This window comes from Diadema setosum, chromosome 3 (assembly GCF_964275005.1).
Source record: "Diadema setosum chromosome 3, eeDiaSeto1, whole genome shotgun sequence".
Lineage (NCBI taxonomy): Eukaryota > Metazoa > Echinodermata > Echinoidea > Diadematoida > Diadematidae > Diadema > Diadema setosum.
In genome coordinates, this window is record NC_092687.1 from 9686041 (window position 1) to 9758129 (window position 72089).

Here is a 72089-nt window from a genome sequence, read left to right on the forward strand (position 1 = left end):
TATTTTGTTCTAAGTAAACAATCCATGTTGATGGTGGTTGCGTGTATGCTCGTATCTGTTCTGGAGCAAAGTCCGCAGTCGTTGAAGGATATAAATTTTAAATCAACTCCTTTAAATGACTTCTGTAACATCTAATGTGTCTTGCAACATTTCTTACAAACATTACGCAAGGGACGTGAACACGTCTGCAATTTTTACAGAGGTGATAGTGAGATATGAATAAAAAAAAAAGCACGTACGAGAAAGGAACTAGCACAGATAGGACTCTATGTGACCGTGTATCACAAAAACGAAAAGTCGCACCCCTTTATTTTACGTGAGGACTCAAGAAAGGTAAAATGGGTCAAGCAAGTCAATGTTAATTTTTCCATATTTTCTGAAAGAGTTGTTCTTCTCCTTCACTATTCTTGAGTTCGTGATCATGAATTGAATGAGAAATTTGGTTTCAACAGTTTTTTTTTTTTTTACAACCCCCCCCCCCTTTTTTTGGTAGAGAAGTGCGATTTTCTGAGAGGCCACTTTTCATTTCTTGAAAATCTGAACACTCTTCACTTTCAACTCTAATCACTTTTGGAAGGATGATGCTACTGGTTTGAAAGTTGATAGCACTAATCATGGACAGAATGTGTTAATGGAACATGCTCAATATCAGCGTAATCAGATAATTCATTGTTGTTGCTTCAGTGGGTTACGCATAGAGCTGTATTTACATATCGCTAGAGGGCGTACTCATTTAAATCGCTGTGATCGCATGGATAGCTCGCCGCCATTACTAAGAGTGTCATGCAAGTGAGAGTGGCAAGTGCATTATGCACGCGCAATGCATTTGCCAAAATTGTGCATGCAGACGATATTGCCAGTGCGTAATGGCTTTTCTTCTGTATTTTGTATTACAGATTTTCTAACAGCCATTTATGATGTATGTCGAATAATTTGAGAATCAATATCCCATGACAAGATTAAATGCATAGAATATAAGCTCTGTAGTACATGTATAAATTCATTGGTGCATGTCATATGTTCAGGACATTGTGTGAGTGTGTGTGTGTGTGAGAGAGAGAGAGAGAGAGTGTGTGTGTGTGTGTGTGTGTGTGTGTTTGTGTGTGCAGGCATATTCACTATGTCCCATTCAAATTATTGTATTCCTAATTAAGGTTGAGGTGGGGGCATTCAGTAAGTGTGTGTGTGCGTGTGTGTGTGTGTGTGTGTGTGTGTGTGTGTGTATTTGTGTTTGTTATGGATGTGTATGTGTGTGTGTGTAGGCCTACTAAAATTTGTTATGGATGTGTATGTGTGTGTATTTATGTTTGTTAGGTATATCTATTATGTTTGTGTCGTCCGTGCGCTCGTGTGTGTGTGTGTACAAGTAATGATCCTTTGATCTCAGAATACACCAAATTCACTCTGAAGCTACCTTTTTTCAAGTAGCCTAGCTACTTCTGTAAAAGTATGGCCTTTTCCTCTGATTTCAGCGATTTTGCTACCCTTTTCACTATACGCGCGTACATCGCCCGTCCGTGAAAAACAAACCCTTTTACACGCATTGTTTATACAGGACTTGTAAATGTAATGGCAGTGTCCCCATGCAGGGCTGTAGGTATGGAGGACCTGCCCCCCCCCCCCCCCAAAAAAAAAAAATAAAAAAATAAAAATGATAATAATAATAATAATTGTATGCCACCATGACCCCCTGAAAAAAAAAAATATGCTGAATAACAAATAATCACAGTAGCAGTTCAGGGTGCCCCCTACAAACTTGCGAGGCCCCCAGTGCCCTCTACTGGAAAAATCCTAGCTGTGTATGGACACTGATTCCCGCCCCCGGGGTTACAAATTATCTCCATGTCGCGTTCACCACTCGATCAATCAGAGCTAATTAGCTGCGTAGCTGCACTTGAATGTCCGCGATGAACAATCACCGCTCAGCGTATGAAAATTGATACACTACTGAGGAGATAATTATTTAGCTTTAATTTACATTAGAAATAGCGTTACACGTGGTTTTGTGAATGAGATTATCAAATTATCACTCAAATCGTTGATTTTCATCGCGGTTGTCAACGCAATTATGTAACGGTACATTGCTAATACACATGCGATTCGCACTGTGCTGAAGTTTTGCCACTCTTAGTAATGGCGGATCGTGCTCCATGCGATCACAGAGCCTTAACGTGGGCGCGTATGACGAGTCCGCACTCTAGTACGTATAATACAGCTCTATTGGGGTTACGTCATGTTTTTGTCTGAATAGACCCTGAATAGACCCTGTACTTTAGAGTCTCCTTTAGAGCCTCTTCCAACTTTTCTAGAGTGTGGGCTTCCCCCCCCCCCCCCGATATCTCACGATCTACTAGTATATAGACCGTTTCGGGTTAGTTGAGGGCAGCAGACAATTTGTGGCACTGGGCGCAGCCCACCGAACTAAAACATAGTGGAATGCGTGTTCACCCAGGAAATACGCAGCCACCTAAACTTGCTGCCACCGCCATTTTGTTACGGCAATTTTTCCTTATATGGAGAGCACGCTATGTGGATCCAACCACTCTCTCATTTTGTTCGATTCGATTGTTCATGCACGCGTCATATCGCGCACCCCACCCCCACTTCCTCATCAATCGCGCGCACACACACGGGTAACACGGGTGGTACAGTATATGGTATGATAATAATAATAATAATAATAGTGAGACTCTTGTAGAGCGTACATTTCTACCTAAAAAAGATACTCAAGGCGCTATAGAACAGAGTACATATTGTGTCACGTTACAACAGTATCACAGAAAATAATAAGACAATAAACCAACAAACAATATATACGTACACATACATTACATACAGGCATACAATATTGTCAATTCAAATTAAAAATATACGTCTTGAGATTCTTTTTGAAACTATCAATGGAAGATGCTTCTCTAAGAGATTTTGGTAGGCCATTCCATAGTTTTGGGCCCATATATGAAAAAGCCCGATCCCCCCAATTATGCTTGATTCGAGGTACCTGTAATTTTAGCGAGTTTGATGAACGTAGATTACGTGGTGGTTGGTGAAGATGAAGAGTATTTTGAAGGTAGACAGGGGCAAATTTGCGCAATGTACGGTAAACAAGAAGAAGAATCTTGAAGTTAATACGTTTTTCAACAGGAAGCCAATGTAGGGACCGAAGTATTGGGGTAGTATGCACAGTTTTCTTCTTGAAAGTAAGTAATCTAGCGGCACAATTCTGAAGACGTTGCAGTTTACTGAGTTCTTTTTGTGGAAGACTGCAAAACAGAGAATTGCAGAAATCTAGACGAGACGAAATAAGAGCATGCATCAGTTTTTCTGCTGCTGATCTAGTTAAATATCACCGAATTGAGCCCAGGTTACGCAAATGAAATCTTACAGATTGGGATACATATGAAATGTGGTCTTTGAATGTCAGATTTGCATCATAAACAACACCAAGATTACGAACTTTGTTCGAAGGCTTGATATTACTATTGCCGATTCTAACAAAACATGTATCAGAATTCACCTTAGACAACATCTGTTTGGATCCTATCAGAATAAATTCTGACTTACTGTCATTAAATTTGAGACCATTTCTTTCCATCCATGCCTTAACATCATCAATACATAATTCCAATCGTTTTACAGCTTCAGTGAGTTCAGTCCTGGTTGGTGAAAAGGATACAAATATTTGTATATCATCTGCATAACAGTGATACTGAATGTCGTGTCTTTCAAAAATGTGTCTAATCCTTGAAAGATATAGTGAGAATAGAAGTGGTCCACCTACAGACCCTTGCGGGACTCCGCAAGTAAGTGCAGCCGGATCAGAGTTACTGTCATTGATCTTAACATATTGTGAACGGCTGGCAAGGTAAGATTGAAACCACTCTAATGCAAGTCCTGTGACACCAACAGATCTGAGAGTCTGGGTGAGAATGGAATGGTCAACAGTATCAAAAGCTGCCGACATATCAAGTAAAACAACAGCAGTGATATTCCCAGCATCCATTTGTCTCAAACATTGATCAGTAATGTCTCTACACTATGATCAGGGCGATACGCTGATTGGTGGCTATCAAGAAAATCATTCTCCTGCAAGTAGTCTCGTAGGCGTGAAAAGGAAACACGTTCCATAACTTTGCTAACAAAAGGCAGGTTTGAAATTGGTCGATAATTGTTTAACATGTTCTTATCTAAATGAGGTCTTTTAAGGGTTGGAAATATCACCGCTGTTTTCAATTCATTTGGCACAACACCTGCTGCAAAACTGCCATTTATTATGCTCGTAATGGCAGGGGCAGTCACTGATACAAATTTTTTTATCAGATCCGTACAAAAAGGGTCTAATTCACATGACTTATTTGGAGACTTCATAATCATATTCTTAACCTCAGTTACAGACGTTGGATTTAGTGAGTCTAATTTTGAAGTAGTTGCAACTTCAGCTTCACTTTTAACCACACTGACACATGGTAAGGATAAACGTATATTCGCTATCTTATCAACGAAAAACCGATTAAACTCGTTAGCCAACTCTTTGTCAGAATCATGCTCAGGTAGAGGGGATTTTTGTTTTCTGCCAAGAAGCTTGTTTACAACCTGAAAGAGTTTCTTCGTGTCTTTACCACAGTCATTAACTTGTTTAGAGTGATATTCAGTTTTCGCTTTCCTGAGTAGTGAACGGACATACTGACGTTGTTTACAATACAACTGCCTATCAATCTCTAACAACGATTTCCTCCATTTTCTTTCTAATTGCCTTCGACGCAGTTTCGCACTTGCAATTTCTTCATTGTACCATTGAGTGTTTGGGCGAAGGGTAATACAGCGCTTCTGGATAGGGGCGTACTTGTCCAGAACCATCGACAAAGTAGAGTTATAATTGCTAATAGCTTTTTCAACATTTTCAGCACTTGAGCAAATAAAAGGCAGAGATTCCATCATCGGATCTTCACGCAGCATACCAACGTTGATTGATCGCACTTTCCGGGTTGATATCATTTTCTTGTAGGAGATTTTGACAGGAGTGTTGATTTCACACATTATGGCAGCGTGGTCAGAGATGCCCTCACAGACCCTGATATTTTGGACAGTTGTCACATCATCTTGCCTTGTCATGAGCAAATCAAGTATATGCCCTCGGGAATGGGTGGCTTCTTGTATATGCTGCTGAAGATTATGACTAGCCATCAGATCTGTGAACTTCTTGGTATTAGGCGAAGGTAGATCCATCTGAATGTTGAAATCACCTGATACTGTGAGGTCACTTCTCCTTGATCAAGGAGGTATATGTTCATACCTCCTTGGTATGATGGAGACGCTCAAACAGCGCATATGCAGGGGAAGAATTGAGTATCGGCGAAGGAACTTCGGTAGAAAGAACAAGTTTCGAAGTTATCGGGGTGAATTCGATGCACCGTCTCATGCAAAATGCCATCTTGTGTTGCAGTGAATTGCACTTCTTTTAGTGGCGAGCATTATGTCTAACCTAAAGTGCTTATTAATGAACAAACTTGATTTATTTACGGTGCATATGTCATTCTAGATTTGATAAAGCAATCTAGTATTCAACAGCAAAAAAAAAAAAAAAAAAAAAAAAAACAGCCGTAAACATGTTAAAAGAACTAATGTGAGTCCTCCGCATAGCCGCCATACAGCGTACACACACACCGCGCCCGTGCAAACATGATTTCGTTGACCTCTTGACCCTTTTTATCGACTTTGTCAAACTGGCAAAAGATCGAGAAGTTTAACTCGAAGTTTTGCAAGTGTGACAGCAAACTTCCCACGAAACTTTCCGCCAAACTTCTTGATTTGCCTTGCGGGCTGTGTCATTGTCATGTACAAACGTGCATTGTTACGTCATAATCACTAGCCACTGGACGGCGTACTCTTGCTTGCGCGCGTACCAGTGGCCCAGTGTGACCGCGCCTAAGCGTGCACTCCATATAAGGAAAAATTGCCGTAAGAAGATGGCGACGCAACTCGGTAAATTTGGCTGCACGGTCTCGTGTATGTTGGGAATAGGGACACGCATTCCACTATGTTTTAGTTCGGTGGCGCAGCCATGAGCTCATTTTGAGGTGTCTTAGCCGACTCCCCCCCCCCCCCCTCCTCTCCCCCACCCCCAGGCAACATGTTTATCGCGCACTTGTAACAAAGGTTCGCGCACTAAGCAAGCATTCGCGCACTCAGTACGAGACGCCCATTGGCTAAAACAACCATGCATCAGTTTTTCATTCCGCGCGCGGAAGGGGGTGGGGGAGTGGGAAGGGAGGGGGGGGGGGGGTCGGCTGAGACACCGTTGTAATGGCGCTGCCCATGCCAAAAATACACATAGCGCGTCACAGAATCGGTCTATAGTTTAGGAGAATCCATTTGAAATGACTTATACATCATTTTAAAGCTCAGAGTTTGCTCTGTCAGAATCTGCCCTTATCTAAAAATCCATGTCTGGAGACTTTTTGTTTGTTTTGTGGTGCAGGGTCACATAGGATCCAAAAGTGGAAATTCTGCGTTTGAGTCCTTGGACAAGACGTTTAAGCCACATTATATGCGGATTTACAGGCAAAAGTTCTCGGTTTTTGAGTCGCGATGCTTAATATAGTTATTATATCGATTTCTTTTGCAACCGTTCACCCATCCTATCCCCCCCCCACACACACACACATAAATAAAGCAGGCGAAACAATTTACACTGTAGATGAAAACTGCATTATACCTGTAATTTGATGATGGCTATAGAAGACCACCCCTGGCAGAAAGCTGGCACGCTCGCTTGTCACAATGAACTGGACAGAACATGCATTAAGTTCTTGGACATAATATTGCAAGGTGGGATTGGAAACCTTTGCACACACACAGATAATCGCAAATCTATGCTGCACGGCATTGTTATAATCCAACCACTTCCACTTCTACCACTGTCACTGTCAGACGTTGCTATACAAGCACATCCACAACGCAGCAGCTACACGTATAGTGTTACAACGATTAATAGCTTCATTATCGCAGAAACAGTACAAAGTCAAGTACTGTAGATGCAGTAATGTAATATGTATGTACGTATAATTCCAACTTGGTACTGCCGTACAAGCACATCCACAACGCAGCAGCGCAGCAGCTACACGTAGTGTTACAACGATTAATAGCTTCATTATCGCAGAAACAGTACAAAGTCAAGTACACGTACTGTAGATGCAGTAATGTAATATGTATGTACGTATAATTCCAACTTGGTCACTGCCATTGTTATTATAGCACAATATTGCAACTGTGCAACTGAAGAGTTTGTTTGCAAAAACCGATAAGTCCATAATTGTCAAATGGAGATATTTGCGATTAAAGGTAAAGAAAAATAAAGAGAATAATAAGAAAATTTTTGCTTCTTTTGACCATAACTTCAAAAATATACCTTTATGTAGTGACCAATATATCATTTAAAAGGTATTATTTTGTACTTTATGACAGAGACCGTACTTCAAAATCTTCAAAAATGGACTTATCGGTTTTTGCAAACAAACTCTTCACCTGTAGTCATAAATATCAGTGCATGTTGTTCTTGAAACCAATCCATTTTCTACTCTCTCTCTCTCTCTCTCTCTCTCTCTGATCATTTGAATAGGTAACGATAAAGACGGACACGGCTTACCTCGTGACAACGGAAGAGGGCGCTAGACATGGTTTCTACTGCTCGGATCGTGCAGTCAAAGTTGCCGCATGTACCACTGGATTGATAGTGCTACTTGTTTTTCTCTTGGCATCACTCGTCCTCATCTTTCCTCCCAGCTGGTGCCAGACCATGGTTAGTGTAACCAATTAGATTTCAATGTTAACATTGTTGAGTTTTGGTGGTATTTCCTTTACTTTCCTTTATTTCCATCTCCAGCAAGTTATTGTTACATTATCATTAAGATAACACTTTACGAGCTAATATTTGAAATACGTTGTGCTTAAACAATTTTGTTCATTTTTATAGCTGTGCTTATTATCATTATTATTATTATTATTATTATTATTATTACTATTATTATTATTCTGGAAGTGGAAAATGAATGGCATGGAATGAAATGAAATGAAATATTACAGTTTTATCGAAAATCAACGAAAGGGTTTGGAAGAAAATAAGTATCATAGACAAACATGTTATTAATAACACGAAATATTTTTAAAGGTAAAATAAAATGTCACATATTGCAATTATTTGCTGCAATTATTCAGTGGCTTCAATGTTAAAAAAAAATCAGGGCGATAGAAATGTATATTAAATCATTGTGTGCATTTAAACTCTCTAATCAGCTTTCTCTTGACAAACCCTACATTCAGTATCGCCAATTTTTTTTTTTTATTAGTTCTGGAATGGCCGTTTCATTTCTTTTTTTTTTTGCAGAATTATTGACGTTGAAGTTTGATTTCTATTTTTGATTTTATGCAGATTCAACGAATTCAGTGGTGATACGCATTACTGAATATTCTTTTACTGATATTGTAGACATGTAATGAAATGAGATTTGTCAATTACTATTATAATATATATATATATATATATATATATATATATATATATATATATATAATATTCTGCCAAAAATATGAAATATAAAAATTACAAATTATCTTGATATCTTGATGTTTTCCTTATTTTTTTTTTTTTTTTTTTTTTGGGGGGGGGGGGGGAGCTAAATTGGTCTATGACAAGAGAACAAGTTTGTCAATATTAATGATGTATGCATCGGCCAGTATTCAATATAGTGAGATCGATTATACCAAAGGTTCGTTGACCAGAAAAACAAAAAACAAAAAACAAAACAAACTTGAAATGAGGTTTATTATTCCAAAAGTTCGTTATTTCCGAGGCACACAAGCACCCTATACCTGGAGATTTGTTACTACAGAAAAAAAAAAACATAATAATAAAAAATGAAAGGTTTGCTGGTCAAAACGTGAAGAACAAGAAAAAGAACAACATCAACACTAACAACGAAAGCGTACTTATAAACGGTCGGAAATACCAACCATACATCATTTACGGATCAACGAATCCTCGTAATAGTCTTTGTTGTTTTGCACTGTTTGATTCGGGTTTTATTTTTTATAATTTTGTTTTGCATGATCAAGCCTTGGAAATAACAAAATGTAAAAAAAAAAAAAAAACAGACTGTGTGACTGTGTTAGGGTGACTTTGCTGGAGATTACTTTTTAGATGATGATTTCAACCTCCTGCCAGTCTGTCAGTTTAATAAAGCCTTTATATTGTTATACCGCATTCTCATCCAGGAATGAATAATGATTCATATTAAAGAAAGTTGCATTTCATGTATATGTCAATACTTTGGGATAATATTTTCTCATTTCTGCCCATGCCATTTTCTTTTGTCAAGAGGCCAACTCAATCAATTTTTATTCACATCCACAGAGTGACATAACTTTTTTTTTATTTGTTTGCATAGAAATATTGAAATAACTAGAAGGTTTCAAGGTCATATTAATCAATTTTATTATCTATAATTCATTTCACTTGCAGGAAAAGGATATCGGAATGTGGAAGGGTGGCAATGGCTACAACAGCAAGGGCCGCCCAGGTAAAATGGCAGGGATACCACAAGTCATTTTACGCGAAGGCGTAAGGCTTCCAAAAGGATTCGAGGAATAATTTTTACAATTTTTCGTAATACCTGAACTCGGATAACGAAGCATCCAATATTGCAATGCAGTCAATGATGAACGGATAATTAACTATGCAATTAAGTAACTAGCTAACTAAATGAATGAATAAATCAAAGAAAATACAATAAAGAAAACTACAGACAGGATGGAATAAACAAATAATGATTAATTTAACACTACACCGCATTTAATTATGATGCGTGGCGTTTATGATTTCATTTTTGTTTACATGACCATGCTCAAAGGTCATCATCAGAAGCTGGAATATAGGTCAGGTATATAGGCATACAGCAACTCTGCGTGTTCATGTTCCACGATGATTCAGGGTATACCATTGTAACCGGTGTCTCTGAATTCCACTGCACGTAATTATCTTACGTAAGAAGGAACTAGATGGAACTGAAACTCACAAGAAATGAAAAAAGAGGAAATGAAAAAAGATTGCAAATTTGAGGTCGAAACATCTGCCTTAAGGGGGTTTCACACCAAGCTTTACGTAGAGTTGCGTAGAGTTGCGTAGCGACTACGCCGAAATCGGCTGCGTACTCATGAAAAATAGTTGTGATGATCCGCGCAGGATCGGCGTAGTCCAAGCGTAGGGTTACGTATGGTTGCGTAGGAAGCGCGTATCAGCGTAGCTTATTCAGCGTGTAGCGGGCGTAGAGTTGCGTACATAAACGTAGGTCGGGCGTACAGGCCGCGTAGAGTTGCTTACAGTTGCGTGAAGTTGCGTACCGCGTTCGTATGCACAAATTGATGAAGCTGCAGAGCTATTTCAGCATTGCTTTCTGTTTCTTATTCCACTAATTAACTGCTGTTCAAACATAATTATGGTGGGGAGGTTAAAATCTTTGCTGATATCTTCAGTTCTCCATCATTCAGCTGTACTAGAAACAATATTCGCATAAAAACGAATGTTTAGCAAAAATTAGAAAAGAGAAGAAAATGAGACTTTGCAAGAATCAGAAAATAAAGAAGTGTATAGGTCAAATCTCGGATCCAGCGGAGACCAAGGGGCAGTATTAACAACTGATGAAAAAACTGCATGCTGCCGATGTTTGTTCATTTATCAATTTCACGGGAATGGAGCCCATGCGTTCAATGAACTCTTGACACGAAATGCACCGAGAATTACATAATAAGATATCAATTTCATGAGTTCTTTAGAACCTAGTTCAAACTTGCTCTAACCTTCATTTGATAAAGATGACCAGCAGCTTATATTATTGTGAAGTAACTTCAAGTTCGTGGAAACGCGTGCAATGCCCACCTGCCAGACATGGAACAACTGTAGCGTGGCAACAGAAGCAGAGCAGAAAATGAGCAAATGAACTACCTCATGGTGCCATAGATGGGAAGATGAGATACCCATCATTAGATCAGTGTGACTAAATGGCACCTGAAATTGCAGTAGGTTCCTCTACCTTATGGGCATCCAACCCATCAATAACAATAGGAGACAACATGTCTTTATACCGATTTCCCTTATGCTCCTCCAGAATTCTTCACTAGCCTGCCACATTTATCTCGTTGCGTTTGCACTCATGTCTTTGTGCGCTATCCTGGTTGATCACTAAAACATAGTAAACTGTAGCCTACCTTTCACCCCAATCTAATTCTTCTCTTTTATGACTGATACAGCAGCTTCTTAGCCTTCTTGTTATAGTCTTCACGAGCCTTATCACAGAGCATTGGGTGCTATTGAACCAACTCCATTACAACGTGTACCCTTTCTTGGTCAGTTAAAACTAACAAGGCTGAGAGCACATTTTTGTTTCCTCTACCTCGGTGATTTAGGGAACTTATTCCCACTGGAGCTTCATTGCCAGATTAGTTCACACAGTTCTGGCAAATCGCCTGCATCTTGATCAGTACAGGCATGTAAAATAAGCAGGAGAAGAATTTTTGCACCAGCCACAGCAATTTGCTCTTCTTTTTTTTTTTATGTAATTCGGCCTTTTCGACCTTTTGCAGTTATTAGGCCCACAAAAGATATAATGAAGACTAGAAGAGCACATGATGATATTCACCAGCGATTCAGAGTCCAGTGGGGTGAATGATATCATACAGTTTTCGAACATGGATCACATTGGACTGCCAAATCTTCACCAATAATAATAGTCTACGCAATTGTAAGCAACACTACGTAAATGTACGCCAGGTCTACGCAAGTCTCCGCAAATGTCTACGTAACAGTACGTAACAGTACGCAACACTACGCCATGTCATACGCGGGCCAAAAAAGTTCCTTCGTGTGAACACGGTTTGATGGCGTACTGTTGCGTATGAATGGCGCACAGTTGCGTAGTGTTGCGCATACTTGCGTAAAACCTGCGTATCAGTGCTCTACGCGGAGGGTACGCGAAAAAATTAAACATGTTTAATTTTTTGCGTACATCTCGCGTACGTATTTTGCGTCCCTCGGCGTACTCTTTCGTAGAGTTGCGTACTTACAGCATACAGATGCGTAGTGTTGCGTAGTCACTACGCAACGCTACGCAACTATACGTAACTGTACGTAAAGCTCGGTGTGAAACCCCCTTTAGTCTCCTTACAGGTGTTGCCATTTTATCTGTTAGAAGTAAATGTTGGGTGATGTCAAGGATTTTTATAATATTCAGCAATTGATATCATTATGACAAAAACAGGGTTTAGATGGAAAAGAAGTTTTTAGTCTTCTGAAATACTATAATAATGAATGATAAACAATTTACGATAAGAAGAAACAACACCAAACCGTGAAAAATATTCATATTTATTGATGGGTTTAAATTCCATTCAGGCAACATGCAGAAAACGAGTGTTTAATCCTCCGTGACCATCGCCCCTGTCCACAATTACGATTTTTGTCTCTTAATTTCTTTTGATAAAAAGACTATCATCGAGGCAACTCACACGGATATCAGCATGGCAATAGCTATGATGACGACGACGACGTCGACGGCCATTACAGAAGCAAGGAATACCACCATCATCGGGACTTTATCAAAGGCAGCACCGGCCGAGGTGGTTATGAAGAGGATGACGAGGCCTATGATTACGCGAGTGGTGAGATAAACGCCAGGAAGCACCACCGACATCGGGGAAGCAGTGAGGAGCAGGAATCCAGCGAAGAGATTAAGGATGGCGACATCAAGGAAAGCAAGGGCAGCAAGGAACGCGAAAGACACATGCGATGGAAAGGGACGAACGACCACGACGATGATGATGACGACGACGACGACGAAGAGGAGGAAGTAGTGAAGGATGAGCTTATCAATGACAGAAAGAGCAACAAGGAACACAAAAAGCACCGGGAAAGCAATGAGAAGGAAGGCAAGAATGTTAAAGACGAGGACAACGAAATTAATACCAGCAAGGCCAGCAATGACGATCGGCGACATCGGGGAAGCCGTGAGAAAAACGAGAGCAGTAATGATGACGAAGACAAAGAAATCGATGAAGGCAGGCGCTCTAATGATCACGGTCAACTACAAGGAAGCAGTGAAAATCCAGACAGGGGTAACGACGAGGAAAGTGAACAGGCACATGACAGTCAGCGAGAAAAAAGCGGAAAGTACGAAATGGGTGACGATCATCGTAAAGATGAAGACGTTAATGTCAACGCAAACAAGATGAACGGCAGCAGGGAGGATGTAAAGGGTGATGACGTCAACGACAGAGAGAGGAGCGAGGACCATGACCCAAATCAGGAGAGTAGCAGGGATATCGAAACAACTGACGGTGACGAGAAAGAGGAGACTGATGAAAACAAAGACAACTCCAATGGCAGCAACCACCGTGCCCAATCTGAAGAAAGGAGAGAAAGCATCGATAATAGTAATGGCGACGGGGAAGCCGGAACCGACAATGACAAGGAGAGCAATGAAATAAAACAATCTCCGGCGACCGGCGAGGAGCATCCGAAGAGGATGATTGTTGGCATAGAGGTCATCCGCGTTTACGGGGATACCAAGCCAGAACCTGTTCGACATCAAGAAAGTAGCAAGAAACACGACAGGGACGATGAACACGCCACGCTTGATGTGATTGACGTTAAGAAGAGCAGACAGACCGATGACCAACAGCGTGAAAGCGTTGGTCAGCAAGGCAAGAGCGACGACGCCATCGATGACCACAAGGGCAGCGCGAAGTACGACAAAAGTCAAATAGGCTCTGACAACCACGATGGCAGAAATGATGGCGAGAAAAATGTAATTGATGACAACACGGGTAACGGAACCCGTGTTGGATATCGAGAATTAGGCAGCGATGACGTAAAGGATGACGTCAACAATGGCCCCAGGGGGAATGATGGCAGTAACCGCCTTCAGGACAGCAGCGACAACATCGATAAGGATGATGATGACCAGACAGCCTCGGATGGTTATGGCGAGGTCAACAATGAACTCGATCAACGTCGGGAGAGCAGCGACAACGACGGTGATGACGTCGAACACTCTAAGAAAGGAGAAGACAAAGAGAACGTTGACGTCGACGAACAACAAGACGATGGTGCATGATAACGGGAAGCAGCAAGCAGTCCAAACAGCAGGAGATTGTTGGGATTATGATCCGGCATTCAAGAAGACAATCATTTGGCAGATCTGATCCAGAGTATAAATACCTTTGTCAACATCAAAAAAAAAAAAAGAAAAAAAGATAGATGTAGCTAGCTATATCGAAGGAAAGAGAGAAAACATACTCAGAACGAGGGAAATATTAAAATATATATAATTATTAAAAAAAAAAGTAAAAAAAATGTTACGCAACAAAAGTTTGAGGCATTTGGAAGCAATATTATCATCTGAAATAAAATACCGGGTTGGACTTTAAAAGAGACGGACTGTATATCTGCCCGCTTTTCCGTCTAAAAAATTCTCGAAGGCCACCATAATGTGAATTTCTTGGGAAGAAAAAAAGAAATAACCTTTGATAATGATTGACTATGTACGTGCCCAATAACTTTCAAGTTGATCTTCAGGATGAAGATCAACTTGTTTTTGTTGTGTGTGCGTGTGTGTGTGTTTATTTTTTTTTTTTTTTTCATATAGGCAATATGTATGTCTTACCGCTGCTTCCGATCATAGCGGTACAACGATATATCCTCTAAAGCAATCACTGGCTCATCTTGGCGCAGGTACTATAAGGCCGGGGGGGGGGGCAGGGGGTCCCACCCCCTCAATCTATAACTTGGTCCTCAATTTTCCTTAGCCCGAAATTGGCACCGGAATAAGGTTAAGCCTCCCCCCCCCCCTTTTTTTTTTCTAGCTTGTCAACCGATCAACCCCGGAAGGAGGAACCATAAAAATTGCGGTTAAACCTTTTTTGTTTGTTTGTGATTTGTTTTTTTTTTTCTTTTTTTTTTCTTTTTTTGCTTGCAGCTTATAAACCCCACTAGTGGCACTAAAAATATATTATCCAAAATGTCTTCCCACCTTCAACCATCAAAATGAATCGACGTCCTTGTTGTTCCCATAAACTGGGCCCTCACTTTCTAAAACGAAGCACCGGCCCTATACTTACCATGGTTGCGCAGTAATCACTTCGCTCAGGAACAGGCTTTAAATACCGATGAATATGAATTTTTCAGTCCTAGCTAGCATGTTTTCATTTCATAACACTTTTGCTCCTTTATCATCTTGCCATTATAAATGTAATATCTAGCGAAATAATTTCGGACACGGTTAAAAACTTTAACAACGTTTTTAATTTATCAATTCGGCTTCCGCGAATGGTAATATTTGCCGTCAGATATCATTTTGGGAATTATTTGAGCATTTCAGAAAAGTACTTTTTCAGAACACTCTCCACGTACGTGATTTTCTCGTTTATAAGCATTTCTTTCAATTAAAATGACAAATCTGATCGTATATTTTGATATGACCATAATCGTTTTCATTCTGAAATTCAATTTTAATCTTTTGACTACCGAAGCCTCGTAAGCGTTGTACATCAGAGCTTGTTTTATGTTATGTTCAATAATTTCACTTATATCAAAATTTGACGAAGGTAATGAAATTCCATAAAATTGTAATGGTTCTTTCATACTATAGGCTTATTGAAGGCAAGGTACTAGTAGGCCTATTTATTTTGGATCACGATTATTTAGAAGCAAACAACCCACCCAATATCTAAGTCAACTTCATTATGATTTCTTCGTAAGAACTCAATAGACGCTTGCTAAGAGCATCTGTTATATAATATGGCTGGTGTCAAACAATATATTTCACTAAATTTATCTCTTAAATGAATTTTCGTTAAATTAGAAAATGTATAAAAATGCTAGTAAATTTACATAACCTCTTCTTTGCGTGTGTCCATTCATATATGGTATGCAGAAATAAATCGCAAATAAATGTTCAATTTCTTTATTGTAATGACAAATTATTACATGCCTATGATACCTCCTGGGGTCCGTTTCATGAAGCTATCACATAAAAGCTATCACATAAATCTTAGAATGGCCAAGCCGCTCTTAAGCTAGGAGAGACTTTCACAGAGAAGTAAAAAACATTTCACGAAGTCTCTCCTAAGCTATGAGAGACTTTAATTTTTTCAATCGTCATGTTCGAGGGTAATACTAATTAACATATCATTAGCATATCATTAACGTATTCTCCCTATTGTGTTACATGCGGTGAGCACTCGCTACATAGACATAGCACGTATACACACAGTGTATACAGCGCAGAGGTAACAGATCTACGACGGAGGCAAGATCCTGAAGGCTAAGTTGCATTCTACACCGCTACCAGTACATATTTCTATTAGTGAGTATATTTAAAGCTGTCTGCAATTAAAAAGTAATGCATGTGGATTCATAATGTGATATTATTTGGATATATTTTTGTTCGAATCTTCTACAATTCTCCAAGGGCTAGCTAGATGTAGATCTAATCTTACCGGTAGTAGCGTTATCACAATAGTCCCACGTAGGCACATCGCCGTTTGTTTGAATGACCAAATGGCCAGCTGAGTTAGGTAGTTTGTTAATGTTAGCATGGTAGGGTCTAGGGCTACTACAACTTCTACAAGTAATAGTGAAATGTTTGTGGGTTGATTTTTAGCGTGCAGATATTTCATGAGAGCAATTGCCCGATTTGTTCAAGTATGGGTGAATTGCAGGTAACTTAAGGCGTAAATAGTGAAGGGATCGAAGAAGAAACCGGAAATTTCATAAGTAAAGAATTGGTCTGCATTTTATTATTAATATTATATTTTTGAAGTCGTGTCTAACATTGAATAATTACACTGTCACTAGCTGTGTGGATAGTATTCAGAAGTGATACAAATTTTCTGTTTTGTGTCAAATCGACAGGAAAGATCTGGGGGTTTTTTCAGTCTAGAAAATCTCAGTTTATTTTGTCCAACAGAATTATGGGCCTAGCCTAAGCCTAATGTTTTTTAGTTTAGGCCCTAACGTAAACTTATAGCGTTAGCATTTACACTACAGAGGACCAGCTGTACGTTACCTGTGTCATTGTTACGTTTACAAGTCCTAATGTTACTATCTAACGTTACTAATATAGGTCTACAACAAAAACTTGTAAAATACTAGGGGTTAGGGGTTATAACTGCGACCAGCCCGAACGCGAAGCACTGTGTACTGGTACAACTAACAGGGAGTGCCCTGGGGTTAGGGCCGGTAGTACTATCTGGAGAGTCCGACAGTGGTTAGACTAACTAGATCAAGTAGTAATAGTAGGGCCTAGTAGTAGTACGTAGATCCAGGTCTACACAGAATATGAATTGGAAACCATGGTTCAGATCTTGGTTCAGACTTGAAAGCTATCTTCAACCATTCTAAGTGCATACACCACTGTAATCGCAATGCATGTGTCACAATAAGATAGAGAATGATGCTCACCTAAATTCATTGGCATGGAACCTCTAGAATTCTACTGCTATACTACCAGATGTCTATAGATCTAGAATCCAGTGGCATAGTGATCCTGAGTAGCACCTACTGACCTAGATACTACTTAACCAGTGTATACCAAAAGTATAACCAGACTAGACCCTTTGCCTTGATATTCTTAAACATATTATCATTAACATAAGTAGGCCTATCACTCATCAGTAAGGAAGTTAATAGGTCTTCTTAATAGTGCTATCTATCTAGGCAGTTAGTAGATTCTATAGGTCCATACTCCGATTACACAACTTCTTTTAGCAATTTAACTGATGATGATGACATGACAACAGTTGATGATCAGAGTCAGACTGTGGCTGCATCTCAGGCTGTAACTGTGATCAACCCGAATGTGAAGCCACAGTACAGCTGGTCCTACCAGATCTTAGGTAGATGTAGACCTTGCAACATGGATGCCTAGCGACAAGATCTAGAACCTCAAGAAGTCATAATACCCTAAACTATAGGCTTGCACATGTTGAATTGAGACAACTCAAATACTAGTAGTATATCTTTTAATCATCCCCCCCCAAAAAAAAAATAATAATATAAGATCCTTTATATATTTAAACTGCAAAAACATGTGAACTGAGTTCAAATTTCATGCAGATTCTAGATATTGTGTGTAAAATCTTGTATAATCAAACAACAGTTTGAAAACACATTTTCTATTTTGTATTCACATTTTTAATTATAATGTTAGATATGGAACATCAGTCAGACTGCTACAATCAGACTTCTTCATCTAATAAAGCCCAGAGTCAGTTGCTGAACTTCACTGAACACAGAACCAAACTGCTGAACTTCCATCTTCTCCACAGCTAGACTGCTACTGAACTTCGTCGAGACTTACGATGTATCTACCAGCATGGTCACCTTCAACAGAATGCAAGTATTTTAGCTTATGATACTATTTTAGCAGACAACATATCTGTATATTTTCAAATACTACAATTGCAACATTATTTACATTTGGACATCAAATTGTCTCTGGATTTTTAGTTGAATAGTGTTAGACAGGAAATATTGAAAACAATGTTTGCTGTAATGTCCATCTTGGTAATTGAAAACAAACATTGTTATCCAGTGAATAGTGACCCTTCTAGAAACAACTGTTTTTTGCATTTTTTATTTCACTATCTGTAGAATATTACATACTGATCCAATTGAAAAGAGATAATTCATGGAAGGGGGGGGGGGGGTACCTGCATGTCTACATGATTGTATCAAGCTCCTGAAACAAACTTTAGCAGTCACGTTATCTTAATAATGTAGGCCCTACTATGATTGTTTATTTACCCTCTCCCTTTTCTAGTATCAAAACCACCTTATGCTCTTACAATGTTTGAAACAAGAATATTCGACATAGCTAATCATTTTAAACTGTGAAAAGTCCTATTTATAGCTTATGGATCAGTAGATACTAGTGAATTCATTCTTTCAAAATCAATGGTAGGGCTTTTCAATTTGATTGCTATAGCTTGTTATAGCAAAGGCAAAGCAACCATCTCTAACATACTTTCTAATGTCCCATGTCCTGCACTATTGTTTTGTTTGTAAGATATTAACTGTTCTTGTAATAAACTCCAAACAGCCAAGGACCAGACAACATGTGAACTTCATCCACTTCAGAGTTAAGGACTGGGGGCAAGATGCAAATGGAAAAGTCAAGTGACAGTGTCATGGATATTCCACCATCTTCATTTGGTGTGTTAAATGATTATTTTTAGCTATTGAAGCAAGTTGAGAAATCATGTTATCTTGATCATCTACAGTTGGCAGCAAAATTATTCAGCCCCTCTCTTGCATGTTGGACACTCTGGCATAATGAATTACATTATAACTGAGATCATTTCTAAATCATACAAGTGGTGATCAGATAGTTTGCTACAAGTAAATAACAGATCAGTAGCCTTTGATTTGCATATAGTTACAAACTTTGATCATTCATGTATAAAGAGATATGGTCCAATGAGCACATTTATGGTCATTTTCAGTCCTTTCAGTGATCACTGAAATGCTTCGTTGAATATGGTTTGTTCACTCAATGTTTTGATAGGTGACACAATATGATGGAATTTAATTTCGGATTCTTAATATTTCAATTGGCATTTTTCATTGTACAAAAATATCTAAATGAACTCATTTCTAGTGAAAGTTGCCACCATAGAGTTTGTACAGAGGTTTAGCCGTGATATTAATAATTCAAAGTTTAAGTCATGTCAAAATGAATATAACCCAATGAAATGCTAAGAGTTGTGCATAGAATGGCAAGATACTATTTAAAATTCCATAAAAACAGAAGAAATTAATCGTTATCATCAGACCATAACACGTCATGCTTCAGTGATCACAGAAAGGTCTGAAATGACCATAATGTGCTCACTGGACCTTATCTCTTCATGCATGAATGATCAAAGTTTCTAACTACATTGTATATGCAAATCAAAGACTATTGATCAGGTAGGCATTTGTCATAAACTATCTGTTCACCACTTGTATATGATTTAGTAATTGTAATGTTGTTTATTTTGCTATAGTGTCCATAATGCAAGGGGGTGAATAATTCTGCTGCCAACTGAATAAAGTGAATGCTTGTTATTAATTTACCCTCTCATTCATTACTAAAATCACCTCATACTCTTACAATTTGCTAACAGGGGCTCATTACATAGTGATTCAAACTTTGAAAACTGGCAATTACAACTTGTTGTTCACATAATATATCTTACAAAATTGATAATCATTAATGAACATTTTGTTATTATTGCTTGTTTTAATAAAGATGTACACTCATCTCAAATATTTTCCAACTATCCCATTTGTGCATCCGATGTTTCTGTTTGTATGGTATTTAACTGTTCTTATATTTGCACACCCAAAGGCCTGAAGAGAGCTGAACCTCACCAAGCCTTGGGACAGACAACTGCAGCTGAACTTCACCCAGGTCAGAGTCAGACTACAATTGGACTACAAACTGTATAGCAGCATCTTATCTACGACAGAACACAGGTATGCTTTTCTCAAATTAAACTTGAAAGTATAAAGATTTTACAAAATAAACAACTTGAATAACAGTTGAAAAAACCTCTGTTGATGACATATCAGTTACAGGTAATTCGGTCTTTCTTATTTTAGCAATTATTGTAGACTTGGTGGACAAACAATGTCACCTCTATATGTGAACTGTTCCATACGAGAAATGAAGAAATTAGTGCATTTATACACCCCAGTTGGGAGTTGATTTAATGTTTATGTCTATATCAGCCACAATTGGGAATTCAGTACGGCTTACATTAGGTGATTAACGCACTGACATAGCAATGCAGCTGATTTATTGCATAACCCATTGAATCATCTTTCTGTTTATTTTGGAACCCCCAGCTTGCCTGACATAAGTTACAATCCTTTTTAAAAAGTCATGAATGTATAACGTTCTGTCAGACGAGTGTTTAAAGTCACAATCACATTCTCATTTTGAGTCTGTGTCACACCTTTTTTGTTATCAGGAAGAATCTGCTACACTAATTCTTGTGTATGACATCCCAGACGATTTTCTTAGTTTTTTTTTCGTAGATGCTGTTAAACTGTTTCTAATATACTGTATAAGAAATTGCTGAAAAGTAGTTCTGTGTAATGATATGTGTGCCAGTCGTGTGTGTATTCATTCAACTGTAAGCCCACATATTTTAACACTCTGTATAATGTCAGGCAGAGGGGATGAATGGCGTGTCATAAAATTTCAGTATGTAACCAATATTTGTTTTTCCATATTTGTATTTCTTTTTTCTTTCATATAGATTCTCAAGGCATGGAGCTTGCCGAGGGTGATGCAGACAGGTTGAATGCAACATATGATAGTTTTTACGGCTGTAAATAAATAAATATATATATATATATATATATATGAATTTAATCTTTCAAAATCAATGTATATACAGTGAAACCCCGTTATAACGAGGTCCGTGGGACCGCCAATATTGCCTCGTTATAACCGGTTCCTCGTTATAACCATACGCACTAAAAACAAAGAAAACATAAGCATGGAGTCACATAATATACCAAGCAATCAAACTTATGAGCAGTCTTTGTGTTGTTATTACACAAGTAAATGGATCATTATTATTGAGAAAGGATAAAAAGGAATCATTTGTGAGTTGATACCAAAAGAATTAAAAAAAAAAAGAAGGGGTTGAAAACGCGTTCTTTGTTTTTCTTCTGAAAAATCTCTTCGCGTGTGTTGTGCATGCCTTCTCGAAAAGTGCACGGCAGGGTTGAATTCGTAATCCTTTCTACACGTATCTCTTCCTCGTGTATGGAACCATTCTGAAAGAATGAAAATATCATTTGTGAAACACAGTATAAAATTTTAATAAACAAAATCACATTGTATTAAAAACATTTTGTTACTTTTTTTCTGAACATGGGTGCAAGCAGAGTAACATGCATTATTAAACTTATTTTACGCTGTGTGCGCCCAGCGGGATCGCGATGATTACATTATTAATTATTTAGGCTGTATTCCATGATGTTTGCACCAGCAGGGGTTGAAAATGCATTTTGTATTTTTCTCCCCAAAATCTTTTCGCATTTTGTACATGTGTCCTTGAAAGGTACACGACATGGTTGAATTCGTGATCCTTTTTACGACTATCTCTTCCTCATTATAACGGACCATTCTGAAAGAATGAAATTATTCATTTGTAAAATACAGTGTGAAATAATATGAACATCACGATGATTTCATTAATTATTTCGGCTGTAATCTTTTACGTAGTATACACATCAATGTTTCACAACCAGCAAAACAACTGGAAGTCGGAACTAACATGGAAAGGATTATGATTTTGCAGAGGTTGTGCTTTTCTAATATACAAATAGGTTAGGAGAGTCCATCTGAATTGAGTTGTACATCATCTTAAATCTTAGAGTCTGCTCTTTCAGAAAGAGGATTGAGCTTTTAACTTTTTGGAAGATACTAAGAAACCACTAATGAAGTGCTACAGAGCATACCATTCTCAGAGGAATTCAAAGTTCATTTGATGAAAATCGATTTTGAAATGACTGAGACATCCGAAAACAAAGTAAAACAAAGTAAAAGCGATTCTAATGAAAGGTTGGTTCCACCTTTTATTAGGAATCGCTTTATTTTGCATATTTCAGCCATTTCAAAACCAATTTCATCAAGTAAACATTGAATTCTTTTTGGAATTATGTGCCCTTTCATATTTCAGAAGAGGTTTCTCATTATATCACACACACACAAAAATCTGAAACCAGGTCTCAACCAAAACTACACCATCCCTTTAACCAGAAATCCATGTTTGGTGACTTTTTGTGACTTTTGGGGGGTTTTGTGATGCAGAGTCACAATTGCAGTGTTAGATATGAAGCTACAATCAGACTATTGCAGTTTGACTGCTGAACTTCACTCAGAGTTTTGTCATAGATGAGTCCATTGGTGATGGCATAAGTGCTTTGCCAGGCATTAACCAAAACCAGAAATAAGACAAATCCCCCTTAGAAGAAAAGAGAAACAAATGCATTGCAAAACAAAACAGAACAGCTAAGCATGCAAAAAAGTCGGTGAAAAGCAAAAGGGTGAATCGAAGCACACTAAAAAAATAAATAAATAAATAAAAAAAAGGATAAAAAAAACCCGAAAAGAAGATTTATAGTAAAGTGGAAGAAACCATTTTAAAATGGACAAATGCAAATCTCTGTCAGCACATAACAGTCTGATTTCTGATTGCTTTGATGAATAAAAGCTATTGTGTAGCAGACAAGGTCATTATTATTAGTACTATTATCATAATTAGTATTCTGATGTAGGGAACCTCAGAGTGCAAAAAGAGTGGATTGCAACACATATCATTGTATGCTTACCAAATATTTGCAATGATAGAATTGCTTGAAGTTCAGCTGCTTTCACAATTTGATTAATAAACCATGAAAATATTTCAAATGATTATGAAAGATGTGTTGAGGTATAAGTGATCCAAACATAAATACATCAGTGAACGTTGCAGTGCATTATTTTTGTTATTGTTTCCAGGCGTGTGACGGCAAACTTTATGTAACCAAGTTAGAAAATTATATCTATGCGGGCAATTATAATTTGATCAGAAAGATATAATTAAGAATAACTTATTATGTAGAAATGAAGTAGAGTGTAATACCAGAAAATACTGTGAGTGATAATAATTTCACAAAGACTCTTACCAGTATCATCATTGTGGTTATGATAATTGTGCCGTGATTATGACGATATTGAATAATGAAATACATGTTTTCAAGATCAGATTTTCCAATGAATCAGGCAACCAGAATATGAAAATTTGACAGCAACAACTGTTTCAATAGTTTCTGCAGTTACATAATCTGTCACATGACATGTAGTTAAATTGTGTAGAACTAATATTAACCCTATAAAGCCCAAGGGGGGGGGGGGCACATTGTGCCCCCCTACCAGATTTTCATTCGCCACTCCTTCGCCCTTTATCCAATTTTAACCAAATTTGGTGACTTTTCCTAAAATCTTATTCCGAACGTTTTGATATACAATTTAGCTATATTTGATATTGCCGGTTGCCATGGCAACCATAAACTGACAACCATCTCAGTCAGATTTTTGCGTATTTTTCTATTCCAATTCAAATTTACAATATTATAATGTATGAAATGGGCGTTTCTTGGCTGAAATTTGCTGAAGAAGCAGAATGTCAAGTAATTATGGCCTTGAAATGTTTTTCCTATTATTTCCTTTGTTTTTCTGTGCCAACAGCATAAAACAATAGATATAATAGAGATGCTTGAAAATAACAGTATTTTCCAAAGATTGACGTTCTATTTTGTGTCATTTTGATTGATCCTTCACCCAAGTTATACCTCTAATATCATTTGTTTATCACATTATCAATCTGCAAACTTAAAATTCCAATATTATGGGAATATGAAATATGATTACTATGCATGTACCTATCCCAAACAATACATCATAGGTCTCATAATGTATTTCTTTATTTTGTTATGAATAGCGCCCCCATGTGGTGACCTTGAGAAATTTCAACCATAACAAATAATCAGCTTTGACTTGCACATCATTTGTGGCAAATATGAAAAATATTGGTCTATGATAAGACATATATACTGGGGATAAAGAAATTATACAAAAAAATCATGTTTTTAGCATATTTCCTATGTATTTCTTTATATTTTGATAAATAGCGCCCTCTATGGGTGACCTTGAAACAACTCAAGTATGCGGTCATGTAGAGTATAGGTTGCTCTACCCATGTGCCAAATATGACGATGAGACATCAAACAATAACAAAGTTATATAGGGGGGCACAATGTGCCCCCCCCCCCCCTTGGGCCTCGGAAGGGTCAAAATAGCTTGGGCTTAATAGGGTTAATGAGTATGAAATTGATAGTGGTGAATGAATTAAATAATTGAATCATTATCGGCGCTTGTCATTATGCATCTTTAAATGAAATGTGTTTCAATTGTGGCAATTGATGAGTAAAATCAAATCCAAGTATGAAACCATGAATACCTGCAGAAACTTGAACTATCACTCATTGTGATTTTTACCCCCACCTCCAACTGAGGGAGTTCGTTCAACCAGCACTAACTTTATACGGTTTTATTTTTTATAAAAAATTGTTACCATGGGAACGCATTGTTCAACATAGAATAAAGTCATGTTTTGTTTATTAAAAAAAAATCTGTTCGTCATTAAATTGTGTCATAATTACGTATCGCAAATCAAGTGCTCAAAAACTGAGGGAGTTGGATAAATAAACTGGTAAGTCCTATGATCTTCATTAAAAAATGATGTTACCATGGCAACACACTGTCCAATATTAATGGAAGAAAATTTGAAAGAAAGGTTTGCACAAATACATATTATGACTGTCACATGTGTCAAATATCAAGTCAAATGCTCAAAAGCTCAGGAAGTTAGCTGAATCCACAGTACTTTTATATGATTTTCATTCAAAATACTCTGTTACCATGGCAACACATTGACAACGATCAAAGAAGAGATTCGCACATCAGTCAATGTACTTTAACAGTCTCATGTGCCAAATTTCAAGTAAAATGCTCAGATACTGAAGGAGTAAACTGAATCCACAAATTTTTTGTATTATATTCATTGAAAATGCTGTTACCATGGCAACACAATGTTCCATATCTATGAAAGATTGAAGTTTGCACAACTGCATATCATAGTGGTCACATGTGCCAAATTTCAAGCCAAATGCTCAAAAGCTGAGGGAGATGGCTGAATCCACAATAGTTTTGTATGCTTTTTATTCAAAGTCTGTTGTTACCATGACAACGCATTGTTCAACAATGACGAAAAATGAAGTTTGCACATCTACGTACTATACTGGTCACATGTGCCAAATTTCAAGCCATTGCTCAGAGACTGACAAATTTATCTGAATTCAAAATATTTTAGATGCTTTTAAGTGAAAAAAATGCTGTTACCATGGCAACGCATTGTTCAACATCAACAAAAGATTAGTTTTGCACATCTACATACTGTAGCGGTCACATGTGCCAAAAGTTAGGTCAAATGCTAAAAAACTATACGAAGTTAGATCAATCCACATATTTCTTTGTATGATTGGTATAGAAAAAACTGTTCTGCCCCCCCAAGGAAAAACGCAGTATCTAACATTTTTGGCGATTTTCACTTTTTTGCATAAATATAGTCAGTGGCCAATCCTTCTTCGTATGACATATTCAGATTTTTGAAAAAATGTTTAGAAAGCCACTTTTCCGTAACTGCCAAACGCAGTATCTACACTTAACTTGCACTTTCCCCAAGGAAAAACGCAGTATCTACATGATGAATATTTCCCCAAGGAAAAACGCAGTATCTACAAAGCTAGTCTTAATTACCAGACACTGTTATTTATATATGTGAATACTTTGCCGATTGTTCTGTATTTTGAACGTAAATTGCTTTCTTTAGACATACTTGCTCAATAATAAGACATAATGTTCAAAATATCTAACCGAAACAATACTGATTAGTAAATATTTTGATGAGATCGTGATCCTAATATAAAACACAGTGTGTGATTAAGACTAACCGAGTGCACATTAAACAATACAACACAACACTGACAACTTGCAGCTAGCTGCACTGATGCTGTGCAGCATGCAGTCAGCACAGGGCCCGGCTAGTCAGCATACAGTGGGAGTGTGTACTTGGAATAAAACAAAATGTTGTCGTGGGGAAAATTACTCGTGAGCCTAGCCCTCAAGAAAAATTTATCTGCAGATAATGAGTAAGTTATTCAAAACTATTTCAATATTGAAAGAATAAAGCTGATTGTTTGTCACACGAAGCGAAGTAAACACATACAAATGCATGTTTGTCACACGAAGCGAGGTAAACACAAATGCATACATTTGTGTTTAGGCCCTACTTCGCTTCGTGTGATAAACGATCAGCTTTATTCTTTCATATTCTACCTCAATGATTAACATTATCCGTACTATTTCAATATTAACTTGTTGTGAAGTAACTTTGTTATGCCTAGACCCTTGTCAAAATTCCTCAGGCTCCGAATCCGAAAGTTTCGTCGAAAGGCAATAGGCCTAGATCTAGGCCTAGACTATTTGTGTTGTATCGGATAAACGTCAGGTTATGTAACATGTTACACCCTCCCTTAGATCTCAGTCTAGATTGTAGACTTGTCTAGACAGTAACGTTTTAGTCTTGCGTCTCTTTTCTAATGTTAGACTTAACGTTAATCAGAACTTTCAGGGTCCGTATTCCGAAAGTCTAAAGAAAGATCTAGTGTTGGACTTGAATAGGCCTAGGCCTACTCTAGGGCAGGCCTGTAGTAAGAAGTCTAAAACTTAACCACTTTTTAGAATCCTAAGTCTAGTGAAGTGTCAATGTTCAATTATCTACTCCATACCATACTGTCTTAAAATTACATAGTTGACAATAGATAAGGGTCCATGTGAAAAATAGGTACCCACGGTAAATGGACAAAATAGAGACAGTTAAGAATAAGTTGTATTTTAATTCTTATCGGATCTAGACAGTGACTAGACCCTAGTGAGACTGGGTTGCGTAAAATGCATGCATGATCCCAGAATGATGCTGCATGCTACATAACTTACAAGTAAAAAAAAAGTTAGGCCTACATTACAAATTTACATGACGTTAAACTTAGGTTCAATCCAGAAGGAATAGGCCTAGAGAGCGGATGTCACTTCATTCTAGACCGGTTCTAGATGTATTTTTTTTTTTCTAATCAAAGAGTCCTGGCTCGTGTAGGGCTTAAACCTTCTGCAGTTCTAACGTTAGGCTATTTTTGTTTTTTCTGTGAGCATCGTGCATGTATAGCCTGAGGCGGTAGACTCGTGTAGCCTGCTACGTAGCCAGCCTAGAATAAACGATATAAAAACTAGACCTAGTCTAGGTCGATCTAGGTCCAGACATCCGATTTAGATTTATTTTGGTCTAGACAGACTGTAACCTAGACTGTACAGATCTAGATCTAGTATTCTAGATGCTAGTTAGCGGCTAGGCCATGTAGCATCACATTACAGCCCTGGCAAGCTTCATATTAAACACGTATCGACGTAACGTTAGGCCTACAGCAAGATCGGTCTGGGATACACTTTTAAGCAAACGTTCCAAGAACGATCTGTTATTTAACAATCTTATGAAGCCTGCTCTGTAATCAGGGCATAAATGGGGGGGGGGGGGTGGAGGATGCATCCCCCAGGGCCAGAGAATACTTGAACAATGATGTATACATGCATACATAATTATGGCAGAAGATTAATCCTAGTCATTCCGCTGTAGATACTGCGTTTTTCCTTGGGGAAATTCGTTCCATTGTAGATACTGCGTTTTTCCTTGGGGAAATCAGTCAATTGCGTGGGGTTTCCCCAAAGTATCTACATTTTCATCAATAACTGAAAAACAAAACAAAAACACAAAATGATATTTTCCAGGAAAATTGGTAGCTAGATAGACTAAAATTCCACAATGAAGGAATTTTTCAAAAGAGTATATTTTCCAGGGGCTTTGGCAAAAATATTAAATGGTGAATATCTCGGTTGTTTAGAAATGGAGCTGGATGTAGATACTGCGTTTTTCCTTGGGGGGGCAGTGTTGTTGCCATGGCAACAGATTTCTTCACATCCACACAGGGAAAAAAAGCGTCTTGCACAACTACACATTACATTGATCTGATTCTATGCTGAATTTCAACTGCATTGCTTTAAAACTGAGTGTAGTAGTGTAATCCACAATAATTTGTATGATTTTTATGAAAATATGTCGTTGCCATGGCAAAGCATTACGCGATATTAACGAAAAAGATGTCTTGCACATGTACCTTTGACAGTGGTCACACATGCCAAATTTGGGGTCAATTACTCCAAAAATGAGAAAAAAGTTTGATACAATGACTCTCAAAAAGCTATCACATAAACTTAGGAGTGCTCCTGACCACTCCTAGATTTATGTGATAGCTTTGCAAAGTTAGGAGAGACTTTATGTGCTAGCTTGGTTCATGAAATGGTTTGTAGAAAAAGTCTCTCCTAAGTCTGAGTTTATGTGATAGCTTTATGCGATAGCTTTTTCATGAAACGGTTTTTAGCAAAGTCTCTCCTAAGTGTGACTTAGGAGAGAGAAAGTCTCTCGTAAGACTTTCATGAAACGGACCCCTGATTGCGGACAGGTTTACAACTTTTTTTTTTTTTTTTTTTTTCTTATAGCGTTGCACCAACATACCCATGCTACCGCCAGTAACCACGTACTCATCGGTAGCTGCTGCAGCTAGCTAGAGGCACGCGCCGCCGCTACAGATACTAGTACACTGCAGCTGTATATGGCTAGCTGCGGATGCGTAGTGATCACCCCATAAACAACGTGTTACTATATTAATGTTACGGACGTGTAGCAAATCGGCTGGAACTCCGCGTGACGGCCACTCAGCCTGTCGAAGACAACGTAAAGTTGTTTTTCCGTCGAGACGCTCTAGAATCATAGACAATCAGTCATACCGAGTACCCAGCGGCACGTAGAACCTCCCGCACGCAAAAACTAGGCCCATATGGGCCCTACGTACGTGGGCATAATAGAGAGCCTACAATCTACCACGCTACGGTCCCTACACCTACATGTACCTCTGCCTTCTTTGGTAACCTTGCGACATGTTCTAGAGTCTACATGTGATTGTAAGTAACGTTAGAATTAGAGTCTAAACCACTGCACTACCTAACGTTAGATAGTCAAGACCTAGCCCGATCAGACGCCGTTTTTTACAGCGACTGGACTGTGTAATAAAGGTCTAGAAGTCTAACGTTACATGTATAAGTTAGTCAAGACCCCAATTTAGGGCCTAAAGTAATTTCGACCACCCGTCAGCCCCAACAACTATGCGAACTGTGAAGGAGCGCCCCGCTGTAAACGTTAGACGTTTAATATTACGTGTTTAGGCCTGGGGCCTACCCGTTAAGAGTAATGACACGCTGCATGAAATTTTTGTTTTTGGTAGGCCTATGTTGTGAATTGTGTAGAGCCATGTCAATATCGATAACAAAAACATGAAGTCTAATTCATAAAGATTGTCCTTAAATGACTCTGGGGCATGGTCTAAGGTGACAAAAATAACGTCAAGAATCAAAACTCAACGCAATCGACATGTTCGCTTTGTGTTTTGGACCTCGCAGGTACTGAGCCCTTTCGCGTTTTTACGACTGAGCTGTGTATGAAATACTATTAGGTGCCTACTAGTACTAGGATGGTCTAGTACTAGGTCCTAGATCTAACACTATTTTTCTAGATGGTCAAACCTAAGACCACCTAGCGCTGCAGCAATAGCGAAAATGTCTAACGCCTTTAACGGTTGTTTTAGATAGCCATGCTTCAGACGTAGTTTCTAGACCTATTGATGGGAGATCTAGACACTTTCAATGTCAACTGCCTATCTATATAGGCTTTTCTATAGAATTCTACACAGCCCAGTGGCTGTATAGCGACTGGGCTGTGTATAGATCTGTTTATTGTTAGGTAGACCCTATTTTCTATTTGGCTTTTTTAATATCCCCATCTATACATCCAGAACATGCAGAACACAATTTATATCAATAGTGGCAGCTGATCCATCGCCACTAACGTTAGAACTTTAGATCTAGACGCCTAGAATCTATTTGGATTTCATTAGTCATTTTTCTCTCAATTTGAGAGCAATGTAGGCATACTAGGTCTAGATCTAATGTAGCTAGACTAGATCTAGAAGAGTCGTAGTTAAACATACGCTACATCTTTGATTACATGTGGAGATCTATATAAAGGTTGTGTACTATAGATATCTAGGCTCTATGCAAGAATTTTTGTTTTTAGGCTAGGACCAACTGTAAACTAGACAGAAATACGTCTGTTCGGACGTGTTTTATACTCTTTGGCGGTTCTCCTCCGAGTGAGAGAGAGAGAGAGAGAGAGAGATTCCGAAAAGACAGACAGTTGTGTCCGCGGACGCAAATGACTTATTGTCCCCCAATAACTGCGACCAGCCCCAACGTGCGGCGCGGTGTCCGGGGCTAGTCCCCCAACTATATAGAATCTAGGCCTAGGCCTACCGCTGTTTTGGACTAGAACTCTAATACCACAGTTGTATTGAATCTGTACCAATTAAGCTACTTATTTATTTGATCTTTATTCCTGCAATTTCATGACAATCGTAATACACAAACACGTTTTCTCCTTTGTACAAATCATAGATTTTTTTTTTTCAAAGAATAATTATGAATAACTTGTATGAATACAAATTATTAACAACTATAATACAAATTACACATTATATTGATAATAACATATTGGATTCAAAAGCATTGCACATCAGTCGGACCTACCCTCGATATCTTGGAGTGGGACTCACTATCCGTAGGCCTATATCTTGTACTTATAACCCACTTTGTGAAATGTTCAACAGCGTACAATGAGAAATTCAAAGTTCATTTGAAAAAAAAAAAAATGGTTTTGAAATGGCTGAGAAATCAAAAAAAAAAAAAGTAAAACAAAGCAATCCCAATGAAAGGTGAGTCCAACTGTTTATTAGGATAACTTTTTTTTTTTGATATCTCAGCTTTTTCAAAAAGAATTTTCATCAAATAGATTTGGAATTCTTCTTATCTATGCTCTTTCAAATTTCAGAAAAGGTTTCTCATTATCTTAAAAAAAAAAAATTATCATAATTACTCAAATGAAAACCTGAAGTCCTATCCGAACCGAAACTGCACCATAACTTTGTGTTTAAAGGGAACGTATAGCTTTGGTTGAGACCCAACTTCAGGTTTCTAACATTTTTGGGTGAGGTAATATGAAACCTCTTATGAAATATGAATGAGAATGTAAATCCAAAACACAGCAATTCTAATAAATTGTGGGACATACCTCTTATTAGGATCGCTTTGTTTTACCTTGTTTTTGGATGTCTCAGCCATTCCCAAAACCAGCTTTCATGTAATTAATTTTGAATTCCTCTTATAATGGTATGCTCTGTATTATTTCATGAGTGTTTGTTTGTTTGTTTGTTGTTGTTTGTTTTGTTTTGTTTTGTTTTGTTTTTTTTTTTGGTATCTCGCAAAAAGTTTTAAGCCCAATCCTTATCTCCACCAATACTATACCATCCATAAATGGGGAGTAAAGGGGTCTAGGGCAATTATCCCCATGGCAATTATCCCGGACCCTTCCCCTGGCCCTAATCCTAACCCTAACCCTAACCCTAATCCTAACCCTAACCCTAATCTTTACACTAACCTTATCACTAACCAGTATTTAGCCGGGGGTAAAATTGCCTTCGGGGGGTAATTGCCCTGAAACGGAGTAAAGATATCGCCCTCTTTATCAAAATGGGTGACACCCGTGTAACGTTGAGATGCGTTGGAGGGACAAATACTCGCGCTCCAATTTGGAGCAAACACATTCTCCATGCCATTGTAATATCTAAAAAAGCACTTTATCTGTTTTCATCGGTCAACCATATACTACGCATTCGTTATTTGGCAGTTTGGTACGCATTCCTCTTTCAAACTACTTTGTTATTGTACCACAGGGTTTTGATAGCAGCATTTATGGATATCATATCATGCAAAGGGGAAAAGTATCCAACTATCATCACAATCATTAGGCCCTATATGCTTATAACATCGTTCCTTGGTGCTATTTAGGCTTAGCTCGGTGAGAAGATGGCACAGGTTAAACTCTGATGAAGCCTAAGGTCTTATTTGTATAGGGCCTACATTCTATTTGGCTTTCATCTTGTGAAGACACAGGCTGGAGTCTTCGCACATCAGCAGCCTTTAATTTAGATTTGGATGTCATTCACCCGTTCTCTTTACCTGTCATTCTAGGTCAATTCTGCAGATACGCCTTTCCTCCAAAACAATCACTCGTACGTGGCTAATTTACTAACCTAGCAGAAGGCAATCGTATATACGTGACTCATTACTCATTTCTTCTTCCAACTTTGACATTTCTATAGGATGTCCCACTTTACCCCCACCATCCCATTTCTCCCTTGCCGTTGTCCCACTTTACCCACGGGTGGGTCATCTTCTCCCCCAAAATATTTTTTTTTTCTTTTCTTTTCATTAACTGCAGAAAATTGAGAACAGTGCCACCCCCGGTTTATGGCTCTTTATGTAACCTACCATATGAACCTTCATGCAAGCCCGAAAGGAAACGTAATCATCCCTTCTATAAAAAGATATAAGAAGAAAATCGGCGAACTTGAAATAATGTCCCACTTCTCCCCGCTCTCAAATACATAAAGTCACTAATTCACAGGAGATTAAAAAAAAAAAACAGTTTAAAACAAGAAAAATAACATTAGATAACACGATTTGAAGTGTGAAGAGCATTGTTCAAGTTTATAAAACCTCTCTAAATTCCGTGGATTGAAAGTCATTATAATAGATTGTGCACGTCAGGGACTAATCCAAAATTGGATTGAAGGTTTCAATCGAATAAGATTGAATTCTAACTCTGTTAGATTGAAAACTTCAATCCAACGTTTGGATTAGTCCCTGACTACAATCTATTTTAATCTATTTTAATCTAAGGAATTTGGAGTGTTTATCAGATCTACTTCACTCGACCTTTAACCCGTTCCATACGGGAACCTGGCAGCCTGTGTATTAAGTTTAATAATGGAAATTTCAGAATTCAGTACGGAACGGGTTAATAAGGCTTATAGCGTAGTTTAATTCACGCGACCATTTTATGAAAACGCGGCGAAGGGATCATTTTTGTATAGGTCCTAAAGAACGTACAGCGGAAAACGCCCTCTTTAGGTAGCTTTATCATGTCTGTACTTACATTCTGCATTTGTAGGCAAGCCGCAGGCTGTGTTGTGAGTACAATTGTGTCAGAAGTATAAAAGGCATCAAGTGCATCTCTTACGACCATATGCGACTACCGTCTCTTTGGGACCAAACAATCAGTAGTATCAGCATTTATACTCTGTAGGGATGGGCAGTGCAGCTCAAACTTAGCTTTATACATTGCGGACTATTGCACCGGAGCCTAAATTCGATCATCGATGCTATTTGAAAATAATTTCCTGGAAGGGAATATTCACTCTAAATTTTGGAGTTATCAGTTTACTCATGAATACAGGTAGGTCGCTTTTTACACATTTCTTGCAATTTAGATTTCGTTCTATTTTATTCTATTTGACTTAACAGTCAGTAATACAGCATATACTGTGTAGATGGGCTGTAGCGCCCGAAGTACATTATCAATACATTGCGGACCACTGTACACCGAAGCCTAAATTCGATCACCGATGCTATTTGAAAATAATTTCCTTGAAGGGAATATTCACTCTAAAGTTTGGAGTTATCAGTTTACCCGTGAATACAGGTAGGTCGCTTCATACGCATTTCTTGCAATCTTGCTCTTGTTTTATAATTTTGCGTTAATGTAATTATACATAGTAAAGTGCGAAATAGGGCATACTCTGCAAGGTATCCAAATGATTACGCAGAGGCGCTAATATACCACTTATGTTCCTGATGATTTTAAAAGCCTGCCCAAAGGACTATTGAAAAGTCAATGACAGCATTTTCCAATGTGTATAACCATAATCCAAGTATTTAGTGTAAGAGGGCGCGGAACTTAATGGCTGCACCTCCTCTAACACAAACACACACGCACACACACACACACACATACGCTTTTGGCCTCCATGTCAGCCCCGGAAAGTAAAATAAGTAGTAATTTTTCTTATTTTATCATTATTGTCATTGTTATCATGATTATTACTACCGTTGTATTTCTGTTCCTGTCATTATTATTTTGTTGTGTGCTTTCAGCATAGTTATATAGGGCCTATAAGCTTACATTTAATCCGTGAAGACAAAAAAAAAACTAGTAAAATAAAACTAGCGTAGATTATTAGTGTAAATTCAAAGTAATTCAACTTGTTTACTCACCATAAGTCGAAAGCATCCCCCCCCCCCTTTTACTTCTTCTTCTTAATTCGCATGATGCGGTATTTTCTTTCATTAATAATTATAGGCCCATGCGGGTAAATCTGGCATTAAAGTTTTCTTTATAGCGTCTTTAATATTTCAAACATACCCACAGTTTCTCATACAACTTTTGTTTTTGTTTTTTCTCTCTTTTTCTCTCTCTCTCTTTCTCTCAAGCACACACACACACACACACACATACACGCACACACACACTCGCACACATGTCATGCCAACATTTGATTTGAGAAAGTGGCAGAATCCCAGCGGGAAATGTGACCAAGGTGTGTGTGTGTGTGTGTGTGTTTGTGTGGCGGGGGGGGGGGGGAACTTTCGAAACTTTCAATGCAGAGAATAAACGATAAAATATGAAATTCGAGAAGAACATTGTTTGGGCGCTGTGGCATAGTGGATAAGACTCCCGACTCCCGAGTTCGAATCTCGGCCAGTGCTTACATACTTGGACAGTGATGTTTTCACCCACGATGTCCCTCTCGACCCATGTGTACAAATGGGTAGGCCTACCTGGCAACGCTAGTCGGTATAATGAAGGCAGGGCCTAGCTCTGGTAGAGCAGTAGCAACACTGAAGAGGCTACCCTGGGTAAATAAGACATTATTATTATCATTATTATACGATTCGTACTGCTTAAAGATTCCTTTTAAAATGAGATGTGACTGCTAGATAATTCATTCAGACATCATTCAATGGAGCAATTATGTTGACCTATAATTCGAAGAGGAAGACCAGTATTTAAATTTACTTGTCCTCATAAACGATGTAATGGTGGGACAACATGTCTTCAATTTCCGTACTTGTTTCAAGGGTCAAATCACTCTAACCTTTGAGTCATGTAAATATAACTGTGTTTTTAGCGATAATTGTTCCCAGGCGTGGAAGGTCATACAATCACTCTGTTTATATGAACCGAATGGCGTCTTTCACCACGCATTGCGTTTAAAAATAAATAAATAAATGAAATGTTTGTAATCCATTCGCGTGTGAAAGTTTTGTAGGCCCTACGTAGAAATTCCAGCAGTGAAAGCATCGTTACATGAAATGCAGACAGTGTGCTCTAATCTTTAACTATCTGTTAAACGTGTTTATTAGTGGGGGAGAAAAAAGATAAAGAAAAGTCGTGCTACACTGAAGACAAGTGTGATAAAGAAGCGAGTAGGCCTGTCGCTCAAATGTGGATGTTTTCGGGTTGTCCGTCCTTCCGTCCGTCCGTAATGAATTTTGTGGACAGCGTAACTAAAAAACCGTTTAATGTATCCTAATAAGACTTGGTATGTATATGAATGAGTGGACGAAGTTGTGCCTATCAACTTTTTGGGGCACATGCTCAAGGTCAAAAGGTCAAGGTCAAATGCTCAAAATTTCACTATTTCCACCATATCTATGCAATGCCTGGAGGTTTTTTCTTGAAACTTGGTGTATGCATGTAATACCAAATGAAGATTCTCCAGAGAGAGTTTCGAGTCATGAGGTCAAAGGTCAAAGGTCTGAGGTCAAGTGAAAATGTTAAAATTTCACTTTTTTGTCCATATCTTGGCAATGGGTCAAGCTGTCTTCATTGAACTTTATGCATGTACTGACAAGCGGTGATTATCTAGGGAATGTGGGGTCATTGGTCAAAGGTCAAGGGTCAAAGGTCAAGGTCAACTCCTCATAATTTCACTTTTTCCCTCATATTCAAATACAATACCTGTCCAGTTTTTCTTGAAACTTGATATATACATGTATAACCCAATAGAGATTTTCTTGGAAGTTTCTTGCCCAAAGGTCAAGTGAAAGTGCTAAATTTCGCATTTCTTGGTCCTTATCTCGAAGGTGACTCAAGGTGTCATCACGAAACTTAGTACATATCTACAGTTCTGCATGCATGTTCTAACTGACAGCGATTCTCTTGGGAATTTTAGGGTCATAGGGTCAAAGGACCTGGGTCAAAGGTCAAGTTAGAATGCAAAAAAGAAAAAACTTTGATAGTGAAATTACTTTTTTCTCCGTATTAATTTTTCTCCGTACCTTGAAAGTTTAATTAATATATAGACATAAATAAAAGGGTCAAAAGTGAAGTAGAAATCCTCAAATCCTCTAATACCTGCGCTCTTAGGCAGGATAGCCATCCATCCAATTAAAACTAGTTCAAGGAAAGTGAACATTCAACACATTTGTGACAAACCTGTCATTTTGATATTTTGCCAGTTATGTGAAACTCATCACACATTTTCAAGACATTGTACTATAGACCTATTAGGAGAACCATACATTAAGGCGGAGGCATACCAGTCACCATAGCGACATTTCTATTTTTTTTTCGTTCATGTTAATATGAGAATCTCAAACTCGGGATAGTCCATGGACCCAATGATACACAAACACGCATTATGTAGCACGCTCACACAGACAAATTCAGGAAGCATTTTTTTTTTTTTTTATTCATGTTCCATATTCCACATTTCATACAAAGTTTATATTCCATTTGATTTCAGAAAAAAAAAAGTGTTTAACACAGCAGTCAATTTAAAACAAAATTGCACAAATAAGAACATATAAGTGACGTGTAATATGACACCCAAATCCCTGCATTTATCTTAATTTTCCACCATTTTTGGTTCTTCCACGTCCTCATTAGGCGCGGTCACACGAGTAAAAGATCCAGAAGTTTAAGATCACCATGTTCAAAAATTCGCAACAATATATGTCACAATCTTAAACTTCTCAATCTTTTGCCAATCTGACCGCGCCTATTGCAAATATAGATATACAGTGTAGCTACTCTCGAATACTGATTATAAACGTCTTTCTTTGTCCGTGCGTATTCATCATCTTTTGGGTGGCGACGATTAGGACACGATAACACAGACAATGACACGATTGTTCGGGGGACACACTTTAATCATTTCCAAATTTTCAGCAGATTTTAATCTCACCAGCAATCGCATCATCTCGGCATTAGAATTTACATTGAAAGTTAACATGTACAGCTTATTTGTTTGTCTGTCTGTGGGGCACAGGAGTTGTCAGAGACAGGCCACTTGGCAAAATACATGGAAGAATTAAAAAAAAAAGTTAATTAAAGTATACCAAGATCAATTCAAAACTGTGCAACTTATTAACTCAAAATTACTAAGTCTCAGTGCCCATGACATATTTTCACGGAGTATACTTCACTTGATGACTTAAGGGCTATTTGCGCAATCAAAAAGGGGCATTTAAATCTGGCGTCTAAGATCTCTTTATGTCTCCTCATGCATAATAATGCGCATGCATGACAGTTGTTTCAAATGACGATTAAAATTGTCGAGGAATGGGAGAGTTTTAAATAAGTTAAAGGTTCCATTTCACAGTACATCAAGTTGTTTTTTTTTTTTGTTCAAACCAATGAGTAGCTACAAAACACATAAGCAGTGTCGAAAAAGACTATCAAAATGCCGAGATGTTTGTCTTCTCGCTAAGTTGAATTCCTTAACGTTCATCCTGTCGGTGCTGACGAGTGGTTGAATGCGTTTTCCATGCAATTTTAACTTGAACGCGCTTTTTTACTTTCTCGTTCAAGTCAGAAAACATGAAAAAGAATGCTAATGGGAATCAAATTGAATGAACGAGTTAACCTTTTGAATGTTGATCTCGATGATTATTCAAATTCGCCTGAACCTGAATGATCGCATCGTTAAATCAAATGTAAATCTGATTAAATTGGGCGGAAAACCTTCATATTTCTGCTACTTTCATTCTGTCAAATTTGTTTCCAATTCAGGTTCAGTGAGTAGGCCTATGATACTGTTTCCACGTACACTTTTTTCCTTAGGTACAGAATTGTCTATGCCTTTAGTTGTCGTATTAAAAAAAAAAAAGCAGCGACATCCATATTAAAGCTGTCTCATTACGGGATTCTGTCTCATTACGGGATTCGTGGCAGTGCCTTGGAGTGGTTCAGAGATTACCTCACAAATCGATCACAATTTGTACACATTAATGATTCTGATTCAAGCACAGCAAATATAACGTGTGGTGTCCCACAAGGCTCCCTTTTGGGACCACTTCTTTTTATTGTGTACATAAATGATTTGCCCAGGTCGTCAGCACTCCTTTCTTTCCTCTTGTTTGCGGACGATTCAAGTCTTTTTTTGATGCACAAAAATCCTACTGAGTTACTTGATATGCTTAACTCTGAGTTGAATCACGTCAATGATTGGATTCAAAGTAATAAATTATCCCTAAATCTAAACAAAACTAATTTAATGGTGTTTAGTATACAATCACTTGTTTACCTGGCTCAATTTCAATCACAGGAGTAAACTTACAACAGACAAATTCAGTTAAATTTCTTGGTCTTTTAATTGATTGTAAATTATCTTGGCAGGAACAAACAAATCATTTATGCAAGTTATTATCAAGAAATTTGGGTGTTATACAGAAGCTTAAGCATGTTTTCCCCACATATATATTACGTACCTTATATTCGACTTTGTTATTGCCGTATCTTCATTATAGCATACTGGCCTGGGGGAATTGTTCCAAAATACGCCTGGAGTCTATCTTTAGAATACAAAAGCGAGCTGTAAGGATTATCAATTGTACCAATTATTTAGCACCGACAAGCCCTCTGTTCAAAAGTAATAACCTCTTAAAGATTTTTGATATTACTCCCTTGGGATATTTATGTACCAGTTAACTAAAGACGAATTACCTTATGCTTTCACTCCCATGTTTGTAAAAAATAAAGTTATACATTCCTACCCTACAAGACAGGAAAATTCATTTCACTTTTCTCCCGTGAGAACTGCATTTGCTCTTAAAACAATAGTACATACAGGTCCAACATTCTGGAATAGCCTTGACTCCGACATTACTGAATCGTTGTTTTGTTTCGTTGAATTGTTTTAAACGTAAACTAAAAAAATCCCTTGTGCAGGCTTATATCTAATAATACAACATGCAATTTTATTTGAACTCCCTCTTCTTTATCAGATTCGTTGTTTATCATATGTATTCCATGTTTGCCTTTTGTTTTTTGTTTTTTACTGAGTCATTTATGTCAAGGCTATTCCTGAATTAATGAATCATTATGTATCATGTGCGTTTTTGCGCATTCTTACAGTTACGTAACTGTGTTGCTCGGGTGACAAGGAGTCTTGTAAACGCGTTACAGGTGGCTACTTTGTATTTCGCTATGCTTTCGTATATTTTATTCCTTTCTTTTGCTCTTTTTGCTCTCTTTTCTTTTACGTCCCTTTCCTTCCTTTCATAGTTTTCGTTTCTAGGTTGTCTAAGAAGACCAACACTTTCATATATACAGGGACCTATACATTACAAGCTTTGCTTTTTAGTAGGTCCCCACATTTCATGTTTGTTAAATTGTCTTCTCTTGTATTTTTTGTAATTTACGACGCTATGTTCAATCTTATGTTCAATCGATCCTATCATGTTTGATGTTTTGAAATGTGGAACAATAAAATCAAATCAAATCAAATCAAGCTCGGTCACACAGCGCTTTACGGCTTAATCACGGACAAAACCCGTAAAAAAGTAGTCTCCCGTGAAGCAGACGATGTTGTTCGCGTTGATGTCGAGTTTAAGACGAGCTACGGTCGATTTATAGACGTGGCAGGACGCAAGGAAAAATCGGAGCGGCGTCGGACGCGGTAAAAAGTTTTGAACTGCTCAAAATTTTATTCCGCGGACAACCACGGGCGGCACACGTCGTAAAGACGTGCAACACACGTGAAACACACGTGATAATCCGCGTCACGGCAGTGATTAAAACTTGGGGAGACGCGGTATGACGCGAAAGTTAGGTCTGTCACGGGCAGAGCATGGTCATCTGACGCGTGTTACGCGTTGGTATCACGGGAAATAGCGTGTGTTTAGCGGCTTATCACCGACAAATGGATTTTTCCGCGTACATACCCGTGGCTGGACGTGGTTAGCCGTGCTTAGGCAGTGCTTCAGCAGTGGAACAGCCGCCAACGGCCATACCCCGTAAAAAGCAGGGTCAAACAAAAATTGACCTAAAAATTACTACTTACGACTACGTCCACCAGATTTTCGTAACTTTTTGTACGTGATTAAGACGTGGAATGCTGTGTGACCGGGTCTTTAGCTGCACGAAAACCTTATCATACCTCGTCCTTGCAATGCTTGAATAATGAATTTGGCGTTGTGATTAGGGCAAACGGTAGAGAGATGGAAGGTAAACAAGCATTCAACCTCTTTCATTTAAAAATAATTACAGCTTAGCTAAAAGCCATATCGGTGATTACGGGCCTTCTGCTTCACCCTGCCTTTAACACAGTTTTCATTGAATGCGTATTTGTGTGCATGTATAGGCAAAAGAACGATGCTTGATGAACCGCAGACTACAAGTGTCAATATAGGACCATACCCACAGGGGTAGAAAGTATGTTGTGATGGTGATGAAATTGTTCACCTGGCACTTCTTGGTGTTGATTTGACACTTCGCTGCATGGTGTTAATTCAACAATGACATCGCATGGTGTTGAATTGATATTGCTGGTGTTAATGTCAATGGTATAACACCCGTACAGCTTCATTAAGAGACCACACCAGCTGGTGTTAATGTGGTGTAGGTCTAAATGTGTTCACACTTTTTTTTTCAAAATAAAGTACTTCATCTAAAAATTCTCGATCGTCTTGTTGAAGTTCAAAATCAACAAGAAGAACAGTAGCTAAGTAACTACTGAAAAAACAAATGTTAAACTCTGAAATTACATCCGGAGGTGTTAACCTAACACCAAATATGAGCACCGGAAATTTAACACCAGCTCGGTGATTCGTATCTAATACCAGACTCTTTGCAGTGCGGGGGCAAGCCAGTTCGTAATTAGCTCATGTACACATTGGTACAAATGACCTTTCTTTTTTTCAGTTGGTTAGGCACTTCATTCGCTTTCAAACCGACGTAATGCATAAGGCCCGACGGAACAATTTATGGAATTCATGTTCAAACAAGGAATGAATTTGCGTTTAGATCAGGTGATTAGAATACTCCATGAGTTGACAGTTAGGAGCAGACATCCATTTCATTGTTGAATGCAATTTTTAACAGCCTATGTCCTCTTAAATTGCGAAATACCATTCTTGCTGTCAGGTGGATGTGCTGGCAGGACATGGACCTAAAACTACACATGGACTATGAACGGAGTTTTTTCTTTGATCCTGTCATCACCGCCGCCTCCTGATTATATGCGTCTTTACGAGAGTACATTCAGATGTTGGACAATGACAATAATTGTGTAATCACGCATTGTCACTGACAAAAGAACCGTTTCCCTCATAACTTCGGCCTTATTTGGCTGAGGTGCCTTTTCAGACTCTACTGCCTTTGAATAAACACCAATGATGGGGAGCAGCAAACAAATGTCAAATTTGTGTCACAAAATGAGTAATTACGGAAGTGGACACTTGTGGACACGCATTTAACGTTACCTTAATGGTGAGACAGTACTACCGTACTGTCCATGTTTTCTTTGAAATATTGTGCGAAAACGGATTTCCAAATTCACACTACAACTGCACTTACATTTTCTTGATTTTATAGAGTTATTATCTTCTGTGCATACAGTTGTCAGATTTCTCAAAGCGCCGTTTTGTTTTCATCCAGGCTGGCAGTCGGCGGTCGTGATGTGATCAAAGCACGCAAGCGTGTATAAAATGTCATTGTGACGCTTTTGATAGAAACGGGTGTTTGAGTTAATTAACGAGCTATGTATGTCCGTGTGTGGTAGGTCCATGATTTAGATAAGGATCACATGAATAATCATCGCATCACAAATGCTTATCCCACTGAATTTACAAACCAAAATGCCTGTTGGTACAAACGACCTTTTTCTGCTCATCTGGAAAGTGGAATTACGAACTGGTCTATTCATGGAATCCCATGTAAAGATGTACTTCTTAATCCCCCTCCTCCCGCCTCACTTTCTTTAGAGACATCTTATGGGGCTCAAATTACGGGAGATATTTTTTATTTCAAAAGTATGTTCAATCATAATGTCAATTTCTATTCCTCAATGAAAGTAAAAAAAAAACAAAAAAACTGAAATTCAAGGGTCATCTTGGCTAATGTCCGCATTTTCTTATTAGTAACTCGATTTTCGAATGTCGTGTGGCAATATTATTTGATGGGATGTGAAGTACGGAACAGACAAATCCATGAACTGAAAGTACCAACAGGTCAACGTAAGAGATCAGTGAACCCATTCAAAAGAAGTTAATAATAATCACTACTTCAGCTATAGGCCAGTCGTCTAATGATGCGATCGAGTTGATGCACATGGTAAATTAATAATTGACAATCCCTGGCACAAACGTCATTCTAAGGGTAGCAGTTCAAAAGCGAACATAAAGTGTAAACACAGTGTCATGTATCAACTTATGACATGGATCTTAATGTGCAGTTCACTCTTCTGCTTTTTCAGCTGTTTTTCTTTCAGGTCTCTCTACTGGTGTGCGTTGGAAGCAATTCAAGAATGAGATTACGGAGAAACATCGGCACGCTCATCCTAGTGACGTTTGTCGTGAGTCTCTATCAGTTGATCACCTTACTCAGTGATGTGGACGAGCATACGGCCAGAAAGTTCTTATCTCTGTCGATGGAGCTGAAAAGAGAATACTCAGCTAGTAACGACGCGAGGAGACGCGTTGTTGTGAATGCACCAGCTACGATTAAGCGGAACGACAATGTTGCAGAGTCAAAAAGAAACCTTGGGATTGTCGCGAATGAGTCAAAGATCATCTTGACTAGCTCGAGGGGTCGTGCTAATGCCAGTCTACGCATGCAGATTGTCACACATGGGTCAAAAACCACCCACTCTTCGACCTGCTACAGACGAGTGCATCTTTGGTGCGACCGTAAGGGCGAACTTGGTTTTAAGCCAGGCGTCCACAATATCAGGTGTCCCGGAAGTAGGTGTGACGTCACACTCAGTGTAGACACGAAATTCGACACAATGCAAAAGAGCGAGGCGGTCATCCTTTACCATTGGACTAAATGGGATTGGGCAAGCATGCATCGCTACCGCCCGGCTGGGCAAAAGTGGGTGTTCTACACCTTGGAAAGTCCTCTCCATACGAAAAAGCGCGTCATCCCTCCGCCAGAGTTTTACTACAACTCGTACGATTACGTCATGTCGTTTCGATTCGACTCCGACTTCCGAGCCGACTACGGACAGTACGTCGACGGGAAGCCGGAACTCGGTCCGGGAGACGAGAGAAACTGGGCCGAGAATCGGACGAAACTCGTGGTGTGGATGGCGTCCAACTGCGGCGCAACATCCTGGCCGCGAACTGCCCTGGTGAAGAAGCTAGCTAAGTACGTTCCCTACACTCCTACAGTTAAACCATGCTGATTTACACGAGCTTTCACTTTTCTGATTGTGAAGTCTGTATTATTGTACCCTTAGATCCCCGACCAGGTTGTGGGGTGATGGACGCGATCAATGTGCTGTTATAACCGGTTCCTCGTTATAACCGTACGCACTAAAAGTAGAGAAAAACATAAGCATGGCGTCTTGGCCTTGTTGTTCACTCATGCATGAAATTTTCCTTTGTATTTAACCTACCAGGTTGATAACCAATTAAATAATCTTTAATATGGTATATGACACAATGATTTTGATTAAAGTCTTCTATGAGAAATATGTGCTGGAAAAAGTGTTTCCTTTCTGGGTTTTTTTTCTGGTTTTTTTTCTGGTTTTTTTTTTTTTTTTTTTTTTTTTTTTTTTTTTTTACTGAGTGTATTAGTAATAAGTTATTCGAGGAATGTCAGAGTCACCAATGTGATGATGGGAAGATTTAGCACCAAAGTTTGGCTAAAAGAAAGTTTAGTGGAAAGACTGCTAGTAGAGCAGATAAGCCGAAAAATTGTGCAACATTTGACTACAGCATGAAACTTTCACCAGTGTTAGTACATGTTAATAGATTCATTTTAAGATTGGGAGGTAAGTCTGAATTGACCGCTGATGACCTCCAAAGGTCAATGACCTCAAAATTTGATAAAAATACATATTTTGCGTCATTGATGAAAAACTCACTTTTTGTTACAGTGGAATTGTCTTCATGTTCCATAGAACCCTGACAGGTTTCTACCTTTGACCTCTGATGACCTCCAGAGGTCAATGACCTCAAAATATCAGAATATTGATATTTTGTCATAGATTAATGATAAACACGGCAATGATGTACTAAAACCATGTTTGTTTCACAGTGGAATTGCCTCGATGTTCCATCGATCCTTCACAGGTTTCTACCTTTGACCTCTGATGACCTCCAGAGGTCAATGACCTCAAATCATCAGAGTTTTGGTATTTGGTGCAATTGGTTGATGATAAACATGATAACGATGTCTTTAAAACGAAATTCATTTATGTTAAAACTAAATCGCTTTCCTACTCCTCAGATCAAGGGAAATTATTTCATGTCTGTGCCTTCGACCTCCGAGGACTATGACAGGTCAATGACCTCAAAATATCGGAATATTAACTGTATACCTGGTGTGCAATCACGCATTATGCTATTAGCATTTATGCTACTCATTCCACAGAACATTTGTCATTACCCTGTGTATATCCAACTTAGAATCTAAGGACAATGTGAGGTCAGACTTTTAGAATATCAAACTTTGTGTAGGATTACAATTATTGATGTTTGGCTTCATTGGTTTAATCCTAAAAGTTTACTTATTTACAAATCACGCCTTGACTTTATAATGAAAGCATGTATGCATATTCCACAGAACATTGGTTCATAGTAAAAGGTCTCAGTCTTCAGAAATGAAGCTTACGTGTCTTCAGTGATGGCAGTGAACTCAAATACCGTATGTCCCCCGCCCCCCCCCCCCCCAAAAAAAAAAAAAAAAAAAATTACAGCGGGACCCTCCGCAATGATATCTTTAAAAATATAAAATCAATCTAAATACAAATTCAGGGTATGAAACTGTAACTCATTGCTCACATCTTGCAGGAAACCCCATTCGATTTGCTTCAGTGGTCAAAGAGAAATGATGAATTTTGTAGAGGATGTCAGGAATCTCTTCCCTCCAAGTTCTGTCAATTGTATTCACACACAAGATCATCGAAGTGCTAAACTTGGAAGAATCAAACTCATGACATCCTTTAAAACAATTCACCTTTCTCTGTGATCGCTTAATCAAATCGAATGGGGTTTACTGTAAAATAGAGCTTTTAAGACCCTGGAGTAGCATTTAGACAATTTAATTATATTGGGTGTTATCAATGCGAAAATCTGATTGTTTTTTTTTTTTTTTGGGGGGGGGGGGGACATACTGTATAATATTTATGTTTGGGTTAGTTATGAAGCCCATCTTGCATGAAATTATGTGAAACATTATCAAATTTGCACTTGACACAATTTGTACGCTTAAACATGGAAAGTGGGGAGAGGAATACCATATTTTGGGTTGATGCTTAATAATATGTGAACAGGCATATGGCAAAGTCCCTTGAACTGGATGAAAGGGTGAAAGATGCTAGCCAGAAAACAACAGGCCCACCTCTTCAGGTGTACGTCACAAGTCAAACAACTCAAGAGTCGCGGGATAGGCTACCATCCTTTCTCAGGCAAAGGTTCTGAATTATCGGATCGTGCTCAGTCTGCACACCGTGAGCTGAACACCATATCAAGTATACGTGTGCAATGATTGTGTGTAGTGATATGGGAAAATGCATGGAGAAATCAAAATACATATATGTACATGTTTATGTATTTTACGTGGAATCAGTTCCCGTCTGTTGTCTTCATCAATCTTGCAATGTTGATGTTTATTATTTTCCCCCTCTATCACGAGTATAATATGGAACGTGTTGATTATTTCACGTGAAGTTGTTGTGATGTCGGAAATTGCAATGCCGTATTGCAGGTGGCTTTCAATTTGTTTTTCACATTATAATGACATGTTTAACAAACTTTAACTCACCAAGATGCCTCTTGAAATGTTTTGAAAAACTTCTGCTTGATTAAACACGAGAGGATGATTATCAATTGTCTTTCTGCTATCATCGTGTGAGAAACAAAGTATTGTTTCTCTTCAAAAGATAGCGTGCCAATTAATCTACAATTACTGTTGGTGCTCTATAAGACATTCCAACCCATCTCCAGCCTAGACATCCGTAGGCGTTGTGGTGTAGAGCGGGACCTAAACATCTCTCATGAAGCCAGACTTCTCTTTTCTTTTCTTTTCTTTTCTTTTCATTTCATTTCCCCAATAACAATGTGAAACAAAGTATTATTTCTCTTCAAAAGATAGCGTGCCAATTAATCTGTACTTAGGTTGGTGCTCTAAACAAGACATTCTAACCCACCTCCAGCTTAGATATCCGTGGGCGTTGTGGTGTAGACATGGTAGAGCGAGACTTTTCTTTTTTAAGTTTAGCAGGAAACATAGAAGCATTCGCACATACTGTTTACATTTCCCATCACATGCTTAAATTTGAACATCGGAATTTTCATGTACACATTTTCCCTGGAATTTTGCCAAGAACATTTCAACACAATACATGTTCAAAAGAAACCATTTGGTTCATACATAATTTGATTAAAGGGGCCTACATATCACCGTCCACGTACTCGAACAGTTTTCGCTAAAGATACAAGTATGTTTACAAGACTGCAAACAGTAGAATTATTTGCCCCTTAACAAATCAGACTACATCTCTTGAAATGTCTTCAAACGTAAATTACAGTCATTCCTCTTGAACGATTTCTCTCTTATATATGTATATATATGTATATGTATTTTAATTTTAATTTTTCATTTTAATTTCTTTTCGAAGAATTTTGATTACCTATGACATTCTGTCACATATTTTCTCGTCCCTGTTGTTCTGAGACACTTACAGAGTAAATTCGAATCTACTTGTATTACTTCCGCATCTATTTCTCTCTATTTTTCCATATTTCCGTATCCTTTCCACGCATCCCATTATTTTTTCGATATAGTTCTGTCGAGGATCGCTGGATCTGTTTTGCCTTTCTGTCCCTTGTATTGTCTTCCTATTATGACAGTCTTGTCTCGTTCTGTCTTGTATTTAAGTCCCCCTTTATAAGTCTTATCGTCCCAGTCTCGTTTAATGTCCATTCGCCTGTGTATGTGTGTCTGTCTGTTACTCTGTCTTCTTATTGGGCTTCCAGACTTTTTTTTATCTGACTTTATTCCCAATTTTCCCCTTTTTGCATCAGTTCATTTTCTATTGACATTCTGTACCTGAGGGGCCCACATTCTACAAGCATTGCCTTTTTAGTGGGTCCCTCCATTTTTCGATATTTTGTGTAATGTTATATCGTCTATATCACTTCAGTCAATTTTCATTACAACATTATTTGTTACCCCAAGGTTCCACAATTATGTTTTCTCAATTTACTCTGTTTTGATTATATGTAACCTTATTCTCTGTTACCAAAGAAAGTGAAATATTTATGTTCTTTTCGAAAAATGAAATAAAGTTTGATTTGAAATTGAATTGAATTGGCTCAATCTTATATTGGGGTGTGGTGTTCACTAGAAATGAATTCCTTATTGATGGGGCTAAGACCCCCCCTCCCCCCTCCCCCTCCCCTTAGCCCCACCGTCGGTACGGGACCAAGCAAAAATTTGCAAGTGTAAAAAGCCCTTTAGAGGGATAAATTCTGGCAGGAGGGCGACCTTCCAGCTCAGAAGATCATTTATGGTAAAAACACGCCATCATGTCATTCCCCGTAATTTGGTGCGGGACTTTAGAGATGGAGAGCCATTGGAACTGACCACTAGCGGGGAAAGTAGCCAGTGTCTAACTTATAAATTCCTATGACCATAGACTTTTCAGGGGAGAGGGGGTTTCGACAAAAAAAAAAAAAGTAGCTGGAAGGAAGATAAACGGTTTCATAAAACTCCAAGAAGGGGAAAATACTGAGCATAATTGACGTCACAGGGTGACTAGGAAAACGAATGCAGTGTTCTATTTTCTTTTGCTCTCTATCCTATTCTATTCTATTCTATTCTTTATTTTATGTGCTAGTAGCCATCTGGGCTACAATTGTAAAACAGATATGTTTGTTTTGTACATCCTCTAAAGGTCACCAGAGGTCAGAGGTAGAAACCTGTCTTTGCTCTTTGGAATATGAAGACAATTTCATTGTAAAACAGATATGCTTGTTTTGCACATCTTGACCATGTTTATCATTAATTAATAACATCACAGATCAATATTGTGGTATTTTGAGGTCATTGACCTCTAAAGGTCATCAGAGGTCAAAGGTAGAGACCTGTTGATGCCCTGTGGAAACGAAAAATTTGTAGTACAAATGCATATTTCGTGCAGCGTAACCAAGATCTAGGCCTATCATTCACAAATGCCTCCAAACATCAATATTCTGATATTCAAAGTTCATTGCCCTCTGGAGGTCATCAGAGGTCAAATCAGACTTACCTCCCGATCTTAAGATGAATCTTATGGTATGTATTAACACTGGTGAAAGTTTCATGCTTTAGTCAAATTTTGCATAATTCTCATGATTTTGAGGACTTAACTGCTTTACTATGCATTTTAGTTAGTTTGTTATATTAATGTCAATATTAACGTTGTTGTTGTCGTTTTTTTTTATGCCTCAGCCACGAAGTGTCGCCGGAGGCGTTATGTTTTTCGGGTTGTCTGTCCTTCCATCCGTCCGTAATTAATTTTATGGACAGCGTAACTTAGGAACCGTTTGAGGTATCCTAATGAGACTTGGTAGGTGTAAGCATGAGTGGACGAAGTTGTGCCTATCAACTTTTGGGTGCACATGCCCAAGGTCAAAGGTCAAGGACAAATGCTCAAAATTTCGCTATCTCCCCCTCATCTATGTACTTAGTGTATATGCCTGCATGTACTACATTCTGAGAGAAAGTTTCGGGCCGTGAGGTCAAAGGTCAGCGGTCATGGGAAAGTGCTAAAATTTCACTTTTTTCTCCATATCTCGGAAATGGTCCAGGGTATCCTCATGTACTACCTGAAAATGAAGCTCTTGGGAATGGTGGGTTCACGGGGTCAAAAGGTCAAAGTCAACTCCTTAGAATTTCACTATTACCCTCATATCTATGCAGTGCCTAGAGGATTTTTCTTGAAACCCAGTGTATACATGTGTTATGAAATAAGAATTCCCTGGAAAGATCTGTGGTTGAAGGTTGAAGGGACGGTACAGTATTAGTGGAGATGAGAATTGGGCTCTTAACTTTTTGCGAGATACCAAGAAAACACTTATAAAATAGTGCAAAGCATACCATTTTAAGAGGAATTCAAAGTTTATCGTAATAAAGTGTGGGTCCCACACTTATCAGAATCGCACTGTTTTGGATACCTCAGCCATTTCAAAACCAATTTTCGTCAAATAAACGTTGTATTTCTCATGGAATTACATGCTCTTTCATATTTCATAAGAGGTTTCTCATTATTACACCCAGAAATGTTAGAAACCTGAAATTAGGTCTCAACCAACACTATACGATCCCCTTAAAGGTCAAGTGAAAGGCTACATTTCCCTATTTCCTCCATATCTCGGAAGTGGCTCGAGGTATGTTCATGAAACTTCATACATATCTATACATATATGTACTACCTGTCAGTGATTCCCTGGGTAATTTTAGGGTCCTGGGGTCAAAGGGCAAGGGTCAATGCCAGGTTAAAATGCTAAAATTGTACTACAATATATTTAACGCTGAAATTACACCTTTTCTCAATACTTTGGAAATTAATCAACGCATTTAAAAGGTTAAAGGTCAAGTAACAGTCGTCAAATCCCCTAATACCTGTTCTCTTAAACAATATAGCCATTGACCCAATTAAACCTACTTCAATAAAAGTGAACAATCACCACATTTGTGACACACATGTCATTTTAATTTTTGTCCTAATTAAGTGAAACTGGCATCACACATTGTCAAGACGAACTATAGACTATTGGAGAACCATGCATTATGGCGGAGGCATACCAGTCACTATCACTTGACCATAGCGACATTTCCATTTTTTTTTCTTTTTTTTTTTCTTGGGTCGGGGGAAGTAAGCTCCCATCCCTCCCCCCCCCCCTCCTGATATTAATAATGCGTTCTTCTGACTGAAACTTATAACATTGATTTACCCTTATCGTATAGGTACATCCCTGTCGATATGTACGGCCGGTGCGGGAATCTCACATGCCAAAGGGGTTCCAAGGAGTGCGATCGCAAGCTAGCCCAGTACAAGTTTTTCTTGGCGCTGGAAAACAGCGAGTGCACGGATTACATTACGGAAAAGTTCTGGATCCAGTCGCTGGTTCGCGGTCTCGTGCCAATAGTCCATGGCCCGCCGCGCTCTGACTACGAGAAAGTCGCTCCCCCGAACTCATTCATTCACATTCAGGACTTCGCGACGGTTAGAGAACTTGCAGCATACATCCGCCGTGTCGACGGGGACGACGTGCTGTACAATTCGTATTTTGCATGGAAAAAGAAGGGATCCCTGAAACCATACGGGACGGGACCGAACATCATGTGTCAGGTGGGGGATAGGCTGGTAGCGGACGAAAAAGCACTGGCCAACGGGACCTACTCGCCTACGCCACAGAAGGACTGGAAGCAATGGTGGACACAGTCGTGCAGGAGTTTTGGGAAAATACCCGACTAGACTAGAAGTTCGTGTTCGCGATATTTCGTTTACCACCTATTCATGGTTCTCCTGTTTGTATTCCAGTTAATTGTTCCTTTTGTTTTCGTCTTCAAAGGAACCGTTATCCTTACCTCAACTACTAGTAGGCCTATACGAGTGGTAGAGCGGCGAATTCAATAACAATCACAAACACCTGAGACAATGTGGATACAGCTTCTTCTTCTTTTTTTTTCCCTGAGGTCCAATTCTAATAAGGAAAGCATTCAAATGAGTGTACTATACAAGGCTCTTTTGATTAAGTTATTGCCATCGCATTTAGCACTTTTAATATAAGTGCACTGGGTAGAAACGTTGATATCGAGAGCTTGCATTTTAGTGTGCACGTGATAAATGCGGTACAGATGTAACACGCAGGTACACGGCTTTTGGATCTCTTTCTGAGAATACTGGCTTGGACAATGTAGTCGCGGTAAGAAAATTCACGTACGGACATGCATTAAGACCTCTCTTTAAAAACTGACTTGCACCATAAGCAAGCTAATATTACTTCCTCTGTCTCCATATTTTCTCAAACTTTGGGAGTGCCTTTTATTTTTCTGTCTGCGTTCATCATTTGAAGTAGTGCTCATCAGTACTGATAATAAGATCAGTGTATCCATTCCGAATACGGGTAGACAGTAATCCCAACAAACCAACGGTAACGAAAACATAACCTCCTCCCTTGGCGGAGGTAAAAAACAAACAAACAAACAAACAAACAGACAAACAAACAAAAAACCCGACTCTTTATCATTTTCATTTCACCTGACCCAAGCTTTTTTACTTGAGGTGTGGATTGTTGATTCAAATTTCGGCAGAAAATAGAACCTCATTGAACTTTGGCTAAAATGACTTTATGTTACAGTGAAACCCCGTTATAACGAGGTCCGTGGGACCGGCGATATTACCTCGTTATAACCGGTACCTCGTTATAACCGTACGCATCAGAAACAAAGAAAAACATAAGCACGACGTCATAATATACCCAACCATGAAAATTAAGAACATCCTTTGCGTTGTTATTACACAATTATGGATCATTATTATCGATAGAATAAAGGGAAATTATTTGTGAATTAGGCGAAAAAGTCGGTGTTTAAATAGGTTAATTCTTTATTTTTCTTCCGAAAATCTCTTCGCATAATAGTGCACGTTATGTTCTTGAGAAGTATAGGCCTAACGCATATTAAAATCACATTGTATAAAATGCGTTGTTTACCGTAACTTGCGAGGTATTTTTACGCTGTTCAAGCGGGAATGCGATAATTTCATGAATCATTTCGGCTGTATTCTTATACAATGTATGATCGTTGCGCCCGAAAGGATTAAAATGCGTTGTTTATTTTCTTCCGAAAATCTCTCAGCGTTTTGTACATCCGTTCTTGAAAAATAAGCGACAGGATTGAATTTAGAAGGTTGTGATCCTTTTTACGCAGATCTGTTCCTCATAGACCATTCTGAAAGAAAGAAAATCTTCATTGTGAAATGCGTTGTTAAAATTGTGATAATGAACAAACCCAGATCTATTTAAATTGTTAAATGCGTTTGTTTCTTTTTCTGAACAACGACTAAGTAGCTTAACATGCGTTATTCAACTATTTGTACGCTACTGTCAACCGGCAAGATCGCGATGATTTCAAAGTACCATTCGTGCGTCGTTTAGCGTAACTTGCGGGGCATTTTTACGCTGTTGGTGCCCAGCGGGAATGCGATGATTTCATGAATCATTTCGGCTGTAATCTCATATAATGTATGTTCGTTGCATCCGAAGGGATTAAAGATGCGTTGTTCATTTTTTTCCCGAAAATCTCTTCGCGTTTTGTACATCCGTGGTTGAAAAATAAGCGACAGGATTGAATTTAGAAGGTTGTGATCCTTTTTACGCAAATCTGTTACTCGTAGACCATTTTGAAAGAAAAATTGTTTAATCTTAATTGGGAAATGCGTTGTTAAAATTGTGATAATGAACAAACCCAGATCTATTTAAATTGTTAAATGCGTTTGTTTCTTTTTCTGAACAACGACTAAGTAGCTTAACATGCGTTATTCAACTATTTGTACGCTACTGTCAACCGGCAAGATCGCGATGATTTCAAAGTAACATTCGTGCGTCGTTTAGCGTAACTTGCGGGACATTTTTACGCTGTTGGTGCCCAGCGGGAATGCGATGATTTCATGAATCATTTCGGCTGTAATCTTATATAATGTATGTTCGTTGCATCCGAAGGGATTAAAGATGCGTTGTTCATTTTTTTCCGAAAATCTCTTCGCGATTTGTACATCCGTGCTTGAAAAATAAGCGACAGGATTGAATTTAGAAGGTTGTGATCCTTTTTACGCAAATCTGTTACTCGTAGACCATTTTGAAAGAAAAATTGTTTAATCTTAATTGGGAAATGCGTTGTTAAAATTGTGATAATGAACAAACCTAGATCTATTCAAATTGTTAAATACGTTTGTTTCTTCTTCTGAACACCGATTAGCTAAACATGCTTTATTCAACTATATTTTTACGCTGCTGTCATCCGGCGAGATCGCGATGATTTCAGAGTAACATTCGTGCGTCGTTTACCGTAACTTGCGAGGTTATTTTACGCTGTTGGTGCCCAGCGGGAATGCGATGATTTCATGAATCATTTCGGCTGTAATCTCATACAATGTATTATCGTTGCGCCCGAAAGGATTAAAGATGCGTTCTTTATCATCTGCCGAAAATCCCTTCGCATTGTATCCACCAGGCGAGATCGCGATTTCATTAATTATTTCGGCTATAATCATACACTCGTATTTGCTAACCAGCAAAAGAACTGAAGTCGGGACTACAAATGGAAAGGATATAAATGTTGAGTTGAACACGCATTCCAATTTCCATATTTTGCCACGAGTGTCGCTACATGAAAAGTTTTTGAGTGCGTTATCTTTTTTCCCTTGTTGCGCTGTGGTCTGACCTATAACATTACGCACGCGTGTGATCTCGCGAAAAAGAAAATCGAGTGATTATGTTTAATAATTTAGTAGGAACATCGAATGGTATTAATGTGTTGTTTTTTGCGTGGTTTAGAAGAAAACATGGAAGGAAAAGTTCTCTGCAAAACGTGAAAAAGACATGGATAGCGTGAATTCGATCTTCAATGTTTCATTTGTCTCGTGTTTGAAAAGCGGCAAGTCAAGAAATGGTACCTCGTTATATCCGATCAAATTTCTTATGTTTTTCTTTATCATGATGCGCCGAAAAAGTCCTCGTTATAACCGGAATCTCGTTATAACCGAACTCGTTATAACCGGTTCGTTCTGCCATAGGTTTACACGCAAAGGAAAACGGGACCGACGCGATCACCTCGTTATAAGCGGTTCCTCGTTATAACCGAACTCGTTATAACGGGGTTTCACTGTATAAGAATGTCCACTGATATGCATTTCGATCGGAAGGGTAATATAAAAAACAAACAAACAATAAACAATCACTTCCTTAATTATAGTAGTGTATCGTAAAAGGTCAACGCCAAAGGGCATTGTAAATTGGTTGAAAATGTCTTTCAATATATTTCAGCTATGAATATATAGACCATGTAGATTGGGAAGAACGATAAAAAATTGTTCCATTGCCTATAAAGTGAAGTGAAAGCTCAAGTTTTAAGGTCTCCAAAAATTTAACTAAAATAATTCAGGAGGCATGAGTGTTATAATGTAACTGCGTGTAAGGTATAGACATTTGGGAAAGTATTTCCTTGACTGTCCTTTGCCCGGACAGGGTCAAAGGTCAGTCATAGGTCAGTCATAGGTCGGTGGTAAAGAATTTCATCATAATATAAATTAAGGGTCGTGCTGCAACAGGGGATATGATTGCCTTATACTGTGCGAAAGGATCGAAATGCTGTAGTTTCTCAAGTTATTAATTCTATGGCAATCATTAATTCTTCACCTGAAACGCCAAGAGACGATGGAGCAGCGCAACACGCCTGTGACATTCATAATTCAACACAGTCTTTCCTCGCGGGTCGTTACATCTGCTTAATGGGTGTTTCCCGGGGTGAAGAAAGCCGTCGCTAGGCACCCTTCGTGACACCATCACGAACATGGTTCGACTGGCGTTCGACTTTCGACGGGGTTACTCTCCATGAAAGAGAGAAGCGAAGAGAGAGAAAGGGGAGTGACCTATGTTAACGTCTGACTTTGGATTTTTTTTTTCTTCTAAAATCAAGCGGGAGAAGTAAGACTTGCGAGACTATAGTGGTTACGATATGATTCGCGGATCGTCCACTAGGGAGTTATGTGCTTGGCCTTAACTGATGCTGCTGCTGCTCCAAAAAAAATAAATAACAAATAAATAATGATAATAGATAAATGATTGAAAGGAGGGGGGGGAGGCAAAGAATAGCGATGAATGGAAAATTTAATTGTAAATGGGTCAGCAATCAAAAGCCTGGATAATCATGTCACATACACCTAACAAACATATAGCTAATTAGCTGGAGAGGTTGAATGAACTGGGGAGAGTGCATGAAAGTACCATGAGCAAAGGTTTTAGAATACAAAGTAGTTCCATTCTCATAGTACAATAGATTCATTTTCCGCTTATTATTCTGTTGTTGTTGTTGTTGTTGTTGTTGTTTTACTGACATGGTATAAGTGGTACTGGTGACCTTTCCACAGTGCAATGTCTTTTCTTGTGTGTATAAGTGTGACCAATTCGTGAAGTGCCTTAAAGTTGTGTCTTTGTATTTTCATACAGTTTTGAAAATAGTCTTATTTCCATTGCAAATGACTTAAGACGTGTTGTGCATTAAAGAACATTCTGATAAAGAATTAATACGGCTTGATGGAGTTTTTTGTCCTCTCGTCGTCATTGTGTCCTCATTGTGTCTCCACTCTCAACTTCATCAACAGATGTCCACGTTATCAAAAGAAAAAAAGGAATTGTCACATAATCGAGAGGAAAATAGTAGAGTTTTATAATAATCATCATTGAAATAAGTGTTAAGATATAAAATAGATATAGAAGATATAAAAGATTTTGAGCGGAAATAAAGATAATAGACCTAATAATAATACAGTGCAGTCCAGGTACAACGAACGCGATTATAACAAAAAGTCGCAACAATAAAGTAGCAATTTCGGTCCATAATTATATTTATACATCTTTATATAATTCATTTTTTCGGCTATAACGATTTATTATAATGTATATATGTATATATATATATATATATATATATATATATATATACACATATACAGTATATATGTATGCATATACAAAAGGGTATAGTATATTATATATAAATTCCCGGTCACGATGACTTTGCCTGTCTAACATGTCTAAGATTTCACAAGTTTTTTACGAAACAGTGATATTGCTAGCCAAAAACTTATAAAGAGTTTGATCCCAAAACGAGTTAACTTCATTCTTGTTAATTAAACATTTTGCGGTTAAAGCTGTTAAAAATCATAGAAAGTAATATATGATAATAGATATGTTGTTTTTATGTTGTTTTGTAACAAGGAATGGTTTAACACTAGAAAGGTGTTATACTACTCTGATGAAGGACTTATACTATACTTTAAAATGTTTAAAAATGGCGCTTAACCCGTTTTGTGATAAAACTCTTCATATGCAAATTAGATGAGGTGGTGACGTCGACATCTGATATCTACCACTGAGATGCATTTATAATACTGTACTTTTTAAATGGCCTCTAAAAATGACAGCGTCTAATAACAATTGCTATAATTATAGATTATACACAAAGCATAATAATTGCTACGTATTTCTTGTGCTAACTATAAATTATCTGTAGAACTGTGAGGCCATCACCTTTATCTAAATCGAGTATATTCAGCTTTAGAGGACCAATGTATGATGTCAAATCTGAAACTGGTTCTGAACAACCTCACCCTGGTTCGTGTGGTTATATTACGCACACCTGGTTCCAACCCAAGCTATGACAAAAGATTGTGACGCCGTCACTTTGGTAGTCGTACGGTACCCCCCCCCCCCCCAAATAAGGGGGGGGGGGGGTAGATCACACAAAGCAACAACAACTGATTTCATTTACTTTTTGTTTAAGTTGAGATGATGTGAGACGGGAAGTCAGACTACGTCTTTAAACGGTGGTGCCATCTGATTTTCGTATTAATTTGCTCGATCGAAAAGTGAGATGCCACTTCACGTTCAAATTAACTTTAAATCGGGTTACGGTACACAAATAAAGGGTTAAACATTATATGAATCGGGCATACAGTGATTACTCAACCCCAAACTCAACCCCAAACCCTATCACATCCCTAAAAGATAACCCTACGTCCTTGGAGAAAATAAGGCCGGAGGAATTGTCGCAGGAGCAAATGTCGTGTCACAGCTTTCAGTATTGTTTAAGGAAACCAAAACCCAAAGAGAAATGTTATGAATTTTTAAAGTTTTGGTCTTGGAACTGCTGAATGAGGAGACTACTAGAGGTTATGACGTCATGTAAGGACAACACATGTGTTGAATGCCACAAAAATTCACTTTTCTAGAAAAATTAAAGATGAGGAGATGCACTACCACTTTCAGAAAGCAGGGGGAATAATAATTATTGCTACCCTTAACATATGTCAGTATCAAGTTGATGAAATGTGTAATTTTCATGAAAAATGATTTTTTTTTTGTCGAATTCCCTTTGTATTTTCTTTATAATTATTGTCAACACATGACGTCATAACCTCTAGTTTCCTTGTCCAGCAGTTCCACACCAAACATTTAACAATTCATAACTTTTGCATCGATTTTCCTCAAACTTTTACTGATGTGTTCTACTAATGTTGATGCTTTCACTCAATCCACATTTCTTTTAGGGTTCTGGTTTCCTTTGATCTCCTGCTTCGTTCCCCCCCCCCCCCCCCTTCACTTCAAGTTGACGCACATCGGGTTTGAATTTTGATTGCATTCTTGTTTGCGACTCGTGTCGGGAGTTATCGGAAGTTGTCGGAAGTTGTCGGGAATCCAATGTGTTTTTCGGATGTCCTGTCAGATGCAGTTACAGTTCATGTGTGATATTTGTCTTCTGCTTGCGTCGCTTTTCGACTTTCCGTCTGTCTGTTTATAAATCTCTCTCTCTCTCTCTCTCTCTCTCTCACTCTCTGTTTGTCAGGCAGGCACACACAAACACACCCACACACATACACTATCCGAGTAGCAAAAAGGAAAAAAAGGGTTAAAAAAAAAATGTTAGTATACCCATAATCCCGTCGGGGAAAACACGATGATGTGACAATATACTTCAACTCCAGTTCATGCTCAAAGACATGAACAGAAATAATGCGCGGCATCAGCAAACGTGTGCTATAGAAGTTTTAGTTATCAGAGAAAAAAAAAATGAAACAAATCAATTCATGTAGAGCCTACATACGTACATAGATACATACATACATATCATTTTTGTTAGCGTGGATAATCTCGCAGTAATTTTGCACATTGAAATATAATGTATAGGCTTTTCATATGTTGGCAGCTTTCGAAGTACATTGGCTTCAACATGTCGTATGTAATATTGTCTATAATACTGAAATTTGTCAATACACGTAGGCCTATTTTTTCCACTGCAACTGCCCGAACAAGGAATTATGCTTGACAGTGTATTACAACCCGTATACCGTTTGTCCTTTGAATACCCTGCTGGAAAGAACACAATGTGAGAAGCACAGTGTGAATACAATGTGAACACAACGTGAACACATTGTGAACACATTGTCATACATTCGAGCGTTTTAACAGTGTGAACACATTGTGAAGCATCAATTCACAGTGTCACATAGAACACTCTGCAAAAACCATACCATAGTGTGAAATCTTCTCCACGATGTTAAATTCGAGTGTTTTCACAAAGTCGACTATGTGACCACACTGGACACACTGTGGGACATTGTGTTCTTTCAGGTAAGGTATTCAATTATGTTTCCACCCTTCCTCTAGGAGCAAACTTTCTTAAAGGAGACCTCCGGATAATTTTCAGATTTTACATTTTAAATAACTATAAATTGGTTATTATGGGTACGAAGTTTCAGAATGTGTACATGTATATGACTGGGATGAGGAATAAGAATGTTTTTAAAATTTATGACTGATCACAACAAGGATGATGACATGGTATCTTTACCATAAAGAATGCATGAGTTTATGGGGCTGAAAGAAGTAGAACAAAAGAAGAAAACATGCAAAATTATACACAGGTGAAAAGCAAGCGATGGGATTACGTCACAATATTTCTGGAACGCGCGAGCCTCCTTTTGCCATCATCCTTGTTCAATGTAATCTGTTTTTGTTATGCTGGGTGTTTGGGGGTTTTTTCAGAGTATTGGTTTCTCTACTCAATAAATCACCCAAATGTAAACGTATGGAGTTGTCGGTTTATTTATATGCACTGTGTTATGATGTGACCTCTAAACTACAACATCATTTGAATAAAAAAAAAAGAAAGCCCAGCTCGCTTTTTAAAGACATCGAAAACGTCAGATGAGGATGGATGCAATCCAAAGAACGATGATTTATGTCCACCTGAAGTGCTTCGTGTGGTAAATATAAAACACACTATTGTTATTCATTGTCAAGTGACATTAATCACTGTCGACAAAAATACATATATCGCTTATTTCCAAATGCTCTTCAGAGACAAGATTTGCATAAGGAATGATACACGATCAATAAAATACATAACGCTATATTTTTAATTTCTCTGTCTTTTCCGTCATTTTTTTTTGTTTGTTTTTTTTTTTTGTCAGGCGCTTGTTTTGTATAGGATTATTATGACATCAACAGGGATTTATTGTCCCCTGATTACGATTTTTTTTTTTTTTTGTCTTAACTTCAGGTCTAAGAAAGACACCTGTTTAATACCGGAAAACATTCAACACTCTATAGGCAACACTTCCTTCATTAGGGGCTGTCTCACCCACATACAATACAATGTCAGTTTACTCTGTTTATGCATTCAAATCTAGCGAGAGCGAAAGTACACGTGCAAGTCTACCTGAGAGAGAGAGGGATGGAGAGGCGAAAATTGGGGAAGAGAAATACCATTAACCCCTTATGAACTGTGACAGGGACTTTGGACAGTATGAACAATCGACACCCAAAGCACATAAAGGGTAGTAAGCAATCGTATTTTCCGCACACATAATTATAAAGCAGTCGGGCTAATGAAATTAATTACTTACTATCGCATTTTCTCTTTCATAATGATTAAAGGGATTGTATAGTTTTGGTTGAGATAGGGGATTCAGACGTTACTTTTGCGAGATTAGAAATCATGCATGAAATATGAAGAGAATACACTAATTATAAGAGGATTTCAGAATTTATTTGATGAAAATCAGTTTGGAAATGACCAAAATATCCCAAACCAAAGTAAAACAAAGTGGTCCTAGGTGTGTCACACCTTTTATTACGATCGCTTCGTCTTTGATATCTCAGCCGTTTTCCTATCAATTTTCATCAAATAAACTGTGATTTCTTCTTAGAATCGTGTTGTATGCTCTTTGATATTTCACAAGAGGTTTCTCATTTTCTCGCAAAAAAAGTTTTAAACCTGAAAACTCATCTCAACCAAAACTATATCCCTTTAAACGCTACATATTGGCCATAATTATACCATTTGTTAATTAATAGTCATAAATCCTTCGGATGGCTCAGAGAATAATGATCATCTCATAACATACATTACATGCATCCCTTGGGAATGGGCCTATAATTATACTATACTGCTGAACATGCTCTTTGATATTTCACAAGAGGTTTCTCATTTTCTCACAAAAAAAAAGTTTTAAACCTGAAAACCCATCTCAACCAAAACTATATCCCTTTAAACGCTACATATTGGCCATGATTATACCATTTGTTAATTAATAGTCATAAACCCTTCGGATGGCTCAGAAAATAATGATCATCTCATAACATATATGCATCCCTTGGGAATGGGCCTATACTGCTGAACAAGCGACGAGTGACACTGGCCGTAATATTCATAACTTCCCAGACAATCAGTATAGAAACGTGTCTCTCTCTCTCTCTTCGAAGCACCTGCAGTCGACATTTTCTTGTGGTTATCATGCAATTGTAGCTCAGTTTCTCAAATCTGCAAAATCATGAGTGAAGAGCTTGATGGCAAACTCAGTTAACTCCATTATCATCAATTTTAGATAATTTGCGATTAAACATGCGAAAAACAAAGAAAATGCCAAATATTTGATATCATCAGTCGTAAGTTCAAATCAGTTACTGTCTTGTTTTTGTTTGTTTGTTTTTTTCAACACGTGAAGCAGCAGTGGAAAAGGTTTTATTACTTTTTTTTTGATGACGGCCATACTTTAAGAAGTTTAAGAATTGTGCTTATAACCCATTTTGCTATCAGACTCTTCCTCGGTGCTTCTGTGCGTATAGACGTTCGTGAAGTTGTACTGAGCACAAGCACAATTTTTTATCCCTTTTTCTGCCAGCCCAGCAATTCTGTTTCTGCGAAGGTGACCCAGCTTTTATACGGAATTCTCTGACAAGTTCACCTATAACCCCCCTCGTCTGAAGGAGATCAATAGAGTGATCAGTGCTGACGGCCATGGGGTCGAATCCATATCGTCTGCATACCAGAAAAGTGCCTGCATAAAGCAAATCGAGGAGGGATTTACTTCCTTAATATAGAATCATAAATAGAGAGAGGGGGGGGGGGCGTTTGGAAAGCCATAGGGGAACCAGGACCAATGAGGGGGAACGGCAGCGGGGAGGTGGTGGTGGTGGCTGTGGTGTGTGTGTGTGTGTGGGGGGGGGGGTAGGTATTCAAGAAGAGACACCAAATGCAGGATCGAAACATTACAATACTATTTGGGATTGTTTTACCAATGCAGATTTTGAGTCATTTCGGTATAGTAATGATAAAAGAGTGTAATTTAATCTGTTCGACTGGACAGACTTGTGACGTCAAGGAGAGCAAAGTTCCGTTACTCGTCCTAGTCACTTCTTCTTCATAACTTTGACAAGAAAGTCCAGGTGAACAGATTCAATTACACGCTTTTCCATGGGTGCAGAGAAACAGACAGTGAAGGCAAAGACATATGACTGAGCACAAAGGTGGACTTAACAATATACAAGTGAAAAAAAAAAGTTATGGAAAAACGCAAAAGATTTAAAACGTTGACAGCTATTAAAAAGGGATGGAAATAATAACAACAACAATAAAAGTGATGGTAGTAATAATTAGCAATGATGATAATGATAATGATAACTAACAGTGCTTACGACCTATAAATAGCGAATAACAAGATCCCTTTGCGCTCAAGAAAAGGAAAGATTTTTCGTACGTTCTGCATTGTTTTTTAGCGATGCTTGTCATATCATCAAACTAATACTACTACTACTGCTACTACTACTAATAATGATAATAATGATAATAATGATAATAATAATAACGATAATAGTAATAATTTTTATGTGCATCTTAGCTTTTGATAAAACATTCTGGAATATCTGGTTGACATTTTCATCGACACCTTGTTTATATCAATATTTGTAAAGAGAACAGCCAATGTCCCATGTAGAAAAATAAGATTGATTGATGAGACTTGCAACGCAAACTTTTATGCTTTGTGCTGTAAACTTGTGTTTTTTCGTACATCTACTCAAGTTTGTTTATTTATTCTATGTTCTTTGTTCATGTCGTCAGAAATGCATGTTTATTTGTGTCTGCCTATATTTGTTGTACTCTCCACGAACTCGGAATTGTTTGTGCTTCACTTATGTCAGAAGATGTCCTTCTGTTGCAACCACTGCAACTTCACCACTTGATATGCCGTCATATATTTTATGCTTCTCATTATGGCTAATACAATCATCTTAGCATTTGATTCCCTTGATGATGATGAACTCTTTGAATTCTTTAGACTCCCTCTCTCTCTCTCTCTCTCTCTCTTACAGAATTAAGTCGGAATAGTTCACATTCGTCTGTTTTCTTTGATAATTTTATTGCCAATAATGTTAATTCGTCTTCAAAAGATTTATGCAATGGTTTTGATTTTGAATATGATTCTGCCCAAATATTAAACTTCTAAATATGTTATAGTTGATCAGTTTAGAGGTATTGTGAAAAATTTTCATAAAGTATATTTTCTATGATACATTTAAACACGGTATTAATAAGCATTTTGATGAATTACAGACATTGTTAGATAATCAAAATATACAACAAATTTCAGTTATAGGTTTAACTGAGACATGGTTATCGCCTGATATTAACTTACCGTATGCATTAAATGGTTATAATTAATTGTTAATAGTAAATTGAATAGGACGGATGGTGAAGTAGCGTTATATTTGTCTTATGAGTTTGATTATAAAGTTTGTGATGAATTGAATTTGATGAATGATATTATAGAATCTTTGTTTGTGGAAATATTCCTTTTACAAAGTAAGAACATTATAATTGGTATTGTTTATACTTTTTAATTATATATATATATATATATATATATATAATTATATTATAGACTTATTCAAAAACCCTCTTTTTGTTCATAAAAGTATTTTATAATTGGTGATTTTAATATTGATGTGATAAAAAAATGATAATGACATGTCACAAGAGTTTCTTGAAATAGTTTTGTCAGCTTCATTTTTGCCATATATTTCGAAACGTACACGGGTCACAAACCATTCCACCACCATCCTTGATAATATTTTAGGTAATTCAATTCAGTTCTTAGATTCTTCTATAATTTTATCCGATATGACTGATCATTTCCCAGTTATGGCTTGGTTTAATCTTAGGCATGCGGTTAATAAGTTTCATGTTCCTTTGACCAGACGAAGAGCCACATCAAAAAAATCCAGCTAGCCTTGGCGCTATATAGTTTAGAAAGGATTGATTGGTCTGGTGTTTGCGACAATGATGATTTAAAATATGTATTATTTGATTTTTTTTTTTTTTTTTTTTTTTTTTTTTTTTTTAGAGATGATTAAAGGGGATGGCTAGTAACTGCTCAGTGGGAATCAGTGGGAATCCAGCTTGTTCCAATCCTTGTGGGATTCATTAAAGAGTACATTATAATTATATCTATTGTTGTGTGAAAATTATTTGCTTAAGAATGGTCTCATATTCAAGTAATGTGCAGTTAATCGCTAACGATCGCCCTATCACTGTACAGGCATGCTAACCTGCACATGGAAACATTAAATTGCACATTACTTGAATATGAGACAATTCTGAAGTAAATAATTTTTACACGACAATAGATATATAATGTACTCTTTAATGAATCCCACAGGGATTGGAACAATCATTCCCCAGCATTCCCACTGATTCCCACTGATCAGTTACTAGACATCCCCTTTAATAGATATTTAGATGGATATATTCCCAAAATACGTCAGTTAATCATAAAACATCCCCAAAGTTTCTATGGATTTCAAAATCTCTTCTTCGTTCTGTGAACAGGAAAAACAGGTTGTATTATAAATTCAAAATGAAAAAAAAAAACTTAAGAGTTGAAAAGGAATTATATATCGTATAAAAATGTTTTAACCAAGGTTATAATAAATAGTATGTGACAAAGAAAGATATGAACATGATATAAAGAGTACATGGAAGGTATTGAAACAGGCTATTATGTCACAAAAGAAATCAGGTATTACAAAAAATTGATTTGATGATAAAATGTTTGAAGATTCCAGTGATATGCCCATTATTTTAATTTTTTTTTATGATTAGTGAGAATCTTGCGAAAGAAATACCACAGTCTGGTACACATTTTTCACATTGCCAAAGTAATTCTAGTTTGTTTGTTTTTTTGTCCCAACTACGAAATATGAAAAATATGTCAATGACTTCTGCAAATCATCTGACATACTCTCATTTGTACTTTATGCTGATGATTCAATTTTTTTTCTCATCAAAACCCAGGGTTACTCCAGTAGACACCGTCAATTCTGAATTTAAAAAAAAAATGATTTGTTTACAGTGAATAATAGCTAATAAATTATCTCTCAATCTTCAGAAAACTAAGTAAATACTTTTTAGTAAATCCTTAGAAATATTAAGCACAGATATTATTTTTGATGATACTCAATTAGAACGTGTACCCAACATCCAATTGTATTGGTTTCACAGCGGATGATAGACTTTCGTGGAGGCCACATGTTATTAACATAAGTAAAATATTTTTCACGTAATATTGGTATTATTAACAGACTTAAGTTTCACATTCCATCGTCTTCTTTGTTAACATTGTATTTTTCTTACCTTATCTCAATTACTGAATTTTAGCATGGGGCAGCGCCCCTCAATTTTTATTAGATAGATTATTGTTATTGCCAAAAAAAAAAAGTACTTCGTATTATCTGGGGTTTCGCCACGTTCCCACTCAGATTCAATATTCGTCAAATATAAGATTTTAAAAATTAAAGATTTGTTTCTTTTTCAACTGGGTCAACTCATGTTCAACTACAACGCAAATGCTCTCCCCAATATTTTTAATTCAACGTTTACACGAAATCAATGTTTTCATGATTATCCTACTAGGCAGTCTAATGAATTTCATTTACCCCCTTTGAGAATCTTTTTAGCTCAGAATACATTTATTTTATACACACCGGCATAAGATTTTGAAATACATTCAGTTCTGAAATGAAAAAAAAATATCCGTCGTTATACTCTTTTAAGCGTAGTTTGATTTTTTTTTTTCTGGCTGAGATATATTTATTTTCATTTACCTATATACGTAAGTTACAGCAACGGTTTGTCATCAGTTATTGAATTCATCCTTATACGCAATGAAAAAAACAACAACAACAGCATTATAAAGTAATGAAATTCGGCATTATATTAAAATAATTTTTCCACAGCTGCGTGCAGTCACCAGCAGCTGTCCGAAATACTTCCTCAATGCCCTCTTCCGTTTCTCTTGTTCAGAGTGTAGGCATTCTCTCTCTTTCTTTCTTTCCTTTCTTCCTTTAATTTTGTTTTTTCATCCCCCTCAATGTAGTTATGTCATGCTGTTATGTCCCTGTTGTTTGTTTCATTTTGTCTTATTTTTTGCGTTATGTACTTGTAATTATATTAAGTATTTCTGAAAACATTTTTGAGTCGTCCACAATCTACAAGGAATGCTTTTTTAGTGGACCTATCAATTCTCATTTTACCCTTCAAACATAACTTTCCAATTCCAGTATGTGTGCATAACTTTATTAGTTTGTTGATTACCATTGGTTGTTATACTTTTGTAATGTATATATGCTTATGATTGAATTTTTGATTTAATTTGTGTTATGTTTTGTTGAAAGAAAAATGAGAATGAAATTAATGAAATGAAATAGTAATGATAATAATAATAATGATAATAATGATAATGATAATAATAATAATAATAATAATAATAATAATAATAATAATAATAATAATAACATGCAGTGCCTATATCGCATAACAAATAGTGCATAATTGTCCCTACGCGCTCAAAACCTGGAAAGATTATACGGAGATATCTCACAACTCACTCCCTTCTCTCCAGCTTTCTCCCAACCCCCCCCCCTCTCTATCCCTCCCTCTCTCTCCTTCTCTGTCAACGCATCAATCCATATAGTATTGTTAGAATGGTGATCGGAACAAGCTTGGTGACGTTCGTGTTGAAAGGACGAAAAAAAAAATGGGGGAAAATATGATAAACATAATAGAATGCAAGTATCCGAACATTCATACATCATGGGTTCATCAACCGACGAACGAGGCCAGCATTCCACCCGTGACGGCCTAACGCTCCTCGCTCCCCTTCGTGCTGTCTCTCCACTCACCACTAACCCATCGAGTCCCAGATACACTGCATGTTATGTCTTGTGTATTTTGTGAGTGGCTCATATCCTACAAGATTTGCCTTTTAGTGGGACCCTCATCCCCATCCTTATTCATTTTGTACTAGCGTATATGTATATAAAAAAATGAAAAATACATTTTTTTTTCATTTTGTTACTCATTATCACACGTATTTTGTTAATTTACGTTTTTACAATTATTGCAAATATGTTCCGTTTCTACAATGTATATGATTTTCTCTGTCTGTTCGATGAAAATGAAAATGAATTTGAACTTTGAACTTTTTGGAATATCATTGATTCCTGACGTTGATCGTATGATCATTTGACTTTTAAAAAAAGTGGAAATTAACTCATTTTTTTCTTATTCAAATTTGATGAATTCACGATCTTGTACTTCTACTTGATGACTGTGAAGAATTTATATAAGTCTTTGCATTGAGAATAAAAACGTCGCATTCATTTGAGCATCATTGTTGGCCACATGTTATTACTTTGCTTTTATGAAGAAGCACCTAAGTCGATAGAATATTGACTGAAGTGGGAAAAACAGTGGTGTATATAATATCTCAGAAGTGTGCTGTTATAATCCTTGCTTAAGTATTGACATGTCTTTCTTTGTCTTTTGATAATATAAATCATAATTACGATCGAAAATTATCTAAGGGTTTGATAACAGCCTCGTTTACAACTTTTTTTTTTACTGTTTCTCTATGAATGATTCAACGATTTAACGGTTGTCGAAAAGAATTACCCAAGCGAACGTTTGTATTGAATTTTTAATTTTGTAAGTTTTCTTCCTTTTTCCCCATTCCTTACTTTATAGACTACAGAGTATAAAATAAGAGAGCAACCCATGAGTACATAAGTACCACCATCAAGCTTGCTTTTTTAATGTTGACAGTGAGTAACATAGGACTTTAAGAAATTAAATTGACCGACATATAATAATTGAAAACAATAAAAATCAAAACACATTCTACACAGTAACACAGTCATGCAAAACACAAATTCGACACACATTACGCGCGCTTATTTCACAGACACACTTTTCATTTTCTTTTTCTCGAGGGTAAATCATTTCCAGCTCTTGACTGAAGTATCACAAATTTCATCAGAACGATCAAAGAATTTACACATTGAATGGTATTTGAGCTACCGTGCAATCCCAAAAAGATATCCATCCCCATTCATCAGTCCATATTCTCTATTGAATCATGTAATATACTCAAAACTTTAAGAAACTATGCCAAATTAGCTTGAGTCTCACACTCGCACGCGCACACACGCACATACACACACAAATAATGTGAATAAGTTATCGTTGCCAGTTTGCAAAATGAACAAATCTAACATTTATAAACCCAAACTTAGATGTTGTTCTATATAGTGTATATTTTCACTCCCTGTAATAAGATGAAATAAAACTCTCTATTTTTATAGTACTCAATGGCGTGCATGTCGTACGTCCTCCTGGACTGTCCATTTATGCTTGTGTCATTGTCAGTGAAATCTAATTTCCTATATTGCCACTTTTCATTTTCAAAATGGTAAAACTGTCGTCAATCTTTAACACAATATTCAAGAATTATCTGGGATTAACTTTTTTTTTTCTATATTTGACGTCCTAACAGAAATCCTCAACCCTGCACACAATCAAAGCACTCACACACACCCACATACGCACGCAAACACTCAAACACACATGCACATTAAAAAAAAAACACGATCGTTTCGCAAGACTGCGTGACGAGACACTCCATGAATGATAAAACACTTTATATATCTCCATTAGCCATTTTCTAAAATTGACTCTGTCATGTTCATCGGCAATTTTCCTCGTGCAGTGTTCCACGCTTCTTGGAGAGCGCTCAGTCCCACGGGGGCTACGAACTCAGACTGCCCCTCAAGGCTCAATATATATGGATCTACAAACACCAGTAGCTGTCCCTGTGTAGAATTCTGCCTTTACCCAACATCACTAGTTTTGATGGGGGGGGGGGGGAAAGCGGCTTTCACATTTACGAAAAGAAAAGAATGTTTTGAAACGTGTCTGGAAGAGGAAAACACGTTTCATTCTGATCGCGCCTTTTTCTCGTAGATTTGAAAGCAACCTAGAAGCACATTCAATTCCTGTCATACAATTTGATTGAATGTTAGGTTGTTTTATTGGATCTACAATCACATTTGGCAAACTTCGGTGCGTATAGGCGTTTTCCAATCGAGTCTTTCCAGATAGTGCACCTTTAAAACATTTTGAGGTGAAGGCTACAATGACTTTGTATTCATTTCCGATGCGCGCCCTTGGTACAAAGGATTAACAAAAATTGTGTCATTTTCCTGCATGGGGCTATCATATTTGTTATTGTGTTATAATCGGAATGCCATTTGCATTTCAGGCGTGTCTGCACAATACCGAGACTTAGTCTCATTGTAAGATCACCTAGCTATAGTCTCATTGTAAGATCACCTAGCTAATCAACACTCAGGAACACTAAATGCATTTAGAAACGCGTATACATCGCCCACTCGAAACGTGAAATGAGTTTCTTTGTAGATAGTAAAACCAAGCAAATCCAGGTCTGTCGGTAACAAACATCCATAACCATCTATATAGGCACAGCAGCTGTTATGCTCGTTGTGTTTCTTCGGGTATTTTGTCGCGTACAAACAATCACGTGTGTGATAGCCATGACTGACGAAAATCAATGTCAACTGTAAGGAGATAAGAAAACGAGACTGTCTTAAAGGCATAATGCCTGGTTGAGAGGGGGATTCAGCTTTCCAACTTTTATTTGTGAGACAATGAGAAACCTCTGATGAAACATGAAAGAGAATGTAGTTCTAAGAAGGATCCAGAAAATTGATTTTGAATTGGCTGATATATCCAAAACAAACGGATCTTAATATCAAACTTAATAACAAGGTGGGACCCGCTTTATACATAAAGATCGCCATGTTTTACCTTGATCTGGGATGTCCCAGCCACTTCAAAACCAACTTTCACAAAATAGATTTAAATTCCTCTTTATATAGAACAATGTCTGCTCCGTTACATTATGTGGTTTCTTAGTATCTCGCAAAAAATTAAAAGCTCAATCATCTGAAGCAACATATTCAATCGCTTTAAAAATGGCTCATTTCGCAAGTTTGATTTTTTAAGAGTTTGCTCTTATAGGGCCTATGCATGATGCATTGATTGGGTTCTTTCTCTCTCTCTCTCTCTCTCTCTCTCTCTCTCTTTGTTCTGTATTACCGGGATTACAGAGTACTTTATTGTATCTCGTGTTTTGGGGGGAGGCAAGAATCTAGCGGTGTGTCTGTTTGTTTGCTTCTCTGTTTGTTTGTTCGTTTGTTTTATTTTTCCAGCTGAGAAGATGGCTGCATAGCCCATTTATATGGAGTTATGTGGGGCCATGCACTTCACTGGGATATCATGCGCCCTCCTCTTTCATTCTTTGCTGTACTTTGAATTAGTAAAGCGGGACCTTTTGCGTTCATGAGTAACTTGTGTTATCCCCCCCCCCCCTCTCTCTCTCTCTCTCTCCCCCTCTTTCTCTCACCAAAATGAGCAATGGAAAACTTCTGTCCCGCCTGTGGTTGATAATCGATGATGTAAGAATTAATAATATCGTTATTATTATAATAAGAGGTCGAAATATCATGCATCTGCGTATGATGTCGCATTAATACGGCAACAAAGGTACATAGACAAGTAGGCCCTAGATATGTGTATAATGGTTAGGTACAGAAGGAACAGAAAGCAGTGCAGGCATATTAAACAATCTGCAATATGGTCAGTGACATATTGATAAATTGTAGCTATGAAAGAGTAGGCGTACTTGTCATGCTTTTTATATTTTTCATAGCAGTTGTATAGAGTTGGGAGTGAATGATAACATATAGTCAGCATTATTGGAGCAGGTGATGTAATGGGCCGTCATGGTTAGTTTAATGCATGCAGTTTCTATTGAAGCACTAATATTTTCTTCAGTAACAGTGACAGTAAAGGTGAAAAGCCGCGTGTCCAATGGCGATGATGTTATGACAATGAGCTCCCATCGTTGTTTCACAATCAAAATTAGAATTGTTCTGTTGCAATGCATACCATCTCTTCTTTTTTTCTTCTTCTTCTTTCTTCCTTTCCAAGGAGTTGAAGACTGTTACTTGACGAGCCCCCTCGTGTAGACACTTTATAATAGCATTAGTTTAAAATAATAATGGTAATGTTAAATGTTCCATCTGTTTTAAAATTTGCTTGACTTTTGTTTCAGTTCTGCCTGCATGAGACAAATTGTTGTTGTTTTTTTAACTGGTACCATTTATTTTTCTACATAACTGCTGGTTTTCTCGGTGAATTTCATACTTCTGTCATTCCAGTTCATGAATGTGTATTCAAATTCACACAGCTGGCATTCTGACATTCAAATTTAGATTCCGAGCGATCGATTTCATTTGTGGTAGTTCTATTTCGTTTCCGTGGAATTGATGGGCGTTCAATTT

At 37.7% G+C, this 72089-nt stretch overlaps 1 protein-coding gene and 1 long non-coding RNA gene across 2 annotated transcripts; both read left to right on the top strand.

Moving 5' to 3' along the window:
• The first annotated feature begins 16324 nt into the window (after positions 1–16324).
• LOC140247019 (uncharacterized) lies at positions 16325–21439 on the top strand. The gene is made up of 5 exons (XR_011902579.1): positions 16325–16412; positions 18258–18442; positions 19149–19261; positions 20439–20566; positions 21355–21439. It is a non-coding gene; the product is annotated as an uncharacterized lncRNA (long non-coding RNA).
• Positions 21440–29736: 8297 nt separating this feature from the next.
• LOC140247020 (glycoprotein 3-alpha-L-fucosyltransferase A-like) lies at positions 29737–51742 on the top strand. Its single transcript, XM_072326324.1, has 3 exons — positions 29737–29780; positions 43529–44421; positions 51232–51742. The coding sequence occupies exons 2-3, from the start codon at positions 43580–43582 to the stop codon at positions 51740–51742; spliced, it is 1353 nt and encodes a 450-aa protein (XP_072182425.1). The 5' UTR covers positions 29737–29780; positions 43529–43579.
• Positions 51743–72089: the final 20347 nt, after the last annotated feature.

Excerpts from the sequence above, each read along its gene's own strand:
- LOC140247020 (XM_072326324.1), top strand. The coding sequence starts at position 43,580 with ATGAGATTACGGAGAAACATCGGCACGCTCATCCTAGTGACGTTTGTC. Across the intron at positions 44,422-51,231 it reads CTGGTGAAGAAGCTAGCTAA|GTACATCCCTGTCGATATGT; the intron begins GTACGTTCCCTA and ends CTTATCGTATAG.